Source organism: Amblyomma americanum, chromosome 7, assembly GCF_052857255.1.
Source record: "Amblyomma americanum isolate KBUSLIRL-KWMA chromosome 7, ASM5285725v1, whole genome shotgun sequence".
NCBI classification, from domain to species: domain Eukaryota; kingdom Metazoa; phylum Arthropoda; class Arachnida; order Ixodida; family Ixodidae; genus Amblyomma; species Amblyomma americanum.
Genome location: NC_135503.1, coordinates 124,076,535 through 124,148,623, shown reverse-complemented (window position 1 = coordinate 124,148,623; position 72,089 = coordinate 124,076,535). Strand labels below are relative to the sequence as shown.

The following is a 72,089-nucleotide window of genomic DNA, read 5'->3' as shown; positions in this document are numbered from 1 at the left end:
GGCTAACTGTCATGATTTTACATTTGTCAGTATTAAGTGTCATTTGCCATGATGTGCACCAGTTAGTTACACATTCAAGGTCCTGCTGAAGAATTGCATGGTCAGTGGTTGAGCGGATTTGGCGATAAATTATGCAGTCATCGGCGAACAGTCGGACCGATGATGTAAGATGCGATGGCAGGTCATTTATGAAAATTGAAAATAATAAGGGACCGAGAACACTTCCCTGAGGGACGCCAGAAGTGACGTCACTAAGGGGTGATGAAAAGTTGTTTGTTACCGTGAACTGCTTACGAAAAGATGTGAAGTTCCGGATCCATATGTAGTGACCATATGTAATGACCATATGTAGTGCGCGAGAAGGGGATCCACCAAAACTGAGGATTTCGAAGAGTATATGTTGGATCATTTGGTTTTAGCGCGCACATGTCTAGAAAGCTATCGCGGATGTGATGAAGGGACTTTTTATACCCTGTGGCTAAGTGATATACGTAGAGTTTCGGAATTTTGATCATATTGAGGCGGGTGAACAACTAACCAGTGTTGGCTCGCTATTCTGCATTTGCAATAAAACGAATCGCTTTCTTTTGCAGTCGAAAACGTTTTTGGATATTTGTCTCTGTGGTAATGCCCCAGACCTAAAAAACGATAACTGAGATAGGGCAGAAACAGCGCATTGTACACTATGAGTTTGGCACCGGTAAACAGGAGCGATATTTTGCAAGAACACAAGTACATTTTGAAAGTTTAGATAAACATTGTCAACCTTTGCGTTACAGCTCAAATTTTCGTGAAAAAAAAAACTCCTAGTGCTCTAACAGAATGTGAAACGTTTATAATGGGGTCCCCATGCATAAATCAATGTTTTGAAGAATTACACGTTGCCTGGGGTGGAATATGACTGCTTTTGTTTTTTGCGTATTAGTGATTAGAGAATTTTCTTCATTGCAAGCCCTCAGTTTGTCTAGTGTCCTACAACAGGAGTTATTGAATCAGGAGTGTCGCCTTTAAAAAGCATATTAGTATCGTCTGCGTATATTATGTATTCCGGTATGCTGTCGACGTTCGTGATGTCATTTAAACACAAAAGAAACAATGGTGGACCTAAAATGCTACCCTGTAGAACACCGGTTTTTATATTAAAAGAAGATTGGGCCTGCTTTGTTATCATTACACATTGAAGACGATGCTGCATATATGACTTTATAAGAGACAGAGGAGTGCAGCGGATGCCTAGATTTTCCAATTTTCTTAATAAACGCTTGAGGCGGTCGAACACCTTAGAAAAATCTATATACTTCTAGACATATCTGTTTATTTTGTAAAGCATTAAAAATAATTTCTTTTTGCATCAACAGGGCGGTTTCAGTAGACTTGCCTTCCAAAACTCGTATGGTATGAAGAGAGTAAGGAGAATTTAGCCCGAAACTTCTTAAGTCTACTGTGGATAACCTTTTATAAACTTTTAGAAACAACTGGTAGGATGGGTATGGGCATATAATAAGACATTTTTTCTCCACTTTTAAACAGCACAATAACTTTAGAATCTGCATTAATTTGAGAAACTGCCCAAAAGACAAAGCAAGGTCATATATGTAGGTAAGTGCAGGAGCTACAAGAGTGAAAACATGTTTCAGCGGTACTATTTGAATGCCATCAATATCGCAGGCTTTACTGTTTTTGAAAGAGGTAAACATGCTGCAAATTTCATGTTCACCAGTTAGTCCAAGAAAAATACTATCAGTATTACGTCTTATATGTAGCCCCACGGTATCATATGATAGCACATTACCGACAGTGTCTATGAAAAAATATATGGAATGCTTCTGCTCATTCCGATCCCTGTATGTGGGGCCCTTCATGAATTAATCCACTGACAGGAGATACAGTTGCACGACTGAATAAATGATTAAGATTCTTCCAAACGTCGCTGATTCTCTTACAGGCTTCAAATTGGTCACGCAAGAATGCTCTTTTCTCCCGCTTTAAAAGAGCAGTCACCTTATTCCGATATTTTTTATAGTTCGCCAAGTCGCTCAAAGGTGTAATGCTCAAAAATGTTTTTAAAAAGCTACCATAATACGCAAGCTCTGTGTGCAGTTTCACCGCAAACGAGCCAGCGGTTGAGGCGGGGAAATTTTTGAAAGTGTCAGCGATAAAAACGCACAATACTGTATATACTCTTCACGCAGTACAGAAAGATCATGTTGTGCACAGTGAGTGCGCGCAATTTATTGCATGTACAATGTAAATTACAATTACATTAAGATAACTGCAAAAAACTTGTTCAGTATTTATGAAAACGAGAGAAAGCAAACCGCTATCTGGTAATGGCATTCACTGTCCGTTCTATTATATGAGACACCAATAGAATTAAGTTAACATACATTTGAATAATCGGTTCCCATGATGTGCCGACTATTCTGAAGATCAAACACGATGACTGTTTCGTCAACAGCAGTGACTAAACCATAGTTCATGATCCGCGGCGCTGAAATGAGTGGTGGCGCCTTGCAAAGCAAGCGCAGGTAACGGTTTCCAAGGTAACTAGTTTCCAAAGAAATCTTCCAGAAGCCTATAATCGATCACGGCGCAATTTTAAACACACTTGAGCTAGCGACGTTCCATGCAGCGCTCTATGTGATGAAGGGACCCGTATTGGCCCCGAATCTACGTGCTTACGTTTCCTTCAAGAAAATGTTGGCGAGTGTATCTTTACTATATTCGTAACTTTCGCTCGTCTTTAGCGGGTATACAGTCAAACCATGGACTGTGCTAAAAAAAAAGCTGCTGGCGTAGCAGCGTATAACCCCAAGGAACCAGCATTTTCTCTACAGAATATGTCAGAAAAGTATTATTTTGGCCGAACCTGCAAATGAGAAAGGGGAGGGTTGTCGACCAGGTAGGGTGCGGAGTGGAAACTGGTACTTGCAAGCATATTTCTGCGTTGGCGTGTCGTTTGTTGCCGTCCATTACGTACGCTACCATCTATGATAATTTTATGCATCAGAATGTATATTTATTGATTTGACTCGACGGTGCAGTGATGGGCAAGCGGTAACCGGATCGGCCAGCTGCAGGCCGAAGGTTGTCCAGGCGAAGCGCGTGTTTTCGATCGCCAGTACGTCTTCGACATCCGTGCGCTGAGCCTGCTATCGTTCCTGTTAAACACATTTCGTACGCGGATATGTAAGCACGACCGCTGCCACTTTAAGTTTCTATTTCCGCAAGTATCTCAGAGGGATCGGCGGGGTTAAGGGCTGACCATAGTATCTCTTTGCTGTTGGTACCTGCTTGAATCACAGCCATATATGCACGATTTTATTACATTCTATGACACTTGGCCAAGCGGCGTACGCAACGCTGTCACACGCACCGAGAACTTGCGAATAAAATATACGTAACTTCGGGCCGCAGAATTCGTTAAAACTGGCCTCTCTGCTGATATTGTTTCAATCATTGATAAATTAAGCCAAAATACGTTTTTATGCGCCAGATAGCATAAACCATGGCAGAAATTGATTTCTGTTAGCCCTGCGACTCAGTTGAGCTTACAACGACAATTTGTTGATGTAACTGGCGCACCACGTAGCTGGCTACAAGAAAGCCCTATTTGTGGTGGGTGCTTCATGGCAGGCAGGAAGGATTAAGAGCGAATAGGAATTGAAATTGCATGCTAGCTGTGCACATAATGCTTGATACTGACCAAAACAGTTTTCTCTGTGATGAAGCACCAAGACGCTAGCGATACAAGCACGAGCGCGTGCTAAGGGCTGGCACTATTAACATGAACATCATGATTAACGCATCAATTTTATCCTTTTGATAACGCAAAGACTTCCTGCAATACAACCACACTGTGGAAGTATGCTGGACAACGTTTTTCTTAGCGCCTGAAGGGCAGTAAATTGCGGCTAAATGCAGGCGCGGCCGTGGAGCTGCAGCAGCCCGGCTGTCCCCAGTGAAACGCCCGAACCGTGGCGCGCCAGTCGGCGGAAAATGGCCGCGCCCGAGAGCGGCTCTGGGTTCTGGTCTATATCGTCGTCCGCCCTATATCTACGCATTTGGTTGGTTTTTGTTTTTTCACTATAATTGGCTATAAATAACTAATCAGTCTGCAGTCATCAATCTTGGCGTGGGGGTTACATTTTGTCCCCTATATCTGAAGCTACAATTTGTTTTCTGCTATCCTGATTAGTTGCCGCGTTATTCGTGGAAAAGAGCGTTACAACGGACGTGCGAGTATGAGCCATTAAAGGCTTTCGCCTTAATGTAGATGGGTGAACAAGCAGCCTTTCATGCTACCTATAACGCACGCAATGCGGGTGTGGTCCCACCTGGGACGACTATATCGAAAACCTTACATCATCTTCTAAAAACCTTCCACCCTATCTCATTGGAACCTGGCTCATCCCATCAACAGAGCGATAGCCACACCTCTTATTTTCACTTTTAGTCCACTATGTCCATGATTAACAGATGAACGGAGAGACAGGGAGGTTAACTAGGGGGCGGCCAGTATGCCACTCTAACGTGGGAAGCGGAAGGAGGGGAGAGAAAGAGAAGAGGGTAATGGGAGATCAGCAACACACGGTACTTTCCTCTCAAAATTATCTTTCTGATTAATTCTTTAAAATTTAGTATAGAGGAAAAACGCTAAAGCACTCGCGACTTTGGCGCTCGGAGCTTTTGTATCACTCGTGATCTATCTACCCAACCACTGCACCCCAAAAGAATAAGTTGAACCACTTCTTTTATTCAACATCGTCATGTTTCGAAGGATGCTAAACTCAAAGGCGTCCGTGTGCCGTGCGATGTCAGTGCACGTTAAAGATACCCAGGTGGTCGAAATTATTCCGGAGCCCTCCACTACGGCACCTCTTCTTCCTTTCTTCTTTCACTCCCTCCTTTATCCCTTCCCTTACGGCGTGGTTCAGGTGTCCAACGATATATGAGACAGATACTGTGCCATTTCCTTTCCATCAGAACCAATTATTATTATTAATATTATTATTAGTTATCGTACTCACACCGGTTTGTTTCCTCCATTTTCATTCCGATTTCCTCAAGCTCTCTCAAAATTTGTGAGTTTCTTTTTCTTTCAGATTCCGCTATATTTATGAGCCGCTTGAGATAAACCTGGATGAGTTTTTTTCCTGTTTGGATCTGCACAAAACCCTGGCCAATCCCCCATCGCGGGTATGTGCCATCGTATTTTAGGCAAAAACAACAAAAACACGGTACACAGGGTACATAGGGTACAAGGTGCTGAGATGACAACAGGGCAGGTTTATTCCCGCCAGGCGAATACCGGCACGAGCACGAGACACGTGCTAGCCTCGCGCGAGTGCGCACCAGCGCAGCCACTGCATGTGGCTACTACCTACAACATTTCTCTTGACAAAAAAGCAAACTCTTTGGGGGAATGATGCAACGTCCGCACCTGGTGTACCGGTGGGAGGCGTCAGCGCAGGCTGTTTGTGAATATGCCGGAGAAACTAAAGTTCTGGGGAGTGACAGTGCCTTGTCGTATATCTATGTCGACGTACAGAGATTACTCGTATACAAAGTCTTGGTTGTCGCTCTCTGCTTCCGCAGGTTTGAGAAAAGGGATAAGATGGGTTCGATTCCGCCATACAGTGCCGTTCCCAGTGCCAACTATAAATGATCTAGGCTCGCTTGTGGACGCCACCACGTTCCCTTTTCGCTTTAAGTCTGTAAGCCAGACTTCATCCCCTTCCAGAAGGGTCGGAAGTTGCCGTACGCCATGTCGTATATCGTAGTCTATTCGCTGTTGTTAGCGGTATTGGGTTTGACAATTCCGAAGTTAAGTGGCTTCTGGGAAACGGGGACAAGAAGGTCAGGTACAGGTCTTGGTACCTCTTAATTGAAGTTTTGAGAATTTCACAGCAGCCTATATGAGTCCGTTGCTCTGAGAGTAGTGCGGGTTTGACGTGACGTGTCTGAACACGTATTATTGAGGAAACTTAGTTAAGTGAGCGGACGAGAACCGCGGACTATTATCGGAGACCACCACCTATGGAATGCCGTGTCGGACGAAAATTGATTTGCGGGGATTGATCACTGTACTTAATGATAGCTTCTTTAGACGAGTAAGGTCCGAATATCTAGAGTAATAATCAGTCACAACTAACCACTAGTGGCTATTGAAGAAAAAAAGGTCGATTGAAACTCTCTCCCACGGTCTTGAAGGATACTTGGTGCTTTTAAGAATGGGAATTTTTCGGTTGCTGGACGTCTTGACACATTTTGGACGAAGTCCTTAGCGCGGGCCTCAGTCTTCGTGACGTCTTGGAGCGTTTCACGTCCACGTAGGCGAGTTGAAGACGCGCTACGCCCTTGGCTGCGAGAGGTCTCCCATCAGGACCGTAGAGCTGCCGAGGAGCACGCGAGAACGGAGGCTGATGTCGGAGCATGCTGAAAGTCGTAGGTGGGAGGACCGATTCGTCGGCACCTGTGTCGATCTTGAATTTGACAGGTTGGCCTTGCACGAGGATGGTTGTCTCCCATGTCGACGTATCTAAGGGCGAGATGGTTGCGAGAAATCCACCTTCGCTGTCGGGTCCGGATGTTTCAACGAAGCCAACCCGGCGTGACATGCAGACAGACGCGTAGTGGCCCTCCTTGTGGCAGCCCTTGCATACCTGTGTCCGCGCTAGGCATAAGGAACGCGGGTGTCGTTCTATTCCCCACCAATGACATGATGACGGAACGCTGTCAGCTGGACGCGGATGTGTCTGATTCAAAGTGCTCTCGGCCGTCGTTGACGTGAGTAGCGTTCGTGGGGTGCCTGACTTGCTGTTTGCCTGATGCAACTTTGTTGGCGGTCAGTGCTTCGGGGTTGAAGCTCGGCTTGCTGCTGACCTAGGCTTTCGACCTGCCTGATAAACTCGAGCGCCTTCTGAAGAGTAAGATCAGCGTCAAGTTGCAGTCTCGCAGAAAATTTCTGGTCTTGAATGCCGACGACCAGTCTGTCTCGAACCAGTTCCTCTCGGAGGGTGCGTTACTCCCAATGTTTGGAAAGCATGAGAAGCACAGTTACGAAGTCTTCCATGGATTCGCCCTTGTTTCGGACACTCGTGTTGAATCCTGCCCGTTCAAAAATGACGTAGCGCCGCGTTTGAAGTAGCTGTAGACCTGCTTCAGGACGACTTTTAAGTTCTGGGCGTTCTCCTAAGACGTCCTTGGCCTGGTCACCCATCCAGTAAAGGAGCATGTCGACTTGGTGTGACCGACTTGTCGCACAGACCGGAAGCCGCGTATAAACGCCCGAACCGCTTCCTCCATTTCTGCCAGACGGCTGGGGTAGTGAGGCAGAAGGCCTCGGGTAGTTGAATGACGAAAGACGCCAAGTTCTGGCCGCGTAGTCAAGGCCGTAGACGCTGCTGTGACGTGTGCCACCGTAGATGAGTATACGAGCGAGAGGAAGCAACCCCGGCTGGTCTTACTATGGGAATTGCGTTACTCCTGACACCATGTTGAGATGCCAACAGGACAGCTTTTTGCCAGCCAGGCGAATAGCGGCACGAGCACGAGACATGTGCCAGCCGCAGCGAGCCTCGCGCGAGCGCACAGCAGCACAGCCAAGCTAACCGGCCTAGCCACTGCATGTGGCTACTGCCTACAACACAAAGGGCGCACTCTGATAGTTTATAGCATGACCATGAAATGCTCAGAGAGAGAAATGGCAGATGCATTGCTTGGGGCAATAGACGGACTGTCAAAAATGAAAATCTCCCCGCTCCCATACATTGGCGACTCAGCCCGAGTTCTGGATGCTGGTGCACACAATGCGTACACGCCGATACACTGCCGGAAGTGATGCAACGTGAATGTTTGCTTCTTTGAAATGGTATCGCCTTTCCCGGGCACAATAGTACTACTATTTGACAAATGCAAGTTTCGTGTTGAGAAGAGATTGCAGTCCAGCAGGGTGGCACCGCGTACCTAAGACTCGCGCCTCAAAGTAAATGCAACACAAAATAAGGCAAGATATGCAACTAGAATTGCTTGTGTTCGTTTCTGTGTGCTGCCCTTGTTTTGTTTGCTGTACTGTTATACTACAGCTACCTTCTTTTCACAAAATTGCATCATGTTTGTCGACCTGCTTCAAGCACGATCCATACAATGCGTATGTAGCCAGAATGCAGGTGCACTAAAAAAATTGCTGTGCAGTAATCAGTTTTATCTTTGTGTTCCTTGTGAAGTAATGCCTGGAGTAACGTGCACCAATTATTTACCTGTCTTTATTATTAGCATTCATCTGTGGGTCCACTTTGGCTTCAGCAATAGTTCATGGGCTTTTTTAAATGCAGTTGGTCTTCACAGGCACATATTTTTCATTTCCAGTGCGCGAAACTTGGAAATGTCGAGGCGTTTTAAGCAAAAAATAGCTTTAATCGCTCAAGGCGACAAAATTCGAGACAACCAATGTGTCTCATGCACTCAGTGGATTAAAAAAAAACCAAGGTTGACGTATTTGGTGGAAAAAGTCCTCATGTGAGCCCAAACAATTTACTGCAACTAAAATACGCAATAACTGTGTTTAATTATTTAGAAGCACTGCTGTTTTCTTGCGAAGTGTACAAAAACTAGACGTTATTGCTTTAATGTAGCCAATTCAGTTCTCAGTGACTGCTGATAGGCAAAAAAATTTCCTTTCTCATTGTGAAATTTGTAGTCCACAAATAGAGGTATTCACACTTACCTCAACGTTTTCTTCTAAACAACGGAATACTGTGTTTACATGTGCCCCACATTTGTAGCCTTCATTCAGTGCACAATGCTCACAACGGATTGTGAAAAGTGTCAAAATCCTGAAGCTGTAACCCGAGGGTGTAATGCAAAGCCAAGTCGGCCTAACCTTACTGCGTTCAAACACATAACGCAATACTTGCACTCAGATTTCATGTAGCCATGGCATAATTGTTCTCCGCATGTTTTAATTTCTAATGTTATCCGTACTCACTTATCTTGCATTTCACTCACTGCCATTTTTCGGAACGTAGCCTGCTCTCGAACGGCAAAAATCCTGCACGTTGCATCGTGCAAATCAACTGTCCGTGCCACTAGGAATACTGCTCCGACACGTAAATACCAGCACGCCGCAGACGCGATAATAAACGACGCGCACCACGCGTCGTGATAATACTATGAGACGTTCAGTTCAGTTAGTTCCTTTATATTTTCAACATTTCAAAATTATGACGGACTCCCTGACCAAATGGTGTGAGGAGAGCTTGACGAAACCAGGGAGCTGGCGACAGACATCCGTGACCGCCATACTGAATTTCATAACATCTGAGAATGCAGTCCTTGTTATAGCATGGTTGCAAAATTAAGACGTGAGAACGAAAGGTAATAAATATAGGAATGAATTATGCAAAAGTACTGCTTATATATATGATTGCTTCATACCTATCCTGCGTTTTAAATGCATTCAGCAAATTTACACAGCCTAGAATACAGCCCAAAGACGGCGAGATGACAATATCTACGAAATCTTAAGGCGCATAGAAACGATCTGCGGTAAGGGAATTTCCAAATTCACGATACGATTACACTCGTTCGGTGCACTAGCGTTGTACTTCTAAATCATTCAAAGATCACCTTCATTACGTATCGAAGGTTCAACATCGAACACAGGTTAAATTTTGTTGGTTTGCCACCGATAAAATGAGCTGAGCAAATCTGCAAACAGTCGAGAGCTAAAAGTTAAGAGGGCTCACCAGCTACGAGGCAACTCAGATTTGAACTTTTTCGGTCGATAGATGGCAGCACTTAACTACCACAAAAAAGGAGGGAACTTCTATTTCCCATCCAGGTGTGTAAATTCTACCGCGACACCCCCTTGACCGCTTCACGGAAGTAGTAGTTCTTCCGCGAACAAAGTAGGGCCGAGAACTTTCTTTGTATATCCTGCCAAAGCTGGAAATAAGAATAACCCCTCTCAAGGGGTGGTGGTCAGAGAATGGACCTTTTTCCAGTAACTCACCACACAGCCGACACAACGAAAAATACGTTTTTGAGTTTGGGTCCCCCTAAGCTCCCTCGAATCTTTTCTGCGAAAATTCACTTACAATGACAGGTGACAGCAAGGATGGGGTATACAGCCTATGCTGGTTTCCCATAGCCAGAACAGATAAGTGTAAGTCATCTTTTGACACACCTTGGAAACACCTCCCCTTCGGCACTTCGGCCGGCTATTCCGTATTCCGCGTATTCCTCCGTCCTCACACACAATGCAAGCCTAGTGGCCGTGTTCGAGTGTGGACGCTGATTCGGCGACGCGGCCTCAGTGAAAAGCTTTTTGCGCTCTCATTGTTTGCGCTGCCAGTGTTTATTTCGCATTGTCATTGCTGTTGTTGCCCTTACTTTTCGTTTAACAAGACAACTCTGATTTGAACTTTTTCTGTCGATAGATGGTAGCACTTAAGCATCCCCAAAAAAAGGTGGTAAGTTCTATCCCCCCTCTAGGTATGTAAACTACACAGCGACACGAAAGCATTCGTTCTTGCGCGTTCAAAGAGTAGAGCCCAGAACTTTCTGTAGGTACGCGGCGAAATTTCGGGGGACCGAAGCAAAAAAAAGTTAACCCGTCTGAAGCCATTCAGCAAAGAAGGATGTGGGCGTCAGACAATGGGCCATTTCGCAGTAACCCACCAATTTAGCGTTTCTTGTTTGGGCCGCCTAAGCTCCCTCGACTTTTCTGAGAAAATTATTTTACAGTGGTAGGGTGGGGTTTCTGGTTTCGCTTGAGCAGACAGGTGTGCTCGATTAAAATGGCGGAAGAGACTTGGCGCATCCCCAGGACATTACTGGAAAAAGGTCCATTGCGTTGAGCACCTATGTAGCCAGCCCCAAATAAAAGGAAAGGAAGGAGCTCCTAGCACAAGGCCTCATGGCTGGTCTTCTTCCCTTTCCCGCGTACCCTTCCTTATATAGCTACAGATGGATGTCCTCCGAGTGCAGTCACAGCGTGTAGCTTACTTTTCCTAGTCTCGTACGAGCGTTCCTAGCGCCGAACACCCATGTTCCGCTTCTCAGCACCAACAAGGCTTGAGTGTTTGGCTTGTTCTAACGGTGGTCATCATTTTGTGGCACTTTTGTGCGCCATACTTTTGATCCCTGTCTTGACAGCAGTAGATTTGTCTCAAAGGGCTTGAATACCAGCAGGCAGCAAGTCAGCAGAAAATGCCATCAAAGAATTTCAGGTACGGGAAGCGTAAGCGTGCAGTTGCACTGATTGCGAACACCAGAAAGCGGCCAGCTCTCGAAAACGAAGCTCCTAAGAGCAAAAGACACTCTTCTCGCTACCGTGGTGACCTTGGCCACCCTGCTGAAGGTTATTCGACGCCTGAAGTCAATGAGCACAACCCAAGGCCGGCAGACGTTGAAGCCCTCATCAGAGAACCGGAGGTGCCAGGAAGTGCCCTGTCATCTTCATCATCTTCAGTGATGAGCGCAACAGGGTCGTGCGACGAAGATATTGCTATTGAAGGTTCCGCGACCACCTCAGTAAAGAGCGGCAGTGCAAGTGCTGGCATTGTTAGCCTTCAGTACCTGTTGAGCATCTCGCAAAAGACCGCCCTCCATGCTCCCTTCAACTGCACTTTAGCGGATATGGACTGTGAGTCTGAAAGAAAGAAAGGTCTTCGAAGCACGTTGACTCTCGTATGCAGGATGTGCCGAAGGAAGGATGTCATCCACACGGACCCGCCACCTGACGTACAAGCTTCTATCGGCTGCGGTGATGTAAACACATCAGCGGTATGTGGAATAATGTCAATTGGCTGTGACTTCTCAAACCTTAACGAACTGCTTGCGTCTATGAACATCCCAAGAATGTCATCGGACACTTACACAAAAATAGAGGACAACGTTGGCCACATTATCAATCAAGCCGCCTGGGAGGAAATGAAAAGAGCGGGCGCAGAAGAGGCAAGGCTGGCAAGAGAATGTGGCAGCATTGACAGTGACGGTACACCCACGATAGCAGTCATCGCAGATGGTGCGTGGTCAAAGAGATCCTACAAGAACAAATATGACGCTTCGTCAGGCGTGGTGAGTGTAAAATTTATTTAATTGCCAAGGTGGTAAAAATGATGCATTTTGTACTTGAAATATTTTACACTTGCTCCTTCGGCTAATTGAAGAGATATGGAAAAGGCCCGCGCTTTCATAACAAAGCACTGAAACTAGTTTCAGTGCTAGCGTCAACGAAGAGAGAGAGCGTGCAGTGATTAGAACTGTGAATACAAAAATGCTGTCAGCGATGTTATGTGTGTTTGAGTTGGTCCTTGTATACGTGCAAACGCACAGTTTTAGTAATTATAATTTTTTCCCTGTTGTTCAGTGATTAATATCTTGTGAAAAACAGAGTATTTACATCATACTACGAGCAGGAAGAAAGACTATCGAATAAGCATGAAAGCGGGGCTATGTACCGCTGTGATCGAAAGGCATCAATTTGCCTGGAGGTAGTTACAAAGCAGCACTTGAGTCACAAGCATGACAATACCTATATGTTCTAGCGATTAGCAGTGCAGCCAGTATGGCAGCTTCGTGACTAATATTGGTCTTACTCTTTCAGGCTGCCATCGTTGGTCACAGAACTGGAAAAGTCCTGTACCTTGGCGTGAAAAACAAGGTATGCGCAAGGTGTCGTCGGACTCCACAAGGTGCCACCCCGAAAGAGCATCAGTGCCACAAGAACTGGCAGGGAAGCTCAACAAGCATGGAGCAAGCTATTGTTGTTGAAGGCTTCAAGAAAAGCGTTGAGCTACATGGCATCAAATATACAAAGCTTATAGCTGATGGTGATTCCTGCACTTACCGATCTATTGTCGCAGCAGCACCGTATGGCAACCAGCGGGTCGAAAATATTGAGTGCAGGAACCACCTACTTTGAAACTATGCAGCAAAAATAAGAGAGATCGCTCAGAAGAAGCGGCTGGAAAAATTCCTCCTAAATTAAAAAAAACTCTATTCTCCAAGCAGCTGTGCGCCTACGGCATGAAGTTGCAATAGCAATAAAAGTTATAAGCAGTGAAGATGCATCGTTTTCTGAAAAAATAGAACGTCTTGCTCATGACATAAAGAACGGCCCAAATCATGTGTTTGGAGACCACGCCAACTGCGCTGATTACTTCTGTTCCGGAAGCAAAGCGGGAGAAGAAAATATTTTTCCTGAAATAGTTCAGAAAGGCACCTTTGAAGAAATTTGTGTTGCCATGAGCAGAGTGGTTGCAAACGCGGCGAGCCTAATAATGGACGTCGATAACAATGCTGCCGAGCATTACAATTCCGTTGTGGCAAAATTTGTAGGTGGAAAGAGGATAAACTATTCCTTGAAAGCATCTTACGAGACAAGGTGTTTTTCAGCCTCCTTATCGCTCAACTGCCGAGGAACATACCAGGAAAAAATCGCGCGCAGGATATCGGGAGGGCAGCTTGGAGGATGCACAGCATCATTTGTGAAGGCATTAATTTCTAGGAGAGATTCGAGGCGAAAGCTACCGAAAAAGAAGATATCAATCACTCCACGCTGCCAGCATCGAGAAAAAAAGCGACATATTGGTGCCGATGCTGATTACGGCGTACCAGACATGGAGCCTGATGCTTTTCAATCTGCTTCCGACAACTTCCTGAAATCGCTCTCGCTATCAGCAACCAACATCGAAGACCTGCAGCGAGCAACGTCAAAGCAGAGTGGATCCTCTGTGTGGAAACAAGAAAGGCGAAAAAGATTGACGGCATCATTGTTTGGTGGTATTTGTAAAATGAAGCCAACGACGGGATGTGGGCGGACAGTTGGTGACATCCTGTACAAAGAAATAACTTCCGAAGCGATTCGGTATGGAAAGGACCACGAGTGCTTAGCACTCAAGCAAATCGAGAATGAGTGCAACGTCGTGGTGAAGGAGTGCGGCCTGTTTGTTGACCAGGAGAGCCGCTTTCTTGGCGCTTCCCCGGACGGACTCATTGGGGAGGACGTTCTTGTTGAAGTCAAGTGTCCGTACTCAGCGAGGAACCTTACTCCACTGGAAGGAGTTCGCGCCAAAAAAATAACGTGCTGTGAGGAAAACAAGAACGGGAGATTGCAGCTGAAGACAAACAGTAATTACTGGTATCAAATGCAAGGACAGTTGAATATTGCTCGCCGTAGGAAGTGCTTGCTTGTGTTGTGGACCAAAAAAGGCATCAGCACTGAGGTGATATCCAGGAATCAATCGTTTTGGGAGGACGAGATGTTGCCGCGGCTCAAAAAATTTTATATGCACTGCTTACTGCCTGAGCTCGTGGACCCAAGGAGGAGCCATGGCCTTCCAATTCGTGAGCCTGATTACATTCTCGAAGCACAAAACACTCGGTCGCTCAAGCGACCATTGAAGGAAACGTCGAAAAACGGCGATAACCAAGAAACCACCTAGGACACCCATTGTGACTACAGCGTGTATTTTCCTTCTTTCACTGTGTCCTGCGTGACACACACGAACTGCGTTCACTGTGGGGCTAACGCAAGTCATCGTGCGCTACAGTATAGATGCCGTCGGACGACGACTGTGTTTCATCTACAGATGAGCGGCCTCACGCAGCGCTTGAACAAAACCACTGCAGACAAGCTCGCCATGGTCGCCGACGCTGAGCCTGGGATGTCTTCCTTCCGTACGTCATGTTCGTCTACTACACCGCAGTTGAGATGACCAGTCATATATGACACATTTTAGGCTCATTTACGGCGAAGAAGCAACGACAGCGCTTGACGCCATGCTGCCAAACGTCACCAGTGAGGACAACCTTGACGTCACCGCCTGCTTGCAGCGTGCGGGAGCTCTACGAGTCGCTCGGCTACGCATTACACACCAAGAGCGAACCTACGCCCGACTCTACAATCTCCACCGTCGCCACGCACAATACAAGCCAAGTGACCGCGTATGGGTGTAAACGCCTATTCTGCAGCAGCCCAATAAAGAGCTTGTTTCAGTACCACGTTAATCTGCTCGTCTGTTTTTTCATGGCATTTTCACCGCCTCGTGACAATATTTATTATAAATTGTAGTAGATTTACTTCCTTTCACACCTCCTTCACTGCTTATAATTTCACAACGAAATAAGTCAAAGTTGGATAAAACTTAAAAGGGCGGGAAGCGAGTTCTTGGTTAGCCCTGTTTACATGAACCAATAACGTCTGGTTGAGTAGGGGGTCGGGCTGAGCGAGGTCCACACAACTCGACCAGTGCGTGTTTAGATGAACTTGATTTTAGGGAGTCGAGACCGGTTCAACTGCAGCGACACCAAGCGTCGAGCGAGCAAGCAGTGGCAGCCTCCGAAATTGGGGCCGCCATCGCTGTATAGGAGGCACGACGGCGCACGTGATAAGCAAGTGATAACCAAAAGAGCAAACGACGCACTGGGTGTACAACTGTTGTCAGATTATCTTAAAGCGTTTGGCAACGCTGGTCAAACAGGTGTTTCCTCCCGACCCATGACTGTGTGATAGAATGGTGCAGGCGCGGCCCTTTGTCCAATTCCTCAATGGCGTGGGCCGTCTTGCTAACCCCCGTCGATCGCTTTGTCATGGTAGGGAACGCTGTGCAGCTTGTCAAAACAGCGCGCCAGCTCAACGTCACACACCATAAGCTCGAGCAAAAAAGGTAAGCAGAAATCCTTTCAGAAAACAGCCCAAGCAAGAAAAAAGGGAAGAAAGAGCTCAAGTCCGTCCAAGTTCTGAGTAAAAACCTGCGCGCACGAACACAGACAACCAAGAGGTTGGTGGTAGAGCGTAGTAGCGACAAAAAGATGCTGATGCCAGGTGGAGCCACGTCGCAGTGGTTACATATTGCGCGAATTTCAAATCCCCGCAGAAAATACATAACTTTCAGAGCCTGTAAAACGCACACTAGGCTCGATATGGATGAAAATTGCGGCTTAACAACCAAGAGCGAAAAAGGAAGGAAATGTTGCGGACGAAATTTTGATATCTGGCTTAGTTTTTTCACAAGATGACATGAAAGACCGACATATCTAAAAGTGCAATTTTCCTGGATATTTACCTCTGAATTGTAAAAAAATTAAACTTAAAAAATAAAATTTGTCCGCTACATTTCCTCTGTTCACTAAAAAAGAAAACGCTGCCACAAACCTCATGAAAATGTGCCCATTTTTAGACACGATACAGCTTCTGAAAGTTCCCATGTATTTCCTATGGACACTGTCACTGGTGAACCCTCCACAACTGCCTGTATCGGCTTCCAAAAGGAGCCGATCTCGACTTGCTGACACTAATATCCCACGCGCTTCACTATCTCTACTCACCACTTACACGGACATACTCCAGCACTACAGACTCCAAAGGTGCACATATCCTCCCGCACACCGCGATCTAACAAGGCGCGAGGCCGTCCAATGGCGCAAACTACAAACTGGCAGCTTCCCACACCCCCTCTTATACAGCAGGATCTTTCCGGAACAGATAGCCCCCATGTGTAAACACTGCTCAACTCCGGCCACACTCATACACATGGTGTGGACTTGTCCACATTACAACAGAGACAACGCAAACACCCCAGAGACGTGGGAGTCTCTCCTGTGTACTTCCAAGCCAGCAGACCAACGCTGGCTTATCCAGCGCGCGGTGGAGGCCGCGGCATCCCAAAGGATCCCCGCCGACCTCCTCTAAGTCAGCGCAACCGGTCCTTTGACTGGTCCCCTGTTTTTGGGCGCAATAAAAGAGTTTGCCTACCTACTTTCCAAAAGGAGGAGGACACCTATTCGAGAACGCTTGCTAGGTTTGAAGTCTACTGGCATACCCTTACCAACCACTCAGGTGCGGCTGGAAATTGGAAGAATAAATAGACGCCGCACATGCAGATACTTATTTTGCTCTGATGTACTTCACGCATGCCTTGTGTTAGCATTTGTGTTTTCATTCGTTGTTGGTGCAACCGGCGACTGCGCAGTGCCGCCGAGAATAGCCTGCGTACATGACAACACAGTTTCTTCTCAGTGTCCTAGGAAGGACAAGCAGGGCAGAAAAAAACAGACTGCGCTGCATTTACATTTGAAACATTGCACTGGTACGACGCTAAAAACGCTTCCCACACTCGCTACCGGGAAACGGTGCCTCGCGTCCAGAGCACGGCGTCGCTCGTATGCTGCTAAGTGAGGCTAAAAAAATCTTGTGTATAGGTGGCAGTAGCCTCATGGCGTAGCACATGGTAAAGCTACTACAGGTATCGCTATAAAATTAATATTCTCAGCCGAAAAGTTGTTTATATAACTGCGGGTTACCTATAACTAAGTATTGCGGCCTCAGTGCATGTTCAATTGTCGGATGAAGACAAGTTTTCCGATTTCACTTTCTCATGTCTGGAAATTCTTTAATCCACATGAACTTCAAGTTATCGAATACATTTATCGAATTATTCATGACAACTTCAGCAACTTCAGTTTATTCCAAGTTAGCAAGACATGCTACAGGGTTGATATCTTTTTAATCAACACAATAAAGGATTATTCGCCATATTTGACCTCGCTGTTACCAGTTAGACGCCGTTGGCGCACTGGGTGGCACCAGTACGTCTGCTGACTCTTGTTTTCTGGTGGCAAGGTAGATTGCGAGCCCCAAACATATTCCCATTGCCACGATAACTGAGCTGAAGAGCGCTACAACATGAGTGAAGTTAGATGCACTGCCCCCCATCTCCTCGGCCGGTCCTCCAGTGCTTGCGTCGCCGCTTCCAAGGCCTTCCGACTCCTTGTCTGGACGCGGTGACGCCGTGGTTGTAGGAGGAAGATTTCCCGATTCGTCAGCGGTAATCGTAGTTGGCGGCACAGGATGTGTCGATACTTCTCCCGTATACTCTGTGGTGGCTGTCGACTCGGCAGTGACTTTCGTTGTTGTAGAGTTGGTTGTTGTTAAATCTGTTCCTGTGGGAACCGTTGTTTCCGGATTTTCGGTAGTCGCCTCGACTGTCGTGTCGTCATCACTGTCACCCTGTGATGGCCCGCAGGGCTTGGTGCCTGGACATAAGAACTTCTGAACAGATATAGGCAACCCCTGCAGATAGAAGAAAGAAACCGGAAAGTTGTACACAAGTAGCAGTCTTTTTGGGAAATGGAGTAGCGCTCACATCTATTAGAAGCGGGCAGCTAGTTGAGCAAAAAAACCTCGCTAGACTTGATACCAGGAGACGAAAACATACGCAAGGAACAGTAACAGGTGAAGCGTGAAGGCAGATAGTGGGAGTGGGGCAGTGGTTCTCTTTATTACCTTCACCGGCGAATGTGCATGCGGAAATCATAATTTCTTTTTGACTAATTCGCGGGATCCCTCTCTCACGCGCTATTAGGGTGATCAAACACAATTCAGTTTATTGTTCTAACCAAGCTGTTCTAATCGATGCGTACGACGTGACGTCACTGGGGTTATGATTGAGTGCAGAGCATACCTCCCATCAGTGGAGGTGAGTATAAGCGGATTATGGCGTCAATAACGGCAGCTGCTATGACGTCGCGCTGCAACCTATGTATAATAATTGATGTATTCTAATGGATGGTGTTCCTAACAATGCTGCAAAATTTAATCAATTTATATAAAATTAGAGAATTATGTCTAACTGAGCAGTGCATAAACTATAATATGCCGGTGGCATGATAAGACGCCGAAAGTCGGGGTGGCTGTCAGTAATGTTGATGGACCGGTCGTGGGCAAAATGCAATTGCTCCTCGACGGAGAAATTGACAGCTTAAATGTTGTAACTTGCTCACCACACTTACGGTCACAGGAAAGGTGCGACGGTTTATTCCTAGATGATGTTAGATTTGCGCTCGCTGTGTGAGACTCGACGTTAAAAAACTGGCGGTAGTTTAGGTCTGACTAAACCTGGAGTGACGCGATAGCTACAGCTGGCCGGGTGGAACTTGCTCATTTGAATTGCAAAGTCAGTCTCTTGCTGGGTGTTTCTTCTTCATCTTCGTCGCAGTTGACACGGCGCATGCACACAGCTGTTGCAGCGCGGTTTCGCCGGCGCGCCGCGCCGCCAACAGCAGCTGCTGCGCACCACGTGGCTGGTCACATGAACAACGACGTTATCAGCCACGGCGCCGCGCCGCCGGCAGCTGCTTCGCACCACGTGACCAACCACGCTGAAGGCTCGAAATGCTACCATAATGCAGCTATCGCTACAAAAACTTCGAGGAAGCTTAAGCTTCATTTTTAATAGTAGAACGCAATCGCGTTATCGGTGCGCCGCCGCTATGTGCAGCCGCGCGGGAGGGGATTGGCGGGAGCTCCGCTCTTTCCGCACATGGATGGAGGGCAGATTGGCGCATTCCCTTTGAAAAGGGCGTTGGCAGTAGCCGCCACCGTGCTCACTTTTTATTTTATATATTTTTATTGACATTATCAATAAGTGTATACCTTCACCATTTTCTATATATACATTTTTAATCCTACACTTGAGATCTAATGTCGCCTTTCTGCTTTTGAGCCACCAGTCTTCCAGCGTAGATTCGTTCTTGCTATCCATCTTCCACCGCAGATTCGTTCACATGGCCATTGCTAGCTCTAAACCGTAGGGCCTCAGAAAGACTGACTGTGCCTGTATTGACATCGGATGGATACTGCCACATACGAGTATAAGATGTTCAATTTTTGTGCAGATTTTCCACACAGTGCAGATGTCTCATCTTGTTGGTTAAATTGATTTTTGTAGCTACGCATTAAAATGTACTATAATCTAGCTTCAAAGGGGGGGCCACTGCCACTTGAGCGATCACAGAATGATTCCTTTCTAATCTACCTTTTACAATTTCTATATAGTCGATATCTTACCTTCTCCATTTTTTACCTATTGTTTAAAGCTCGTTATTTTTCAATCACTACTGTGGTGTATACTTCGTGGTTAGTTCCCTAAACCTTTCCTGCCAGAATGAGTGAACGCTCCTTTTGTATAAGTATTTAAATTCCTCAGCTGCCCAGCTGTTCCCTTCCTCTTTTCCTCAGGCGTTCTTTATATAACATTTTACTCTGAGCTTCCCGTGCTTCGAAGGATGACCAGCCCATATCCTCATCTCTGGTTTTGCCGTGGGCACCTGGTAATTTTCCAACAGCTCTCTGATTTATTTCTAATCCCGACGGAACTTCTGCACTTAGGGACAAAACCGCTTACAGAAAGTAAGCCGTGGCACTATTATTCCTTTCCAAATACCTCTCAGTACTTCATACCGGTTTTACCCCAAATTGTCCTATGTTTCATTATCCCGCTATCGCTTTGCCCGTTTGCCCCAACAGAGTATTCGTGCTTTTAAATGTAGACGTCTTTCGTTTGCCCTTACACCGATATATTTATATTCAGCTATTCTGAGAATTTAATGGCCTTGTATTGTAATTACCTGATCAGTTATACGATTAAAAATCGTCAGACGCGACTGAAGCCTACAGCGTCTCCTTTGCCCCCACTGAATTGACCAGACTTTGCAAACATTCCTGGCTATCTCGGCGAATAGGATCGTAGCGTTCCCCGGCAGACCCTGCGATGCATTGAAACTTTCCGCTGGACAAACGCGGCCGAATACCAAAGTAGTATTGCATCACCACGCGGCAGCACACTCGGCGGCCGCGCGGCGGGTTTATACCCCTCTCTCTTACTTTCTCTCCGCGATTGGTGACGCCGGAATCACACCTTACAAATCTATACGTCACACATACACACGCATCAAACAGTTCAAGCACAGTGAACTATCTCAGAAATCGATTTAATCGGATTAAATCACCCAATCCCTAATTAGTATAGTCAAAATTACGTATGCACGCATCAGTACATGTTCTTAAGACACCACAGCAAGTCAAAGGCCACAGCACCGATTCACCAGGTCCACCTCTAACCCGCTTAAACGGAGGAGCGTTTGTGGCCTATGGACAGCGTGCTCGTCCGGCAGTTGAAAACTCGTGGGTTCGTACCCTACCTGATTAACCCCAAAATACTTTACACCGCAATTACTTTACTTTGCATATATAAACTTTATGAAGACGTTTGCGACCAGTCCGAGCAGGCTTTATGCATTTCACCGTGTCGGTTCCGCGCTTGGACGAAGCAAGCGTGATCGCATGGGAGTGTTTGAATTCGAGGTCATGTGATTGTGACGCCACGAACCGGTCGGCCAGTCCTAGGAATTCGGCCACGCCGCCAGTGAAGGCCGACAGTGTTTTTCTGGACACGAGGCCTTTAACGCTGGTGCTTTAAAAAGCCGACTGAAGTGCCAATAGAGACAACAATCCTTCGACTTCAATCGAGCGCTGCTCAAGCACTTGCATAATTAAGTGCAATGCTTATTACAGTGTTATAAGGACTGCTTTCCAGGAAGTGCGAGCACCGAGAGGCTCGAATTGCCAATCATCGCAATCTAACCCACCACGGAACATGTAACAAATACCGCCGCAGGAGGAGGACCAGATGCATTGCGTAGAATACATGCCGAGCAATCGGTCCCAGTGGCTAATGTCGTCAGTCTTGCAATTTGCGTCGCTAGACTGCAGCTAAGCAGACGCGAGGAGGGGGCTTGTCTGCCCCAAACAATCAATATTCTCTACTGGCAGTGACTCATGTACAGAGAATAATTAAGAAACAGGTCTGTCACAAGGACGCTTTACCAGTACCCTCAAGACCAAGTGATATTACATAGGAAAGTTGGTACCTGTATAACGCAATAAATGAAAAATATAAACACAGCGAGCGTAAAACGATGTATTTATAGGCTTGTAAATATAGGTTGTGACCGAACACATTTTTAAACCACTGGTGGCCTTCACTAGCGGCGATGAGTGTAATAAGGCGGTTTAGTGCCCGTCAGTGGACATGGGAGCGGCCCAGCAGTGACGATGCTTGACGTTTCATATCTTCGATTTGTTCAGGTCTTGATCGGCCTCGCATGCTGCCCTTTCTACGACCCGGAACCAACCTAGCAGCCACCCATTGTGTCCGTGTCAGTCAGCAACAGCACCCTAACGTACCACCAGGCCGCTGTAAATGGCTTCAGTGCTTTCTACAATGACACGTTCGTCCGGTACAAGAGGACAGCCACATCGTGGGGAGCATCACCAACTTCTGAGCGTAAATACCGGGGTCAACTGGTGGCACCTCAGTGGACATGGGAGCGGCCCAGCAGGAACTATGCTTGACGTTTCATATCTTCGATTTGTTCAGGTATGTAAACAGCTCTCGTCATACGCTAAACGCTCAAGCAGTTGTTCGTTATTGCTGTTCCCTCGCCCACACGTCCTTTGCGACAATTTCGATGAGTGCTTTGATGTACTGCGAATGCTTTTGTTGTGTTGTGGCCACGTCGAGAGCAACCCTGGTCCCAACAAGTCTAATAGCGATAATCCGGCTGCACGCACAGAAGCAGGTGAGTGGAAGAAAGAGATGCTTCAGCATTTACGCGAGTTGAAAGAGCAGACAGGTACTTTAGCTTAGGGGCAAGCTGAACTAATGAAGTCCGTTAAAGAAATTAGAACAGCACAGAAATCCCTTGAAGCGAAAATCACAGCTATGAATGACAGGATATGTTCAGTTGAAACCGGGTGTGATGATCTCGACGATATAAGCAGGATGTCTACGCTGCCAATCAGACAATTCAAAACATTGCTCAGGAAAACTTCGATATGCGTTCAAGCCTTGATGCACTTGAGAGAAGTCATCGCGACACCCTGTTGTTTTTCGGCATCACTGATAGCGACGAAACGTGGCACGAAAGTGAGGAGGTCATTGACCTAATAAAAGAACATATTGACGCCAATATTACTCATGATGCGGTTGAGCATGCGCATTGTCTCGGTGGTCGTTATGAAGAAGATCGATGCAGGCCCATGATTGTCTAATTCCGTACCTTTAAGTTCAAACAAATGGTGTTAACACAACGTTCAGAAGTGAAAAGCAGCGATGTGTCTCTTTAAGGGGATTTTTCGCTTTGTACTCGCTACGCTTGAAAGAAATTGGTTGAGTTTGCCAAGGCCTTACCGGGAACGCCTAAGTTCCAGTTTCGGTGTGACAAACTAGTTGTGAATGACACCACGTATACCTACGATAAGTGCGCTGATAGCATCCAAGTGATAGACAGCAAAAATCACCCTCGCACTGGAGACGTGCACGGCGACCCGACTAACCATACAAAATGTCAATCGGCTTCTCACATTCATGCGCGTACTAAGAGAAATCGTCTTCTAGAGAATGCAGGGCACAGGGACTTAGCAGTCAGCGAAGGGACGTGGCGTTCGTCAGGCATCTAAGGCAGTTTCGGTAATATTTTCCAATACAAGAAGCATAACAAATAAACGCGATCAACTGGACTCAGTTGTTTCGGCTACAGACGCCGAGATAATCATTTAACCGAAACTTGGCTGAATGAAAGAATCCATAGCAGTGAAATTTTCGACGTTGAAAGGAAGTTCGATATCTACCGTCGTGATAGAGAAAGCCGGCATGGTGGTGCAACACTAATTGCTGTATCAAGATCAATCCCTTCGTTTTCCATAGAAGTGGGTTCTAGCTTTGAAATCCGCATGGGTTGGTATCACTCTCAGAAATAGCAGAATAATACTACGCGTCTGTTATCGCCCTCCAAACACCAGAGCAACGTTCATCGATGAACTGCATGATGCCATCAGTATTACCGTGTCTCGCTATCCTGCCCTGCCTATATTCTTGTTAGGGGACTTTACTGATATTTCATGGGAAGGTCCGTATCCAATCATTCCTCCATTCTCGGCCTAACGTGAGAGTTTTCTAGACCTCTGCTCATGTTTTCAATCCAGTCAGCTTGTCACACAACCAACCAGGTGGACGTCGCAGTCCGCCAATGCGCTAGATCTAATACTCACGACTCACCCGGATTTGCCATCTTCTATCACACATCTTTCCGGCATTATAGTGACCATGGTTTGCTTCACTTCGATCGAAAAATTTCTTTTCCACGCTCACCAGTAAAACTGAGCGGATTCGTGGCTACAGTCGAGCTAAAGTTTGCGCTATTAATGACAACCTTTGTCGATACTGGGACACGTACGTAAAAGATTTTGATCTGCGTTCTGTACAGCAATACAGGGATTTGTTTGCTGCGCAGGTTACTAAGCTCTGCAACACATTCATTCTATTACGATGGATTAGGAGCAACGCTAGAGCACCGCGGTTTAGTAGAACACTCGCCCGCATTTATATCAAGAAAAAGAGGCTGTTCCGTCTAGCTAAAGCTCGTAACACGCATCATCGATGGGATGCCTACTTATCCGTTTCAAAAGAGTACGCTGATGCAATCCTGGATGCGAAGGATCACTTCTTTAACAGCACGTTGCCAAACATGTGAATTAAGAATCCAAAGAAGTTCTGGTCCACTGTAATCATTAAAGATAACAGAGCAATTTGTCCTCACGATGATTCTGGAGAGCCAATTCCGCCTGATGTATCCCCTTGTGTTCTGAATATTGTATTCTCGAATGCTTTTCCGTCCGTGACTGCAAAATATGTTCCGGATGAATTTCCAGATTTCAAGTGTTCTCCGATGTTCCCAGTAATCATTGAGCCTGGTGGCATCGCAAAAGTAATTGATTCATTGAAAATTTCATCATCTTCAGGACCTGATAACATAAATTAAAAATTTTTGAAGCAAACAAATGTTGCTCATCTATTTTTTTGGCAAAAATATTTCAACAGTCTCTTGAATGCGGTTAACTACCCTTGAAATAGAAGACCGGGAAGATGGTTTCGTTGTACAAATCAGGTAACAGACACTCACCTCTAAAGTACAGACCCATGTCATTAACAAGAATTTCTTGCAAAATGTTGGAGCATGTGCTGTATTTGCATATATTCAACTTCTTGGAAGAGAACTCCTTTTTAACGCATGCGCAACATGGCTTCAGACGTTCAGTTTCTTGCGAAACGCAGTTGCTGGCCTTTACGCATCGTTTGCATGCTATCCTTGACAAACACTCCGATATCGTTATTATTTTCCTTGACTTCTTCAAAACTTTTGATAAGGTTAACCATAAGCTAGTAATGGTTAAGCTGTCTCTTTCGAATTTAGACCATCAACTCCTTTTTAGGATTGACTGCCTTCTTACTAACCGCTGTCAATACGTAAAACTTGACGGCTACGATTCAAACCAAACTAAAGTAACACCTGGTGTCCCTCAGGGTTCTGTTTTAGGTCCGTTGCTTTTCCTCATATTTGTTAATGACCTTCCTAATTATGTGACATCTTCTATGCATCTTTACGCTGACGACTGCGTTGTTGTTTGGGAAGTTTGCAACGAAGCTGATATAGAAATTTTACACTCGGGCATTGAGAGCATTGCAAATTGGTTTAGAATGTGGAAAATGGAGCTTAACACTAACAAATGCAAGTTAATGCGTGTATCACGTCGCTCCACTCATCCTCCAAAGTACCACCTGAATAACACTGAACTTATTCTTCCTTCCTTCTTTCACTCCCGCCTTTATCCCTTCCCTTACGGCGCGGTTCAGGTGTCCAACGTTATATATGAGACAGCTAGATACTGCGCCATTTCCTTCCCCAAAACCAATTATTATTATTATTATTATTATTATTATTATTATTATTATTATTATTATTATTATTATATCACAGTATCGGTACTAAGGTCTGCTCATAACCTCAACATTATCGTGGCAACCGCACATTGATTCAATAATTTGCAACGCTAACCGCATGCTCGGGTATCTACATCGAAATTTCAGCAAGGCCTCAGTTTCATTACAAATACTCCGTTATTAGACACCTGTACGATTCAAACTAGAATACGCCGCTTCCATAAGGGACCCTAAGCTAACTTTTGTCAGTCCCTTGAACATGTACAGAATGCGGTTCGTTTCATTTTATCTAACTATCATTGCACATCAAGCGTAACAAGTATAAAGAACAGTCTTTCCTTACCCTGTTTGTCTCTGCGTATAAATTTCTTTCGTTTATTCCTCTTTTTCAAAGTCTGCCATAATTCAACTTTAAGACAGCAGCTCATTCTAGAACCCGCTTATTGCTCGTCACGAGTTGACCACAAGCACAAGGTTGGATACATTCCTTGTAACACAGACATAATCTCTCACTCATCTTTATCACGTACATGCGGCGTCCGGAACCACCTACCGGCTGATATCGCATGCGTCAAGGATTATGGCCTTTCTAGAAAAGCTTTATCCGCTTTTATGTTTGTTGATGACGTGGCCTAAGTGTTGCAACAGCGTTTCATTTATATTGCTCAAACGAAGACAAGACGTTTTGAACTTGTTTGCAATCCTATTACGTCATAAAAATGATATGCTTAAGTAGTTGGCTTTGTATTTTCCTCTCTTGTTCCATGGCTGCGTTCCCTTATTTTTTCGTGCCCGTGAAAGATTCAATTTGAGCTGTACATCTTGTTATATACATTTTATCATTCTTAGGTGTTTGTTGCTATTAATATGTCGGGTATTCAATGATTTGTACTGTAATGTTTTTGCAGTCTGGTTATTTTTTTCAGTTTATTTGTTTCATTCTGATTTATAGAAACCGGAGCAAAGGCAAAAGGCCTGACAAAGGCCTCTGTTCCGTATGCAGTCAGCAGACAGGCATCAGAAACATACAATTGATTCCCTTTTTAAGGGATAAAACAAGCAACACTGAAAGGCCATAAATGCTATCAAGAAACGAGAGAAATAAATCAAATGACTTCAATGTTTTCTTGCAATATTACATTTTTTACACTGTTTTTTCCTAACGTCTTCTACATAAACCTTGCTACTCACCAACCAAGATTCCTCACAAATGTTCGCCCCACTCGCTTCTGCAATGCTTCGGCGGTTGAGGGTATCGTAAGTAAATAAATATGACGAATTGATGATGATGGATTTTTATGGCACACGGGCGTGTTGGCCAAGGAGTGCCATGGAACAAGGTATTTTCCAAGTATATCAGCTCTTAATAGCCGAGCACCAGGCCAGGGGAAAGCTTGTACCCATTGAATCACCGGTGAGTACCCGGCGGCACTGGGGATCGAACCCCGCACCTCCCGCATGCGAGGCGGATGCTCAACCACTCGGCCACCGCTGCGGTATATACTACGAATTGGTAGCAGTCATGGAAGTCCTATGTGGGTTACAGGGAAATATGGACACAAGGGGTGCATGCGTGCATTGCAGTAGCTGTTTGTGACTTTACTTTTCTATGTTACTTGCACCTGTCGCGTGCAGCACTTGACGAAGTCAATGCTGAGTTTGCAGACAAAAGTAGTGTCCCTTGACAAAGTTGATGGCAAAGTTGGAGGCCCTAAACATTTCCTCATAGAGGAACGCGGTAACCAATAATGCACAATGCTAGTGAACGGGCGCTCACAAAATCAAATGAACTCGGAATTGCATTTGAGAGACGCCATAGGTTGACGAAGAGGACGGCAGGTGAACAGGCAAGAGATTCGGGACTTTCATTGCAGAAAGAAAATAAGAGGGCGATGCTGGATTGCATTAAGAGATTTTATACCGATCGCTGCATTAGTTAGTTATTCTAGAACTGGCAAATTTGTTTGAAACTCTCGAAGCGAAAAGACTTCTTTATATAACTGAGCAGGAGCTGAAAGTTTATACTCCAACTGACACCATTCTACTTTGAGCTGTTTGACAGCACACATTTATAGAGGTTCCTAGGATGAGGAGACACCTCTAAGTAGCCGGCATTGGCCTCGAAGACGCCAACAGTTGGGAAGCATTGGACTTCCTAACATTGATTACGGAGTGGGATTTTATAGACTTCCTTTCAACCCTTTCATTAGGACTGTAGGTATTTCTCCCCATATGTGTGTCTGTGGCATCGAGCGAGAGGAGTTTTTCGAAGCTGAAACTAACCAAAAACTACTTGGGATTAAAAATGGGTCAGTTAAATTGAGGCTTTCAGATCTTGGTAATATTATCGATTGAAAGTGAACTGGCTAAAAGCTGCGATTTTTACCAAGTGATCAGCAGCTTTGCAGTTCTCAAGGCCAGAAAAGGAAAATTTTGACTTGAGTTTAATTTTTCCTGTGCACTGTTTGCGTGAATTCCGCTTTTAAAATAACCGTAATATTTTTATAAGTTCCGTGAAGAAAAGTGGCTTCTAGGTGTTCGGTGGGTTCTTGATCGTTTAACGTATGCATTGAGTGATATGTACTAGCCTGTTTAGTATGTGCGGCCGACTTAAATATTTCTTCCTTGTGACTTTTGCAAGTTTCCTGTTTTCTGTTATGTACATTGATTCATGGCTTGTTTTGTGACTTCAGTTCTTTCCTGTGTGTTCGAATTGCCCTTTGTCCTTGGGCTATAGATTTGTTTCACTTGTGATTCCTATGCGTATCCCTGCGCGCGTTACAATGTGCATGGTTTGACGATGTTTGTGTTCGGCATCCGTTTACTGTAAGTCATTCCTACGGCTATGAGTGCAGTCGTTTTGTGCATGTTAAAAACTTCCATTATTTCTGAATCATGCCGGGTCATGACGACCAGGGCACGTGATGCGCACGGCGCTGCGCACGAACGGCACGAACCGATCGCTGCCTAAATAAACACTGACAGCAAATCCTGCGGCGTCTTTTCGCACTGCCGGATCTATCGGTGGCTGTCTCGCTTCGTTATCAGCCTGTCTGTGGCTGATACATGGTGTCAGAAGTGGAGTCAGGTCACGTCGGTAGACAGCAGGAAGCGGAACGCAAGGGGAACGCAGCTACGACGGTTCGCCCGTTCCAACAATCATTGAGCTGCTGAAACCACCGGATCATCCTCGTTTAACAGGAAATGTATGAAATAAGTGGGAGCTGTTCAAGCAAAAGTTCTATCTGTACTACTTATAAGTAACGGAGATAGCAAAAACCGCTGACCGAAGCTGTTGAAACTGCCAAGCTCCGACAGCGGCCGGGGAGGACGCACTGGAAGTCTTCAATAACTTTACGTTCGCTGAAGGCGAAAACAAGCAAGACTGTGGTAAAAACCTTTCAAGAGTGCTGCGCAGAACAGGAAAACGAAGTCTACGAAATATGCTTATTCAGAACAATGACGCAGGAAGAAGCTGAGCCGCTGCAGCACTTCATACGATACTTGCGAAAGCAAGCACGCAAGATACAACTTTGGTGCACTTTCCGAATCCATGATTCGCGACCAAATCGTGTTTGGTACCTGGAACAGTAAATGTAGGGAAAAATGGAAGAGGGAAAAGAATTTGACGCTTAAAAAGGCAGAAAAAATCTGCAAAGCTGCAGAGGTAGCGAGCAAACAAAACGAAGCGTGGCAGAATAGCGAAGCAAAAGTGGACGCTACCGAAAAACACTACCCACGACGCAGCCAATACCTGAGAAACTCGTTTTAGTGCTCTATGTGCAATAGAAGACAAGAGCCAAGGTAGTATCCCCCTTTAGCTAAACCTGCCGCGCTTGAGCAGGCCAAATCAGTTTCCAGTTTGCTGCCGAAAGCAGGTGGGCGAAGTGCAGCATGAAAACGAGGATTTTGAAATCTTGTACCTTACCATATGCGCAATCCAGGAAAGGGACTGGATTGTCAAGCTCAAGTTGCAGAGCAGGAGGTTGCGTTTAAAGTGAACGCCGGCTCCCAAGCAAATTTATTGCCACTGAGTGTGTACAGCAAAGTCCGTTCGGAGCCACGCCTGCGGCCAAGTAATTCCGTTTTACTCTCATACAGCGGAAATGTCATCAAGCATTGCGGAGTGACAACGCAAGTAATCACCATCAATGATCGTCGGTGCCTCGCGGACTCCTTCGTTGTGAAGCGGAGCCAGCCCGTACTAAGCCTACAACTGGACGAATCCCTTGCACTGCTGTCCCGTGCTGTTGATTCTGTGAGCACTGACAAGGTTGACCCGGCAGTGCAAGACTTTCGCGACCTCTTCGAAGGCACTGGCTGCTTGAAGCGGGAATATCGGATATTGCTTCGTGACGATGCAGTCCCGATGATCCACGCAGCGCGTCGCGTCGCCTTGGCGTTAAGAGAACCCCTGCGGAAAGAACTCCTACGCGTGGAAAAGGCTGCCATTATCTGCAAAGTAGACGAGCCCATTGACTGGGTAAGTCCCCTGGTTATTGTAAGAACAAAACACGGCAGCCTTAGGGTATGCATGAATCCAAGAAACGTGAACGCATGCTTGAAACGCGAGCGTTACTTGATGCCAGAACGCAAAGATGTCGAGGCGTAGCTATCGGGCGCAAAATTCTTCAGTCGCCTCGACGGGAACGCGGGGTTCTCCCAAATTCCACTCGACGAGGCAACATCAAAGATATGCATATTCGCCACGCCTTTTGGACGCTACCACTTCCTCACACTTCCATTCGGGATTGCGTCTGCACCCGAAGTCTTCCAGAAAACGCTCAACGAGACTTTTGACCCTTTACCCGCAGTAAGGATGTATATAGGTGACGTTCTTGTATAGAGATAACCTAAGCAGGAGCATGGTGAACGCCTGAAAGCCGCTCTGTGCGCAGCACAACGAGCAGGGCCCTACATTCAACCTGGTTAAGTGCAAGTTCGGAGTGCAGGAAATCGTTTTTTAAGGTGATGTGATCAGCCAAGCAGGAATTCGCCCAAACCAAACTTTAGTAGACTGTGTAAGCAAAATGCCGCACCAACCGATAACCTAGCTGTTTAGCACATGCGCGGAGAGGTAAATTGCTTTGCCAAATATCTGCCCACGCTGGCTGATGAAACAAAGCTTCTTTGAAGCTTGATACGAAAGGAGGCTGTGCTCGATTAAAAAGAAAAACACGCACGAGAATTGGATGCAACCTGAGAAGCACTTCGCGCTGCCCTGTTGCTCGCTATTCTCGACCCCATGAAAGAAACAAAGATAACATCGGACGCTTCTAAAGATGGCATAGGAGCTGCACTGCTTCAGCGACATATCAGTGGCTGGCGTCCGGTCGCCTTCACGTCACGATCAATGAATTAAGTTGAAAAACTCTATTCGCAGATCGAGAAAGAGGCGAAGGGAATTGCATACTGCTGCGAGAAGTTTTATCACTTTGTCTACGGTAGGAAAATTACAATCAACACCACAAAACATTGATAGTCATTGCATCTAAAGACATTGGAAGCATGCCCCCAAGATTGCAATGGTTTTTTTCTTCGCGTGTTAGTATATGACTATGCTCTGCAGTTTGTGCCAGGCAAAGAGTTGGTGCTGGCTGACATGCTGCCAAGGACCTCACCTGCCGAGAGGGAAGAGATCACTGGTTTCAGCGACATTGAAGTTCACGCCGGCTCTGCCCTGTAATCCTTGGTAAACGAAGGAATGATGCAACTATTGGCAAAAGAGACCTATAATTAGCCGGAGCTGCATGTGGTGACAGAAAGCCTATCCTCAAACTAAGATATAGAAGAAGAGCTGAAAGCATTGGCCTCGGAACTTTCAGTGATTGACGGAATTCTGCTGAAAGGCAGCAAAGTAGTTATCCCAAGGAAGCTGCGGCCAGAAATGCTCCGACGGATTCACGAGGGCCACCTGGGCCTGAATAAGTACAAAGCTAGGGCCAGGTGTTTTGTCGTCTGGCCCGGTTTAAGCGTCGACATTGAAGACATCGTGCGAAAATGTGCGGCCTGTAAAACCTATGCATACCAACAGCCACGAGAACCTCTCTTGCTGCGACCCCCGCCTGATCACCCCTGGTACCGAGTCGGCGTTGATTTGTTATATTGTGCTGGGTCTGCGTATCTTGCTGTTTTTGACGCTTACTCAAATTTTGCCGAAGTCGAAAAACTAGCCGACACGTCTGCAACTGCAGTCATCGACAAGTTTGGAGCCATCTTCGCAAGGTACGGAATCCCGGTGCAAGTATGCAATGAGAACTGTCTTCAGTTTTCAAGCCACCAATTCACTGTCTTCACCAGACGGTACGATTTCAAACACGTAACTTCCAGCCCAGACTTTCCACGTTCCAACGGGCTAGCGGAAAAGGGCGTTCAGGTTATAAAACGGCTTCTTAAGAAGACTGCGAACGCACAGGATTTTTGGCTAGGTTTACTCGCGTACCGCTCTGCTCCCTTGCAGGATGGTCGATCACCGGCGGAACTCCTACAGGGCAGGAACCTGCGCACGCGGCTCTCCGATTTCACCCAGCATCCCAAGTCACCTGTAAAGAAGCACCAGCCACAGTCGACAGGACGGCCGCTGCACCCACTAGAACCCGGACAAGTGGTTCGTGCAAAAGGCCGGGCCTGGTCGCAAATGGCGAAGGTACTGAAAAACGTAGCGCCTAGGTCCTACAACATTAGAACAGGAGAGGGTCGAACGCTGCGGCGTAATCACCAGCACGTACTAGCAAACGCGGAGGCGTTCGACCACTGCAGCTACAGCGACGTCAGTGACAGCGACATCGGAGACGCGGGTACAGATGAGACTGTGCATCGAACCTGTCCTTGTGAGACTACGCTGGCACCAAGAAGACCGCCGCGGACTCGAACAACCTCGGCGTCTAGCATACTTTCAGCAAACAATTTAGCAGCCAGTCTACCTATACTCTCGTTTGTTTCTATGTATTACGTGTCGCTTTATTTTTGGTGCCTTGTTAAAAAAAAAAAAGATGGGAAGATGTATCATGCCGAGTCATGCCGATCAGGGCACGTGACGCGCACTGCGTCGCGCACGCATTTATCATTGCCTATATAAGCGCTGACCTTAAATCCTGCGGCGTCTTTTCCCGCTCCCTGATCCACCGGTGGCTGCCTCGCCCCGTTATCAGCCTGTCTGTGGACGATAGAATTTCTTACGCTGAGTTGGTGGAACCAGCGAGAGAAACAGCAACCCAAATAGCAGTCAGGACACAGAAAGGCGCCTCTGCGCGTTCTCACGTCCCGCACTGCCACTCCGTTAGAGTCATTGTGGCATTTGCCACTTGACGTCTATTTAGCTATATTCGTGCGCATATGGCTAGAAGTCATTGTACACGCTTAAAGTTTATATATCGCATGACCCCTTTATTTTTATCGTCTCATTCTCGACATTCGCCTGTCCAAAACGTGTTGCTTTGTTTATTTCATCAAAACTTACAAGTGACTTTCGAAGAAAAAAAATAATAAACCGGCACGCGCTTGATTTTCTGCCTGTTTCGGAAATATGCGCTACTGATATGTTGTGCTGAATTATCAGTCGTAGTGCTCGTTCAATACGTCCAGGTGTTGAAAAACAAAGAAAAAAAATTCCGTCATCTGCACCAAGTCGTTGTATGCAGAATGAACTCGACTTCAAAGCCAACCATGAGGATAGAGGAAGTGGTGACAATTGGCCCTTGAAAGGCGGCGGGAGGGGTTGGGCATCGCGCAGCGCCTCCGCACTGGGTGCGGTTGGCCCTAGCACGCTACTAGGTGAACTCCCTATAATATCTACTCGTCATTTTTGACGACAAACCCACCCGGCGGCCCAACATTGACCATGTCGTTGTGAGAGGGGCTCGTGCCGTGGGCATGCTGCGTACATTGGGCAGTCATCGGTACGGTATGCGCAGAGATGCGTGATTAATAATTCACATAATATATGTCAGGCCCATTTTAGAATTTGGATGTTTTGTTTTCAGTCTCGGCTGCATACACACTTTGTCCTCTTGTCCTTTTGGAGAGGGAAGCGCTTCGAATGTGCCTTGGCCTCCCCTAATTTGTGGCTACCAACGTGCTGTACCTTGAAGCCCGCATTCCCCTTCTCTTATCTAGACTTCAGTTTCCAACTGTTCAGACTTACTGAGGATCTATGAATTACATTTCCACGTTTCGCAAACTATTTTCTGTTGCCAGCCATCCTCCTTTCTACAGCGAAGCTGTATACATCTGCCATCCGAGAATATTTTTTTGCCGTTGTCGTAAGCAAATAACGGCAGGCTAGAGATTTACTGCAAACAGCATATCTCTTTATAAATCAGGCATACAGGTCAGTACACGTCTACAAAAAGAAAAAAAAGAGAAAAAGGAAAAGAAACGAGGAAAAAGAAAAGAAAGAAGAAAAAACCACCAAGCAAGCATCAAAACCACATGATGGATGATAAGGAGCGTGTGAACAATGGAAACACCGTCCGACGCATTCCGGTAAACATTAGGTTTGCAGCTGCTTCGAAAGGGGTTGGCGTCATTCCAAGGCCTCTTGTGAAGTATTAATAATAATTGGTTTTTTTGGGGAAAGGAAATGGCGCAGTATCTGTCTCATATATCGTTGGACACCTGAACCGCGCTGTTAGGGAAGGGATAAGGGAGGGAGTGAAAGAAGAAAGGAAGAAAGGGCTGCCGTAGTGAAGGGCTCCGGAATAATTTCGACCACCTGGGGATCTTTAGCGTGCACTGACATCGCACAGCACACGGGCGCCTTAGCGTTTTCGTGTGAAGTGAAAATTGCATAATGGTGATAACGCGCCTGCAAACAATGCGAAGCATGTTCCTCCTCCCCGCGTGTGTTTCACGATAAAGATTATGGTTGCGTAAGCTACTCCGAGTGGAAAAGTTCCCCAACAGCATACAAATCATGTATTGACGTCACTACGCTAGCATATATAACATGGTGACCTATAAGTACTATACATACAAGTACATTTCACTTGTCTCCGGTTTCCTCTTTGTAGAGCAACGCGTGTAAATTTTCAAGTGACGTCGCAATGGGTAATTGGGTGTCGCTTCTCAGCTTCGCTGTCCAACCACCTTCATAGCGTGGATTGGAGCCACAAGTTTTGGTGCCCACTGGCCTCGGTTTCATACTCCGCTGGTTGTGTTTGTGCAAAGACTACTTGAGCCTTCAGGCGTGAAAATTTATTCAATCCTTCCTGCGCAAAACCGTGGGTCCACTGCCCACATTGTTCTCGACAACATTTTCTCCGAGAAATGCGCACTAGTGCCATTTACGCGCAAACCCATGGCAAACTACAGTGTAATGATAAATGGCCAAATAATACGATGGGTCCGATCGTACAAGTTTCTAGGTGTCATAATCGACAGGGACTTGTCATGGAGCCCACACATATCATACGTGAAAAAACGGTTGACAGGCATCTGCCACCTGTTCAAGTTTTTCGCTGGCAAGACCTGGGGAATGTCGCCTAGAGCCATGTTACAACTGTACAGGGTGCTTTTTCTAGGATTTCTGCGATACAGCTTGCCAGCAATAATCAACACAGGCAAAACGAATCTACGCAAAAATACAAAGTCTCCAGGGTCAAGTGCTCCGGATCTGTATAGGCCTGTCTCAGAGTGCTTCAACAGTGGCTACGATAGCAATCGCTAGAGACCATCTTGTCAAGACCCGCATTGAAAGTGAAGTACTCAGGGCCCATATAAGGCATCTAGCCAGGAATCCTCGTCACCATTTAGCCTCTCTACCAGCGGACAGGCCACACACATCTTTCAGCCAAACGATAACTGCATATGATGAATCATTGCAACCTTGTTTCACTCCGGCTGCGAGACCTTCGATCCCTCCATGGTGCCTCGCTCAGCCAAAAACAACCTCGCAATACCTGGTATCTCGAAAAAAGCTGATCTGTCGTCACCAGCCCTTAGACAGCTCACGCTACTACATTTGTACGAGAACTTCCGTGACTCAACGCATATTTACACTGATGGATCTGTCCTTCCAAGCAGCTCCGCGGCGGCAATCGTCATTCCAGCGAAAGCTTCAGCAATCAAATTTAAGACGACCCACGCGACAACCTCGACGGCAGCAGAGCTCGCAGCGCTCTTAACTGCCCTTCATCCCATTGGTGATGAGCCGCCACACAAATTCTGCGACTCGAAGCCGGCACTGCAGTCTCTACTGTCTCCTCTACGACGCAGATCGCACGAACAACTAATCTTCCATATTACAGAGACGTTACATCATATAAGTGATGCCGGCCATGAAATAACGTTCCAGTGGCTTCCAAGTCACTGCGGGATTATCGGCAATGAACGGGCGGATCACGCTGCCCGCTCAGCCCATAATGAGGAGCGCCACGTCCCAATTCCTCTTTCTAGAACTGACGCGGCACGGAAGCTCCACCTACTTGCTCGGCAGTGCACCGAGTCGCAATGGAATGAGCCACATTTAAGAAATACGCGACTGTACTCACTTGATCCAACATTAAGTCTTCGAGCGCCATCACAGCTTCGCCGTAGAGACGCCACGCTTTTATATCGACTTTGGTTGGGTGTTGCCTTTACTAAAGCCTATGCCTTCCGCATAGGGATGATCGACACCCCAACCTGTGACCACTGCGGCCATGAAGAATCAATTGGCCATATATTGTGCTCCTGCCCGCATTACAGTCCACAGAGGGCATGCCTTAGCCACGAACTTGACCAACTGGACGACCAACCGCTATCCGAAAAAAGAATTCTCCAACATCGAAAGGACCTACCGTCGCAGAAGAAGGCCGTGCAAGCGCTTTTGCGCTTCTTACAATCTACCGGCCTGTGTGAGAGACTTTAACTGGAACGCCTTGTGTGTGTGTGTCTCCATGTGTGCACGTTCCTTTTTTTTGCGTTTTCCTCTCTGTCATCTTTCTAACCCCTATCCCCCATCCCCAGTGTAGGGTAGCAAACCGGAGACTCACATCTGGTTAACCTCCCTGCGTTTCCTTCATTCTCTCTCTCTTCTCTCAAAATGCAAAAATTTTCCCATCCCATATTCTAAATGCCCTATTAGATAGTTTACGGAAGTCTAACGTCCCAGAGAGACTTAGTTTATGAGGGACACAAATGGTCTAATAGAAGGTCATTTAAGGACCCTACCTACAGATATTGGAATACCAATCAACGCCTCGCAATGCAATAAAAATGCATGTGTGGGAATATTCTTTGCGCGTTTGGACGGGTCTTTTGCACTGCGCCTTCCAGATTTCACCTCTATTTTTCAAGCAGAATTTCTGGTAGCTGTACTTGCTCTACGCAAGCTAGACCGCTCCATGACCGCAGTGGCAGTCATTACCGATTCTTTTTCTTCGTGTTCGTGCTTCGCATGTTGACGGTCCCTCTTTAAACACATTTTTATCCTTGCTTCCTTCGCCTTTGAGCCTTGTTCATTTAATACGGGTTCCCGGTCACAGCATTGTGACAGTAAATGAGATCGTTCATAACCTCGCAAATGTGTTCCTATGCGGCCCCGTGTTGCCTATCCTCCCGGCTACAGCATATATCACAGCATCTAGGTTTCGGCGCCGTGCGCGATTGAGCGCGCAAGACACAGCTCTTTTACCATCGGCGGATTATCACCACCTGGAGCAGGAAAGTTTGTCGATCTCGCAAGCTTGAAGTATCTCTGACGAGGTTGCACTGCCGTATCCCTCCTCTAAATTTATATCTACACAGGTCTGGTTGGCGATGTCTCTTCTCTTAGCGTTCTGCCATGAGCCTGAAACTATCGATAATTTTTTGGCTAGGTTGTCGCCGTTTCAACTCTTTGAGAAAAATGTTGTTGGAGGAACCCTTGCAGCATCTTGGCCTTAGTTTGGGCAGCCCACCCTTGCTATCATTTGGCGCCACCTCGCTTGGGTTGAGCCACATATCTGATTGTACTGCTTGTTGAAGGTGGGGATCGGAGTCGCTTCTCGACACAACCTCGGTCAAGATGACGCCCGCTGCGACCCGGACAGGAGTGCCGCTGAGTGAAGAGTTCGTTAGTGGAGAAAGAAGACTTGGTTTATTTTACATATTTACAAGCTTTTGAGTTCAGAAGTGAGCTACTTCAGCTACATGTGCGGTCCAGTTTTACACACTGCGTCTTCTCTAAATTCACCAGATAGGGGACGCCCTCGCCTTGGTGGGTGTGGCCAAAACTTCCACTCTCACGCACAAACGGACACCTCCTCACACATGGACACGCCGCTGGCATAAGTTGAGCCTGAGAGAGAGATGATTAAAAAGCATATTAAAAGATGAACGTATCGGTCATGAGGTAATTAATTTCCCGCTGGAAATATACCAAGAAAAAAAGTTGAAATTATAAGGGAAAGGATAAAAAGTACAACTGTCGAGGTAAGCAAATGATTAAGGCAAGGTTGTCCTCTATCACCCCTGCTGTTCATGCTTTATATGAGAAATATTGAAAGAAGGCAAAAAGAAAACAATCTAGGACCTAATCTGGGATATAATCTAAGATTTAGTCTGTCGTACCGGTTAGGCGGGAAGGTCGTTGAGCAAAGGCTTCCAGGCTTATTGCGTGCGGACGATATTGTGGGGTTTGCAGATTACGTGGAAGAGTTACAAACCCTGGTCAATTATGGAGACGAAAAAGACGCTCTATGTTCCAGTTTCAGCAGAAATAAGTCGGGTGTGATGATTTTAAACAGTACAACTGATCAGGTGGTTACACTACAAGGCCATAGCGAATACAAATATCTCAGAGTGCGAGTAGACGAAGCACACATATACACAAAAAAGCATGAACAGTCTGTTAGGGGAAAAAGGCGAAGAGATGCCGAGGTAATGAAATATTGAAATTGAGGGGGGGAGGTACAATCAACACGAAGTACTGAGAGGTATTATGAAAGTAATAATTTTGCCGGAGCTTACTTTGAGAATGCGGTTCAGTGCTTAAGGGCAGAAGTTCCCTCGAGGTTAAAAGTAAGTCAGAGAGCTGTTGGAAGATTAGCACCAGGTGCCGACAGGAGAACCACGAACCAGGCAGTACAGGGGGATATAGGCTGGACAGTGTTCGAAGCACTGGAAGCTCAGAGCAAAATACTATACGAAGAACGCCTGAGGAAACCTGGATGATAACAGGTGGGCAGCTGGGTAAGAAAAAAGTGTTGACTCACAATGACTTAAACGATCTAGGAAGATTGGTGGTTGAAAAGCAGTGAGGGGACGTAAGGTTGGAAGTGTAGGACTGAAAAGATGTAAAGAAAATGTCGAAATTAAAGACCAATTTACAACACAGTTAAATGTAAATATAGAATAAAATGCCGAACATGGTGGCAACTGCCAACACCCCGTTTCAAAGGAGATGCTCCATCCATCCACCCACCCACCCGTCCATCCATCCATCCGTGCGTCCGTCCGCGCGTCCGTCCATCCGTCCATCCGTCCGTCCGTCCGTCCGTCCGTCCATCCATTCTTCCGTCCGTCCGTCCGTCCATCCATCCATCCTTCCGTCCGTCCGTCCGTCCGTCCGTCCGTCCGTCCGTCCGTCCGTCCGTCCGTCCGTCCGTCCATCCATCCATCCTTCCGTCCGTCCGTCCGTCCGTCCGTCCGTCCATCCATCCATCCATCCATCCATCCATCCATACATCCATTCATACATCCATGCATCCATGCATCCATGCATCCATCCATGCATACATCCATCCATGCATGCATCCATGCATCCATGCATCCATCGAGGAGTGTGGCTACCAGTGTAACACGCCCCTTGCCAGCGGTAGTAGGCGGTGTACGAAGAGCTGAGCTCAAATTTCGAATTGTCGACTATCGTAATAGGCTCTCAATTTTGTTTTGTCAGCAAATGCCGAAAATATTTCTTGCGCGTAGGCTGTGGGCACGTGCCGCAATTTAGGCCAAATTTGACCCTGTTTTTTTTTCATGAATGGTTTGGTTTAGTTTGTTTAAGTGGGTTTAACGTCCCAAAGCGACTCTGGCTATGAGGGACGCCGTAATGAAGGTCTCCAGAAATATCGGTCACCTGGGTTCTTTAACGTGCACTGACATCGCCCAGTGCACGGAATTCTAGAATTTTGCCTCCATCGTAATATAAGGTTACGGTGCTGCCCTATATTCATAAGGTTCCCAAAAATTTGAAGAGTGCGGCGAACTACTACGGCATGTTGGTTGCATTTTCGGTCGTGCGGAAGTTGGCTTCGTTATTTGTGCCCTCTGATCATGTCCGAAGCGAAGAGTGCGCCGTACTTCATGAAGCGTCATGCCATTCCTTTCGTGTCATGATTGACGGGTGTGGTTTATGAAATCTCCCTAACCTATGGGAATGTGTACAGCGGCCAGAGGGCCCGTCCTATAAAATAGTGGTTGAGGAAACACCATCCTTCAGTTGACAAGAAACAGAGAAATTTGCCGCAACATTGCGGTGCATGCCCAAAAGATGCACGCAACGAACCTTGTCGGCCTTTGCTGACCAAAACAAACGCTTTCAGGAAAAGCCACGAACAGGTGACACGTGGCTAAGCTCAGGTGTTTTCGATAAAAAAGAAGAAAGCGGAGAGTGTTATAGTGCCCCATGTATTGACTAGTACGTAACGAAGAGTAGTTTTTGGACTGCGTTTACTCCACGGTGTGGAATTTTGGAGGGTTTAAGATTGTATGTTCTTATGAATAAAAATGAGTCGCGCGACGGCGTTTGTGTTCCCTTCATGTCCTTCTTTGTGCGTGCCAAGTTGGCTGTGTAGTAATGAACTATTGAGTGACCCAACAAGATGCTGTGTTAGACAGAGAAATAATAGAACATATTCTCATCCAATGTAGGGCCCCCAAACCCTCAATGTACGGAGCCTCCGAGGAATCCGAGAAACACCGGGGTTTATGAAAAACCCGGACATACTCAGTTTTCAAAAAGTAAAAAAAAGTAAGAGGCATTTAGAGGATTGCTGCAGGAGGTCAAGGGAGTAGTTTATAAACGGGAAGATGAAAACTGGTGTCTAATGGGAAGATAATGAGCACGCCAGGAGTCAATGACAAGGCAACCGGAATACAAAGGGGATGGTGATAATTATCAATGTATATATCTAGGACCTGAATTCAAGTGAAACACCACTTTAGATGGCGTACATAATACAGTCTGGTACGATGTGCAGAAACTGAGAAAGCTCGCCAAATTATTTGGGGGATTTTTGTCAAACTCCATCGTACTACGTTCTTTGCTTTTAGAAATAATGAATGTTTACTTTTTGTTTTACTTTTGAATCACCCTCTACTTTGCATTAAAACACCTCAAAGGTTGTTCCTAATAAATGAGAATCAAAGAAAGTGATCGACCAAGACCCCATCTGTAACGCCGCGCGACTTGTGCAGGGCAAAGGTATAGTTTTCGAATTGTGTTCAGCTTGCACGACATTACAAATTGTTATACGTAGCGTATTGTCAAGACTGCGGAGAGATATTTTTTTCCCATTCACATTACATGCTGATCTTCGCTTCAAACTTTCATGATCGCCATAAGCGACTCAATATAGCGCTGGAAGAAATCAAGTCATGTGGCCAAACCGTGGCGGCAGAGAAGCGACGTGTGATGGGCTGAGAGGAGATGTTGTTGCTATTTATAGTCTCTATATTTAGGAATGTTGTAGCACACCAAGCTTTAATGTGCCAGCTATTATGGGGCCGTTTTTTCTACTCGCTGCTTATCCGCAGGTTTCAGCAATTGCGAACCTACTAAGGGCAATTTCGTGGAGCATTGACGCCAAGCTCTGAACCACTTCTACTAGATCCCAAACGGGCCGAATGGGGGGCAGGGCTTATTAAATTTCGAGACAACGCATTTGTCACAGCCTCTATTTATGTCAGTAAGTGCAGAAGGTATAACCAGCTGCTCTCCAGCAAATAACTGCATAGCGTCAGAAGTTACACGAAAAACCTCCTCTGCGTGGGGTGTATGTGTGAGCTTTCAGCCTCTAAAAAGTATGCAGTGGTAAAGATCCATTTCCCAGCTGCCCAAATCCTCTCGCCACCATCAATCTTTCACCCTCCACGAACGTCAGCCCGTTAAAGCGCATGCGGCAGTGGGACAAAAAAGCAACGGAGAAACAAAATTTAAAGGCGTAATTTAAAGCGGTCAATGTAAAAGCGTAGCGTAAAACCACTACTGCAAATGCATATTTGCGCATCACATAGTAAAACGGCATGCGCATTTTTTACAATCGTAGATCGTCGGTGACAGCGCAGAAGTGATACTGCTCTGTTCATGGCAGTTCGCCGGAATGCACTTCTGATACATGTACATTTCTGAATGATGTTTAATCTTGCTTTCTTCGCAGCGTTAGAAGTAGTCAACCAAACAGCCGTAGTGCTCATTCGCATTGCGACAGTCAGTTTGTTTCTGTGCACATGTTCGGCTAACGAAAATTTTGGTTTCGGAATAAACTCTGTGTTTACGTAAAGCTATGCATGCCCGCCTGTGGATGTGTGGCCACCGGCACACGGGAATTGTGCCAGTGGGCCGCAGACTTTTTAAAAGATGAATCCTTGTGACTGCATGGCGGTAGGCTCTTGGACTGTACATAATGAAGAGGCCCCTATCCCAGAGGGTAAACATCTGTAAACCTATGTCAAAGAATTACCGTTTGCTTCAGAATGGGTGGAAAAGATATTTTTCAGAAACAAACTAATTTTGCCAGCAAACTTTCTAAATGACACAGTGTAATGGTTGATGACACTGGCAGTTTCGTACCCAGACTCAGTTTCGAACCCAACTTTCGAAACAGAAAAAAGTAGTTCTCTGAAGGCCTGCAGCAGAAGGAAATGTGGTGTTTATTTTCCCTACCAAACAGGAATAGCCAACGAGGCCTGATGGAAGTCGGGTGCAAAGCTGTTAGCCTGCTGCAAAGCCTACTGCGCCAAATTACTGCTACCAACTGATTGGCATCCCGGCAAGTACTGCCTTCTTCGTCGCCCTCAAAAATAAGAGCCGCGTACTTGACGACGACCGTATTCTTTTCCCCCAAGTGTGGAAGAAAAAAAAAATTGGATGTGGTTTAGGTCTGGCTAAACCTGGTAGGTAGCGAGTGCTGCAGGCCATGACTACACTTAGGCTTCGCTGTGTTTAGGCGATGTAGTGCTACTGATGATTTACTTGGTGAATCCCTGTATATGCTTGTTTCGTTTCAACGCTGAAGTCTGGCTTCCTTCAGAGACGCCAAACTCGGCACGTCGTCTTCTACCGTCGCGGATTCACTGTCGGAGGTTAAGCGAGCTCATCTAGCCGCGTCGTCATTACGGCGCTTATCGAGACGTTTGGCACGCTTTTCTTCAATCTCTTGGGCACGCTGTCTCGTCCTTGTTTCGTTCCGATGCCGCAGTCTGGCTTCTTTCAGCCTAGCCGACTCATCGTTCTCCATAACGGCCGAAGCACAAGGCAACGTTCCTTCGGCGCCGCGTCAGGATGTGAGCTACTCCGGCGAAAACTCGGCGCCTGGAGCGAGGCGACTCAGGGAGACGCAGTTATCTGGCGAGGCCAGATATCAGCGTCAGCGCCGGAAATACCTCGTTGGTGGGGATTGGTGGGGCCAAAAGCCGCCGCCCGTTTCTGCGAAGGCGGCAGCGCCCCTTCTGTACCCTTGCTATTGTCTCCCTTGCCCCCGCATAAGGTTACCGTCGCCGCTGAAAAGGAAGATTAGCTGCGGACAGGGGATAATTGAGGGGATTTACCCACGATGTCTCCCCACCCCCGTCTGCAGACGCCAGTTCGTATGCCCTGATGTGTTTGGTCGCCCTCCCCTGCGGGCTCCGAGCGACGACGCCGGTAGACGAGACGCGACGCCGAACAAACGCTGCGGCTCGCCTCCCGCTACGCCGAACCGTATGTATGTACACACTGCGACAGCCCCTCTCCCTCTACTACGCATGCGCACAACTGGCGAGGCGAGCGGCGTCTGCTCCACGACGAGCGCAACAGCGGAGTGACGTCATGCCAGATAGCGCGCCGAGCGGTGCGACCACGGCCGAGGTGCAACCACGGCGAAAGTGCGACCATGCTAAGAGGCGAAGCGGCTACAGTTATGTAGCTGTCGCTACAAAAGAGTGCGCTTCGAAATTTCGTAGAATAGGTAAGATCGAATTCGGTGCCGTGAGAACCTCTGCGCGCGTGGAGGGTGTGAACCATTGAATGCTAAGGCTGTGGAGGGACCGTTGCCGCGGTGGCTCAGTGGTTAGGGCGCTCGACTACTGATCCGGAGTTCCCGGGTTCGAACCCGACCGCGGCGGCTGCGTTTTTATGGAGGAAAAATGATAAGGCGCCCGTGGGCTGTGCGATGTCAGTGCACGTTAAATATCCCCAGGTGGTCGAAATTATACCGAAGCCCTCCACTACGGCACCTCTTTTTTCCTTTGTTCTTTCACTCCCTCCTTTATCCCTTTCCTTACGGCGCGGTTCAGGTGTCCAACGATATATGAGACAGATACTGCGCCATTTCCTTTCCCCAAAAAAACAATTATTATTATTATTATTATTGCGCGCAGCCTGCTCGCGTGTGCTGCGTTCAGTTTCGTGCTCCGGCTATTCTACCGCTGCAGTGCTCAAGCGATCTAATTTTTCTGCGTTTCAGAAAGTGACATCGCCGCGTCTTGTCCACGGCTACTCTTCGGTGGCATCAACGACCAGTACAGTGCTAATGCGACTAAGTAGTGCAGAAGACTGCAAGGCGTGGGCAATAGCGCGCATGCGCAAAGCCGCGGCACCCGGCTGGAGAAGAATGGGCTCGCACATTGTCGATTTATCCTCCTCTCCTGACCAATAGCGACCAGCACCCCGTCGAGTGGGTGAGAAAGTGTTTGAAAACTCATAGTGCTCTTCTGCGAGCTCCATACTGCAGCAAAGTAAATAAGAGAAACTTGGTGCCGCAGCCAGGCCGGGCTATAGAAACACCGTTTCGGTTTTGTTTGGTTTGATTTACTGGGTTTAACGTCTCAAAGCCGCTCAGGCTATGAGGAACGCCGTAGTGAAGGGCTCCGGAAATTTCGACCACCTGGGGTTCTTTAACGTGCACTGACATCGCACAGTAGGGTGGGGTAGAACGAGGCAAAAATTTGCAAACTCATACTGTTTTTATTCTTTTATTTCAAAACACGAAAACGTTGCCCAGGAGCCTTCCTTGGCATCTTGGCTAAGTGGTCAGCAAAACTGAGAAAGGTTGCAACATCACAACTATGAATATTCACCAATTATAAAAAAGTCCCATTTGTCTCATTTTGCCCCGACCTACGGGGCAAAACGAGACATATGGTGGGGCAAAACGAGCCATTTTGTTAAAACCAAACAAAATCAGTTCTTGCAATCGGAGCACTTGAAGTACAATCCATGGGGCCCTGCGCACTCTTCGTGAGCCCACTCGTGACACATCGTGCATTGGATCCACACGGAACGAGGCACTGTGTTGCTTCGTAATTCTTTCCACACGAGGCACTCCCAGTCACATTTGTTGCTTGTTAATCGCTTCGCAGAACGTTTTCCTTTGAGTGCGATATCCTGCGATTGAACACTGTCACCAACAGCCCTTTCGTTTGATTTCCCGCTTCGTTTTCTTGAGGCCTTACCTGACTCCTTGGAAGGTTTTGCTGCAACTAGCTTCGTCTTGTAAGACGATGAGGTGAAAACGGTGTTTGACTCCGACTTCCCACTTTTTGCTTTTTCTGTAGCAGGTACAGGAGAAAGAACTTGAAAGGTCGGGTCACTATGAGCGGGCTCTTCGTTTTCTACGGCAGAAGTAGGCGGGTAGCAGTTAACGCGGGATTCTTGGCTTTGACCGCAAGTCTGATGTCCCGCTGTGGTTGCCAATGGCGCTTCGTCGAACATAGGATCATACAGCGGAGCACGAGAAAATAGCCAAACACCACACTTCAGCAATCCATTGGTTATGCTTCTGATGTTTCCTGATCGTTCAAAGGCTTTGCTTACCAGCCCACCTACATTCTCCATCGTGATGCGACTCCCAATGTTTCTCAGCAGCCAATGTCGGCATGCGTTGTTGTGGGCAGCTTTAAAGGCTTTGAAAAAGCTTGCGTAAAGTCGCTGTAACTACTTGTGTGTTTGATCCAAGCTGCTTCTAGCAAAGCACGTATGGACCATGCCTCTCCAGTCGTTCTGCTCGCCGTTGAAGGGCATCCTTAGTCACAGAGAAGGCTTTCGGTGAAGCGCGAATAGAATGTTTTCGCTGGCGCACGCTTTCTAGAGCCTTCTTCATATTGGCCTCGCTCCATGCAGCCCTCGCCGTCTTTCGTTTGTACGTGCGGGCAATTCTGGAAAACGAGACAAAAAATCCAAGCTAAAGAATGCACTTTGAGCGAGCAGAGACTGCAATTGCTTGCTCTGAGCGACGAATTGTCGCGTTTTGCCCCTTCCATAGATTCCCACTCAATCAATTCTATAGTTATGAAGATTACCACACAGGGAACTGTAATTGTTTCCGCACCTAGCCAAGGAGATGCAGTAACAACGCAAATACGTACCTTGTCGCAGTAATTCACGGCTACGCTGTTGCACAGGTTCAAAGAAACGGCGTCCGAACTTCGCACCTTTTTGGCGGGACAGCCCCTCCACGAAAGTCGCCCCAGAATTTTTTCCGGAAGTGGGCAACGCAAGATTTCCGCCGTTTTTAACATACATTTAGTGGACACTTAGCGGCACCTAATGGTGGTTTAAGAAACGTACTTAATCTAAAAGATTATACGCTACATGTCGCTAGACGAGACATGTCTCATTTTGCCCCACGTCTCATTTTACCCCGCCCTACCCTACACGGGCCTCTATAATTTCGCCTCCATCGAAATTCGAAAGCCGCGGCCGGGATCGAACCCGCGCCTTTCGGGTCAGCAGCCGAGCTCCATAACCATTGAGCCACCGAGGTGGCTAGAAACAGCGTTTCGGTTGCTTTGAAGAAAACGCTACCGCACGACTCCCGTGTCAACATGAGTGTCGACAACCAGTAGACTAGCACGGGATTGCTTGCAGTTTTTGGGAAGTAGAGTTCAGCGTCATCCGGTAAAGAGGCTGTCGAAGTAACCGGCGAATAATTTTTGTGTTATTTGCATTCCTGTTTATTAGTGGGGTGTTGTTGGAAGACATGCTGAGTTTTATAACCTTCAAACTTTTTCCATGTGTTCAGATGTACGATGTGTATATGCTCTGCATCGAACGTGTGCTGAATAATCGTACCTTATTCTGTGGACATTTGGATTATAGCTGTTCTGTCTTCCAACAGATGAAAGCTGGGTACCAAACGCCTACCTTCATTTGTCAACCAGCAGTTCAATTTCGGCTGGCTGAGCTTGTCGCGTTAAATGTAGGACATCTTCTGTCAGACAGGAATTGCTCTCTGCGGCAAGGGTGTCGCGTTGTGCCATCTTTTCTGCATATGTGACACGTAATTAAAGGCTACTTAACAAAGTTTAGGTAATTTGCAGTAAAATGACCATGCTTTCTTAAATAAGTGGTCTCCGTCATAGCTGAGAGCTGGGTCCGGAAATAAATTTTTCTATTTCAAGCACCCAATTTTGATAATTTCCGGAAGTGTTCACTGAAAAGTCCATATATCCTAAACAATGGCAAACAAGTATAGACGATCAATGCGATTGGTGCGGGTGAGCACGCGTTAGGATTAATGTTCCTCCCGGACGCAGCTGCCACGTCGGGTTGGTTCAGACGGCGCAAGCAAGTTACATGATCCAGACTGAGAATGACCGTGGAACCGGGCATACCCCGGCTGCTTTCTCCCGGGTGCAATCCAGGAGCCTCAATGCGCCACGCCGTACCCCGTCGCTAATCGCCCTCACCCGTCGCTTTCCACGTTGTCGTTGTATTTCCTGCTCCGACTTTTCATTTCCTATGAAAGTGGAGAGAGGGATTTTCTTCTTCCAATTAGCCACCTGCCAAGCGAAGTGTCCCACGCACAGATTTTAGCGTCGGTAGGCTTTTAAAGCTAACGCATTAAAAAAAATAATCAGCAGCTTTTAGACAGGAGCCACAAACCTCTCCGATTATTCCAGTTGAGGAGACAGGTTTGATGTCGAAGAAAACAACCAGGAACTTCGCTCCAGAGCGTTGAAGCTCCTGAGTAAGAGAGAGCGGCACGATGAACTCCACAGCTTGCGCCGTGTATGCTGGCTGTGGCACCAGCGATCCGTGCGCTAGGTCCGATGCTGGGTCCACGATGTCGCAGCTGCTGAAGTTCCTGCGGAGCTTGTCTCTGTCCGTGGAATAGCGGAGTTCGAACGACGTGGCTGCAGAAGCAAGACACGACTTCATAATGTTGTTTATCCTAGTGACCAACGGGATGTTAAGTGGCTCATTTTTTTCTATCGCTGTATTAGCAATTTGTGAGCCACGTTAAGATAGAAACGAAAGCTGCTGTGGTGTTGTTATTGCAAAACAACAAGACAATTCAAAAGGCCGCCTTTATTTACCAACACTGGGTAGCACGGATCAGAGCAGATTCGCTTTTGACAAAAAGTATCTTAACCCCATGGGCTAGTGCCCACCGCAAGCAGTCTGCCGGTCTTACGTGCGCAAGAAATGACGTGATTATATTGAGGGTGGCAGCAGATCTCAGAACAAATACGACCGCGCTCACGCACAAAGAGGTCGGCGACGAAGACGCGAGCACTGCAGCCTTCGGTGCGTTGTGTACTGTCGTGAAGTCTGCATGCGTATTCAAACGGTTCTGAAAAGCATGAGACCACAGCCGCATTCTAATATCTAATATCGTTCATACGACACACGTCTGAGTGGAAAATTGTACGCGGATTGCTCATATAAACTGCAGCACCCATTTACGAGCCCGCGCAGGAGCGTAGTGGGTCTGTGTCAGCCTCCAATGGGTTCACCTAGAAAGAGACGCCGTGCTCTCGGGTTATGGCACGCTTCATGACAAACAACGCTGTACGTATTATCACAAACGTTCCCCGTGATTGATTCTGGTTTTGTCGTCGCGGCTCAGGGGAGGAATGCCATAGCGTGATCAATGACGTAGACAGATAAATCAAAAGGTGGGTCTAAAATTATTGTGAATGCAAAAATTGTACATTATGGTTATAACTTTGTAAAGCGAGATTAAGCGTCATATGTTAAAGCACTTCAAGTTTAAGATAAGTTGATGATATCATCATGATAAGGATTTTTTATGGCGCAAGAGCATCTGCGGGCAATGAGTGCCATGGCACAATGTATTTTTCGTTTACTCATGGTGGGGCCAAACACACATTTCCCAAACATTTCACCCTGAATAAGCCGAGCACCCGGCCAGGGGAAGCTTGTACCTATTGAATCACCGGTAGGTCCCTTGCGGCACTGGGGATCGAACTCCTTACCTCCCGCATGCGAGGCGGATGCTGAAACCTCAGTTTTCAAGTTGAGGTCGGGAACTTAAAAGCAGCTTCATGTGTATATAGTTCCAGAGTGTTTGTCTTGTTTCGACTATAGTGGGCTACATGTAAAGGAAGCAGCTGCTAACAGGCGAGTAATTGAGTAGCGTTGACTGCTACGTATGAAGCAGGGTGTAGCAACATTGCACCCTCTCTCCAACTTCCCCCTTCACCCCTTCTATCCCTAGCCAGACCACCGAACAACCCAATGCACACAGCGGAAAGATAAAGGACCCTCTCCTTACCTTTCCTGCCTACCCTCTGCATCGCTGCAACCGCGAGGCCCTCCCAGTGTGTCGACACCATTAGCTGGAGGGCGCGTTTTGAGGGGTATTCGACGCTGCCTTCTTCACTTGTATCTGATATAGCTTTCCTCTCCACTTCGCCGCCCTAGCCGCACGGCGCCACAGATGACCATCTCCTCTGGCGCTGCGTGTCGCAGCAGCTGCAGCAAATGAACCGTACAACATTCCCGCGCTCCCGCCATAGCCTCCCTCCTCCTTCAATTGGTAGCCACCTTCCAGTTGCACACTCCAATGCTCTCAGCCCACCTTCCTCCATCCAAGGTAACTTCCATCCGGGTCGTTCCCGTGGCAGCTATCCTCTGCTGTTGCCATACGCTCTAGCAACACCTTGATTCCATGGTAAAATCCTTCTTTTATGTCTTCCTATGCTTTCACCATACCCTCCGCCTTCCGGGTCGTTCCCGTGGCAGCCACCCTCTGCTGGTGCCATACACTCTCGCCAGAACTTGTTTCCATGGTAACATCCTTCGGTTATGTCTGCCTCCGCATTCACCATACTGTTCGCCTTCCGGGTCGTTCCCGTGGCAGCCACCCTCTGCTTTTGCCATACGCTCTCGCAACACCTTTTTTCATGGTAACATCCTTCGGTCATGTCTTCCTCCGTTTTCACCATACCGTCCACCTTCCGGGTCGTTCCCATGGCAGCCACCCTCTGCTCTTGCCATACGCTCTCGCATCACCTTCTTGCTTCCATGGTAGCATGTAATCAAGAAGTTATGTTATGTCTTATTTCACTTTCACCATACCGTTCGCCGTCCAGGCCGTTCTTGCGGCAGCCACTCATTGGTTGCGCCTTCTTAAGATATCGCCACTTAAGATCCCGCCACTTCTGCCTCCTTCCATGGTAACTACCTCCCGGATGGGTCCGGATGCAACCAGCCACGGAGTACTCATTCCTCGGCGCACGTTATGCGCTTTTGCCACGGTAGCCACCCTCCGAGTGCTTCCCATCACACCGCACCAGCAGGTTATGTGCACATGAGCACAGGCACAGACGTCGATCATGTGTGGTGTGTCAGTGTAGCGCCCTTTCTCACAAGTTGACATGCAGCACGAACCAGCCCGGCAAAATACCATGAGATTAAGAAAATTGCGAGGATAAGGTACCCGCAGCTATCACAGGACAAAGTTAATTAGGGATATATGGGAAAGGTGCGCCTGGTTGCGCTGATGATCACGATAATGATGAATTTATGCATGTGCAAATATTTTTCAACACTTTTAAGAACATATCGGCCTTTCTACTGCACAGAAAACATACTAGACCACGAGTCCACATATCGCGTCACTCATTTACAACGTGCATGCACGCGCGTGTCTGAGCGCATATTCAGGGCTGCAACACATGGCCACTCCCAAGAAAGGCTTCGAACACCATTATAATTTCAGCCGTGTGCACAGACTTGTCAGTCGAATTGTTTTGTCAATCCGAGCCAAGTGGTGCACGAAAGAGAGGATGAATGTTTATGGCGCAAGGGCAACAGAGGCAAAAAAGCTTCATGGAACAAGTTTTCTTTTAATAAAGATCGGGTCAAGGACCCGTTTCCCTAGGATTTCACTATAAAGAAGCCGAGAACCAGGCAGGGGGAAAGATTGTATTCAATGTATCACCAGTGGGTGCTCGGCGGCGCTGGAGATCGAACCCCGCGCCTCCCACATGCGAGGCGGATGCTAAAACGACTAGGGAACATCTGCTGTACCAAGTGGTGCAGTGTGATGGGAGCATTTGCGCCTGTGACTGACGAGCCTAGGTACGATCGCGCACACACGGAAACAAATTAAATAAATAAATAAATAAACAGCGAGAAATTTCGCAGACAGCGCCACTTTAGGCGATACATACGATGTGCGCAGCGGATAAGCCGAAAGGAGCGCCGACGTCACTCTAGAGATGGAAAAAACTTCGCATGAAGGAGCACAGTCCTTGTAGTCGAAATAAAAATGGCCAAGGGTGCTTCCCAGTTCAACAAAACCGCTGAACCCAGCCAGCACAATCATTCCCTGGGGAGTGTGGCTGCCGGCGGGCAGCCCTAGACCACCCATCCGGAGGAAAACGAAAGCGTTGCAGGAAGCTAACGAAAGTGGGCGGAGCAACTGGAAAGAAATGGCAAGTCTGGCTCTCTGTTATGGCAGCCCGCGGACAGCCACACGTAGATAATTTAAGAGGGCCGCCATGAACCCTGCTGCAGCATAACGCATGTTGCTGGAGTTCCGCGTGGCGTCGTTCGCCGCTGTTGTGCGACTGTAGTACCGAAAGCGGAGCACACTTCGAGAGGTGAGTGCTAAAAGTTATGCGTCACATCGTTCATACCTGTCAATTCTTTGCCGTCGAAACTGCCATTGACTATGCTTCGAGTGGGTGGCATAATAAGGCAAACTGTTTCGCGAGAAGACACCAGGCAGTATGAAATAGATTAAGTTTAATACACCGCATACTGAGAGTACCACCGAAGGCTAGTAGCGATTTTTAAGAGCACGCTTTTTCAGTTAGGACATGCGCCCTTCTCGGAAGGGAATTGAAGGTATATAAACTAATGTTGTAAGCTGTCAGTGGGACAATCTCGGCAAAAAGCAAATTCCATCAGGGCGTAAATTCGGCCGCTTTGGCATTTTTCTGTGGACTTCGCGGAGAGGTAGAACAAAAGTACATGAATGACCGCACCTGTGCCATCGTATCCATGGTCGCCGCCGTTGAACCATGTGAGCGTCCAAATGCGGCGCCCGTCAGTGTGGACGCCTTCAGTATCGCTGACCTTGAAGCTGCTTACTGGACCAGGAGGAACATCACGCTCGAAGAGGTCTGTTCTTACTTGCATGGACCTATGGGTCTCGTTCACAGTGAACGGGCCCGTTGGTGAGATCTGGGTTGATGCCCAGGACCTCCAGGTCCTGCCGCCATCTAGTAAAATAATAAAAAAAATTGTTCCAATGATCGCTACGGTAATTGTTGCTGAAATACAACATCATTATTAGCGCCTTGTGCTGAACCGTGCCACCATGCGAACACAGCCGTAACGCATTGCCCGTTCAGCGCAACATTGAACTTTCAGAGCACTGCACTGGCACAGAACGTTTCGTCGCAATATATAGAACATACATACTGGCATGACGCAACGGCCACTAGGCCTATGTGGCATATGCACTATCGGCTGGAAAAGTAAATGGACCACCGCTGAAGGCAGCCGAGAGGCTTCGGGGCCGCACCGCGGCGCTGTTATCTCGCGCCGCTTAGAGTCACTATACAGGGTGTTACAGGAAGGCTCTACTATACACGGAGTTACTATACAGGCCTTCCACTATAAGTGATGACGTGGAGACAGACATCCTGGCGTTCATGTCTGCGGACCCTCACGCTAGCGTTCAAAAGGTAAGCGCTGACTTACACGTGTCAAAATCATCTGTGTAGAGGATCATGAAGAAAGCGAAGCTTCATCCATACCATCTTCAACTTCACCAAGAGTCACAAGATGATGATTTCGTAGGCGACTGGACTTCAGCAGCTGGATAATATTAAAGTGTGACGATAGGCCAGACTCCCTGCCTAGACAATGGGCTGTGGACAGACGAGGCTAACTTTTCCCGAAACGCGCAACTCAATCTCCACAGCGCCCGTTTTTGGGCTGACAAGAGCCCACAGAGGCTGCTGCAGTCGCAGCACCAGTACCAGTGGTAATTTAATGCCTGGTGCGGACGTTTTGATGGCAGGATTATTGGTCCTATCTTCTACGACGATACTCTCAACAGGCAACGCTACGTCGACGGGATTTTGAATGGCCTAGTGGACAGTTTCTGCAGTGGCTTTCCCCTGAAGCGGCTGCGGGACGCATGGTTCCAGAATGATGGTGCGCCACCCTACAGCAGTAGCCAAGCTCGGGACTGGCTTGATGGGGTCCATATATATAATTTATATATAATTGGTTTTTTGGGGAAAGGAAATGGCGCAGTATCTGTCTCATATATCGTTGGACACCTGAACCGCGCCGTTAGGGAAGGGATAAGGGAGGGAGTGAAAGAAGAAAGGAAGAAGGATGTGCCGTAGTGGAGGGCTCCGGAATAATTTCGACCACCTGGGGATCTTTAACGTGCACTGACATCGCACAGCACACAGGCGCCTTGGCGTTTTTCCTCCATAAAAACGCAGCCGCCGCGGTCGGGTTCGAACCCGGGAACTCCGGATCACTAGTCGAGCGCCCTAACCACTGAGCCACCGCGGCGCAGTGGATCGGGCCGCCCGATCAGAGAGCACGGGATAGGGCGGCAAGGACCAGTGTCCTGGACTGCAAGGTCACCGGACATTACTTCACTCGACTTCTTTTTGTGGGGATACGTCAAAGATGAGTTTTTCGAACAGAGACCATCACGCCAAACAAACTGAAAGCTAAAATTGCCCCAAGATTGCAGCGGAATTTTCGAATATGTTATCAGGATGGCAGCGGCAGACGTTTTGAAGAGGTGTTAGGGCTGCATTGCTTCAGGAGACTTGTTTGAACACACCTGTAATGTGCTAAAACCGAAATGAGGCGCCCGTCAGACTCATTTCGACGAGCGTTCGTAAAGTAGCGTATGTCGGTCCTGACGCGTGCTGCCCCTTCTATTGTAATCTTGTTGCCCCGAGAAAGCAGTGATACTAAAGAACCGGAAGCCGTTGCTCCTTCGTATATTATTTTCTCTTGCCATAATACATGGTGCGTACTTTATGTTCTTACATCTTACTTTCAGTAGCCTAATTTTCTCGCTGTTATCGGGTATCGATGAATAAAGTCTTCATCTATTCTTTCAAACAAAATTTAAACTTCTCCCGCATGAGTTTTTTTTTGCATGAGAAACGCGCTCGGCGTTGCTGCCGAACTAGCACGGTCATGGGCGGTTCTCGCACCAGCTTCTAGCGCCCGTGACGATGCAAGTCAGGCGGCACGGCCGCGCGCGTAAAGTCGCGGTGCGTTTTTGTCTAAAGGGCTGTATGCGGGCCAGGGTTTGCTTTGCAGAAAAGCGGCGCCTTGCTTTCCGTGACGCGTCAGTAGTTGCTGATGCAGTTCTTGAGTCCACTGCAAACAGCAAGCCCCCTCTGGGACAACGCTGCAGAGACAAGCGGTTTATTTACTTGATCGGTTGTCTGAGCGCGCTGAAATAGCAGCGCTATCACGTGGTTGTTTTTGTATTTCGCAGGCTTTCTTTTAAGGCATGAAAAAGAGGCCACATCCAGCGTTTCCTCTATTTTTACAATGCCAGCCGGGGCCCTATTCTCGATATTCACATTCGCCTGTCGGCGCAATGTTGCCTCTCTGATTAGCTGTCAGAAGTGTCAGTCAGTGACAATGAAGAGTAAAAAGTGTGTTCATCATCGTCTGTTTGCAGACGCACTTTTCGCGCTGACGTCAAGTTGACGTAGCATTGAAAAAACATTTTCAGCAGCGCTATTCTTGGTGCCCGGCTGGTAAATATAAGTGATTGTGAAGGGCAAAAGAAGGTACAGGTGGTACGTATGAGAACACATGCGCTCGACTTGCCAATTTAGAGAAAATAGTTGCATACTGAGAATGGCCGCTTCCTGAAATGTGATTGGCTGGAACAATGTCACGTGTAACACGTGATACGCACATATCTTGGGGTGATGTATAATTGACCTTTCATCATGTGTACGATGTGGCGATATTGCTAAAAAATTAATGTGGATTAGCTCAGCTAATCCAGGATATACAAAGCGAAACATGCCGGCGTTCACTGTCTTCATTGGCGTTGGCGTTGTCAATATTATAGACGGCAATGGTTTGACGAAAGGAAGGGCGCATAACTGGCTCTCTGAATATGCGGACGCCTCGTTCGTGCTTTGATACATGTGGCGGTGGTGAGAGATGGGGTCTGAATGCATTAGCGCTGACAGCGTTGTGGCTGACATGCGGCACTGGAGCAATAGCTAGGCCGCAGCGCTCATTTGGTGATCAATCTTTCGCGATCAACCATTAACTGCATGCCACCTCCTAGGGTGGCAGGGAGGGCGCTGGCTAACCGTGTGCGGAACGCAATAAAAGCAGGCTTTCGCAGTTGGACACCAACGCCACGTACATGAAAGCGAGATTGAGGTCTGCACTGACCCACGGAGCCGGTTGTGCGCCTTTCCTTTCGTGAAAATGAACGGCCGTTGCAAAGTTGTCAACGCCAATGAATGAATAAATGAAAAACTTTATTGGTTCCTTTAGGAAGTAGTAACGGTAGAGGACGAAGTCTTCGTCTTGAAGCTTGGGTCCTCCTTGGCCGTGGGTGGGCCCCTAGTCCAGGGCTCCACTGAGTCGGGCCACCTCGCTTGCGTGTGCTATGAGGGCCCTTTGGACCCCTAGCTCGCAGCTGGTGAGCCGGCTCTCCCATTGCTCCGCACTTGGTGTTTTGTGTTTGTGGAATGCTTGATTTCTTCCGCACTCCCATGTGACATGATATAGTGTTGGTTTTGCTCCGCACCACGGACAGTTGGCGCTATACTGTGTGGGGAACATCTTGTTTAATATGTATAAGTTTGGGAAGGAGCCTGTTTGCAGTCTTCGCCATCCTGTGGCTTCCTCCTTGGATAATGCTTTATGTGGTGGGGGGTATTGGAATCTTAGCCCCTTATATAGGTTTAATAATTCTGAATAGCTGTCCCCGCAATTAATCTGGGGCCCCTCCGGGGTTAATGACGTTCCTGCTCGGCTGGTCCTTCCTCGAGCTAGATTGTCTGCCTCTTCGTTGCCCCTTATCCCTGCGTGACTCGGTATCCAGATTGTGTTGTGTATTGGTCGTCCCTAAGGGAGCAGAGCTCTACTGAGGATCTTGAGTGCCGTGCTGCTAATTCTGCCTCTAGTATAGTTCCGGCACGCCTCTTGTGAATCCGCTAAGATGTTAAGGGATCTCCCTGTCCTATATCCTTCATTCGCTGCCAGGGCGACAGCAATCTCCTCTGCCTCCGTTATGTTAGATACTTGGGCTGTGCGGCTTGTGATGTGTTCTCCGTGGTAATTTACTATACTGCTACCGCGCTATTTTTGTGTGTTTGGGGGTATAGGGAGGCATCAGTGTAGACTGTGTTGTCCCGATGCCCAATGTTCCTCTCATAAAATTTTGCCCTACCCTGTCTCCTGTTAGCATGGAGGTTTGGATCCATGTTTCGGGGGATAGGTTGTATGCACAGCTTCTTTCTTAGCGGGTCTGGTATTGCGGCCCTGCTATTTTGTGGCTTTTCTATTTCCCGACCTAGCTTTGTCAGGAGCGCCATTCCAGTCGTTGTGTTGCTAATGAACTCTATGAATGCCGTCGGCTCACTTGTTTTGTTTGGTTTTGAGGAAAGGAAATGGCATAGTTACCGTCTCGCATATCTCGGTGGACACACGAATCGCGGTATAGAGGGAGGGAAAGATGAAAGAGAAAAGGGAAAGTTGAAAGTTGGATTTTGAGGAAAGGCGCGGCGCTGCGCAGCGGCGGAACACATGTGCCTCAGTGCTACTACAGAGTTCACTGTTGTGCTACTAGTGGCGCGTGCGCAGTAGTGACTAGGGAGCGAGAGAGAGAGAAATATCCGCGGTGAGGCGCACATTGTGACGTCATGTGCCGCCTTGGAGCACCGCCACAACGAAATCGCAAGTTCGCGGTCAGTAAAGCTTTCGCTTTAAAATGGCTGCAATTCGCCGCCATAATTTCGCCCGGCCAAAGGTACCCGAATTATGGAAATGAGTGATTGCAACGCTGATTTATACGACGTTAGGTCACCGCAGTTGAACAGGTATTTATTTGAAACCGAAACTAAGCTTGTTTTGTTTGCACAATGCAATGAAACGGCGTCATAAGGGCACATGTGAAATAAGCAAGGGATCAGAGGGTTTTTAGCCAACGCTTAAATGTGCAGCCGCATTGGGGCGCTAACTGCTCTCCCGTTGCAAACACTTCGCTCGCAGTGGGAAATCATCGGTCCGTGCGGTTAATGTAGCGTGGCAATGGCGGCGCCCGCGGTGCGTTTTGATGAGTTTTGCTGATCGTTGCATTTATAGGTCGTTTGTTAAACCCTAGAGCTGCGAGAGGTGAGCGACTTTTGATAGCACCACGTCGCTTTCGAGTTGTTTCTGACTAGACAGCTCTTCTGTGCAATCATCTGACGAGGCGTATGATGTGGTGGTTATGCAAGGATGCATTGCTGTGAGAGGCCGTGCCGAACTGTCGAGCTCTGAGGTGCGATCGCCAGCAGTGAACGTCGCTGAACGGATGTGCTTTGCGCACGTGATGAGTGGATGACACGATAGGTGCTCGTGTGCCAAGCAACAAACTCCAGGAATGTGTCGGGCTTCTCGACGAGACATCTGTGTGCACTGGCACACTATCTGATCACAGCGGTGTCAGCAAGACAGCGTAAACGTTTGTCGGGAAAGGTACAACTTGACGCCTCCAGCTTCATTGAGGTAGGAAAAACGAAAGCTACAGTGGTGACAGCCTGTGCAGCATCATTTTCATTACTTTTGCATGCAGGCTGAAAATGACTTCAAAGCAGGCAAATGAGTATGTGCAGCACACAACGTTCCCTTAAGAGTGAAAAAAAATTGCGTGAAAGCATAGAAGAAACTATAACCCGGCTAAAGCATTACTAATGAAGCACATAACTGATTTCGCTACTCAAGTTGAAATTTTCATAACAATGTTACAGCATCAGTTATATAGCAGTCACGTGGAAATGACCGCAGGAGGGCGAAAAATATTTTTCTGTAATTATTTCTGTAAGGGCACGTGGAAAAAAAATATGAACCTTGAATATTTTTTTACAGGTGTGCTATTCCTGCCGGTGAAGGTACCAACACACAAGAAGCCTGTGTGGGATCCATCCATGACCCATTTGTGTGGACTATATCCATTATCCTGTACTGCCCGCATGGAAATCGTCAAACTCGTGAGCACGTGCTTAGTGTGTTGTGGCAAGCACAAAGGTTTAACGTGTTTACCTGGAGTAAGATTGCATACAGCCAGTGATATCTGATTGCATTTATACATAGTTTATTGAGCAAGGAAGAACAGTGTAAATAGAACTGCTTACCAAAATAATCTAAATTAATCATGACTATAGTTTTCAGATGACAGCAGAGATAGGTGTAGGTGACACGCAGTGCTGTTCTTTGGCTTTGGATTTCTCTTACTGACCACAATGCCACAATGCAGCCTCATTTTGATCGGTGCAAAATGCAAAAGCATGCATATATTAAAAAAAAACTGAAGGTAGTCATAAACATTTGAACTTGTGCCCTTCCCTGCAACATATATTGTAGTGTTTTCATTTACTGAGTATAAAAGACTGTAATATGAAATTATTTGTGGCCATCAGTATGGAAATTCTGCGATCAACTACCTGTAGCCATTATGGAAACAGTTCATTTTGGTACGAATGATTGGTTTTGCACTGAGCATATTTTAGAATCATACGTGAAACTAGACTGCAGTTGGAATTGCAGCTTCAACAGTTTCACATATTTGGAAATGCAATGTTTAGCTTGTTCGAAGATTTCAGTGTACAACATTAACCTGAAGGTGATAGTGTGCGTCAAATGCAGATGTGGCGGACCACTCTCACCATGGGATCTCGTGCTCGAAAGCCCTGATGCCAGATCCATCTTCGCTCACGTCTCGGCTGGACTGATTACCTAGGCGGGTGGCCATACCAGGCTCCTGAATGATTACATGAGCTGTCTGCAAAGATATCAAGTGCTGCACGGTATGGTCAAGAGGTTGCTTCGAAGATCAGCACAGCTAGCATTGTGTAACCGAACGCATTCCTCTACACTCGGCTGCAGGATCATGACACCACCGGCGAGTGGTGATAATAGCAGGAGCATCAACATCTACAACAAGGAGAAGGACACAGCACCCTTTGGGTTCTACCTGACAGACAGGAAGTGTATGATCAGCTGCGTGTGGAAATCGCACTCACTGCCGTGGTTTTCACATGTAGCTATGCCACACACAATCAATAGCATTTGCTCCCAAGTTTGACAGCATACTGCTAAGAAGCTGGTGAAGTCTTCATTTTGGTTCTCTTCTATAAACGCGACCATATTTCTGGCTTTCAATTCATTAGTGGTATGCATGGCAACAGAGATTAGCTTCAAGGCGAAATCCTTCATAGGCTGATGACTCGCCAGCAGGGATGCTTTCAGAAAAGTGTCACACTAAAGCTATCGATCAAACGTGGTTGAGGTGTACACCGAGATTTCAAGATGTGATCTCTGGGACCTTCCCCCCAAAACCTTTCCTTTTCTCAAACACATGCTTTCACATTCCTCCACGTAAGCAGGCAAGAGTCCTCAAAGTTAAACAGTAATTAGTTAATTAGCAATACTAGTGCCTAATACCTGCCCTTCAGCCTACGGCGCATGTGTGTGACGTTACTGAGTTGCGCCACCATTGTTCGAGAGGAGCGCTTCCCAGGCAATCTTCCCAGACGCCTTCTGAATGCCGATCTGGAAGGATGCCGCCTAAACGCTCTCCTGTGTCTCCAGCAACCAAGCATGCGCGTGCTAATGCGGAAGTGTTGTGAAGCGAATAATTGTGTAGTCTTTAATCAACATCTTCACCACACATCAGCGACACAAGCAGCAACGCTGTGCTAAAGGCTTTCGCCTCACCCCACTTTAGGTCGACAAAGTGCCCCCTGAATTTTTCTCGGGTGCTGCAGTTTTTTCGTGAGTCAGGAAGCGTTTTAAGTGCTTTCCGCCTACCGTCGGCCAACTTGCTTAGTCTATGCTTTAACACATGCTTTGGTGATTTTGAAGCAATGCCGTTCCTTGTAGTGCTTCCTTACGTGTTCTGCTTCTACACAACGCACATTTTATTTGGTTCTTCAGTGAAAGACCGGAAGGCAGCTAAATGTTTTCCTTCTTGTTCACTGGACATGCTTTCACCAGTGCTTTTCTGTTTGCTTTGGTTTGTGGAGAGCCAGCAGTCCACAACATGCTCAACATACAGCATGGTCGCTGCATCTGGAGTCATTTAGAGCATCTCTTCAGGGTGCAAGACATTTTGTGGCACAGTTTGTGTGGTAAGACTGCAACATGCTTTACTTCATGGTATTTGGTTGCCTCTGTGTGCTTGCTTTCGACTGCCTCTTTCACGTGCTGCATGTGATTATACAGCAATGAACTGTTTTTCTTGAGGAAAAAGTCATGTGATTGTTTCATGGCCATTATCTTCGTGATTAAAATGCAAGGCTTGGGCAGAGTTTTGTCAGGCTACCCATTGCCATCTTCGAACTGAAATTTGTACCCCCGACGAAAACTTACGAATTTTGCATTAAATCAGTTGAAGGTAACTGGAAGTATGAATTATGCAGCTGGACGTTATTTCAATAATAAAGCTCCAAATGGCATCTCGCAGCTGGAAGGGTATGATCCAGTTAGGTAATCCAGCTGGATATTGACAGTAATAGTAGTAGTAGTAAACTTTGTTACTGATATTTATGGGTTACTCAGGCGGTCCTCCCAGGTCCGGGATCTTTTTCTCTTTCCGGAATTCGGGGCCCGAGATAATTTTGTGTGCTGCGCTACCAACCTCCCAGTCAAATTGTGTTAGATCCCATTTTCATTTACTCAGCCATTTTCACTTTGCTTCATGTAATTTGGGCATGTTGTTTGGTGGCTGTAAGAAAAATCCCAGACAGCCTGTTTACCCTCTACACCCTTAGTGTGACCGGACCGTCAGTGTACGTGCGTCCACTTTTTTGTTTAGCAAAGGTGACTGCTGGGTACTCCTCTTTGAAAATTAGACAACAATAACGTGCCTGTACACCACTGTTGAAAGTTTATGAAAGGTGGGTCTGTCCAAAAATAAAATTCTTATCTTTGTATACGAGGCATATTTATTTCATTTCATTTCATAATACTGCAGGCCAATAAATTGGCCCATGCAGGAGGGGCTATACAAGGCATTGAAAATGACAAATACTAAGAAAATACATGGGGTTACAAACAATGAGCAGAATAACGAAATGCAACGCTCATTTACTCGAGAAAATGCTTCTCAAGAGTTTTACTAAAATTTGAGGACTGGAAAATGGCCTCGGGAAGAGAGTTCCAGTCGGAAACAGTCCGTGGAAAAAAAACTGTGCTTGAATGAGTCAGTCTTTACAAAAATGGGTTCCAGCAAATGAATTCGTGAATGGTGTGTTCGGCGCGACAATTGTTTGAGAATTTCAGGGCGGGGTATGTTTAGTGTATGTGTTAAAAGGTTATGTATAAACAACAGACGGGAAATTTTTCTGCGCACTTCAAGTAATGGAATATGGTTGGTTTTCATTAGTGTTGTAGATGAGTCTAACCTCCTGTATTTGTTATAAATAAACCTAACCGCTTTCCTTTGCACCACCTCTATCTTGTATATGTCTTTCTTTATGAATGGATCCCATAATACCGAAGCGTACTCTAATTTGGACCTAATGAATGTTGAGTATGCAAGGAGTTTAACTTTACTTGGGGCATCTTTAAGCTTCCGCCTTAAGTAACAAAGCTTAGAAAATGACGAGGAGCAAATGTCTGCAATGTGTGAAGTCCATGTTAAGTCATGAGTTAATGTTACCCCTAAATATTTATATTATGTAACCTCGTGGATTACATGATTTTGCAGGGTGTAAGAGAAAGGACTAAGATGCTTTTTGCGCGAAATGCGTAAGAGAATAGTTTTATCAAGGTTTAGTTGCATATCCCATTTTACACACCACTGATGAACAGCTAGAAGCGCATTTTGCAAGAAGTAGTGATCGTTCTGGTTATTAATGGTCTTAAAAAGTATGCAATCATCTGCAAAAAGCTTTAAACAGACATTTCCGGGGATGGAAGCAGACAGATCATTTATATAGATTAGGAAAAGCAGTGGCCCTAAGACGCTGCCTTGAGGTACGCCTGAAGTAATTGGAAGATCTTTAGATCAGCAGCCATTAACGTCTACGTATTGTTTCCTATGTTTAAGATATGCATGAATCCAGTTGACAAGATAAGTAGGGACGCCAATACTATCTAATTTAGAAATGAGTTTGCCATGAGAAACAGTGTCAAAAGCTTTGCGGAAGTCTAAAAAAAGAACATCAACCTGCCCGGATTTATCAAGAACAACTTGGAATTCATTAACAGTAGAAACCAACTGCGTCACGGTGGACATACCCTTTCTGAAGCCGTGTTGCAAACGGGATAAAATGTTATTTCCAGCTAGAAACGAATTAAGGTACCCAGAGACTATGTGTTCTATTAACTTACAACAAGAAGAAGTAATTGAAATCGGTCTGTAGTTAGAAATACTTAGCTTATCTCCTTTTTTATGGATTAGTACAACGCGGGCCATTTTCCAGTCCTCCGGCACATCACCAGAAGTTAAAGATACTTGAAATATCTGTGTTAAAAACTCGGATAATTGCGTTGCAAAACGTTTAGGAAAAGCATTAGCAAGCCCATCAGGACCAGAACATTTCTTATCATCAAGTTTACGCAGCATCGACAGAACACCATTCACAGAAATAGCCGGTACGTTACCAAGATCATCACCTCGAATTCTAGCTGTGGTTGCCCTCTCCGTCAGAAATACGCCTTGAAAGTAAGAGTTAAAACCTTCTGCAATCACTGTGCAGTCGGTCACAATGTCGTTATTAATTCGAACCTTACTCAACTGCTCATTCTTTCAACCTAAAAATTTCCAAAACTTTTGGGGATTGCTTGTGATGAATTCGGGGAGCGTCATTTCAAAATAATGAAACTTTGCTGATTTTATCTTTAAGGCAAGTTTCTGTTTGAGTAGTTGGAACTGTTGTAATGAAGATAACTTTTTCTTCCTAAATCGCTTCACTTTGCGTTTCAGTTGAAGAAGTTCTCGACTTATCCAAGGATTGCGACGGTTGATATGAACTTTTCTAAGTGGAATACAATGTTCGGTACAGTACTGCACTGCATTCTTAAAGTGATGCCACAAACTATGAACGTCATTCCCGGAGGAGCTGCTTAACAGCGACTGTAAGCCGTCGATGACTGCATTATCATTAGCACGAACGAAGTCCTTTATCATTTTAGCCTGACGCACTCCCGAGGCACCAGGCGAAACACAACAAAAGTATAAAAGACAATGACCTGATATTCCCGGTTCAACGTCAAGCACTCCACCAAAAAAGGTTTGGCTAACAAAGAATAGGTGTAGTACAGATGACTGTCTGGTGTATTCACGAACAGCTTGCTTAAGGTTTAAAGAAAACATCAGATCTAAAACAATATCACATGAGGCACATAGGCCATACGATGGTTTGTCCCAGTCGATGGCAGGAAGATTGAAGTCACCGGTAAGGATAAGATTCCGATTCTGGTAATGTAATAAATGATCGAAAAGACTAGACATAAAAGAATCCGTTGCATCAGGTGGACGATACACAGCGCAAAGGTAAAAGATGAAGCCATGCGTTACAAGGCGCAAAAACAAGCTTTCATGCTGATCAATTTGGTCAAGGAGCGTTACGTTCACTTCACACTTAGCAATCACAGCAACCCCACCACCACGTGAACCGCGATCACGTCTGTAAATGACGTAGCCCGGTGGCACAATTTCTTCATCAAAAATACCACTGTGTAACCATGTCTCGCTTATCACCAGTACATGGGGATCATAATAGAAGAGCACTACCTCAAGGCTGTCTGTTTTATTAACAATGCTTCTGGCATTCAAAGATATCACACGTAGTTGGCGAATCTCTGGTGGTGGTTTCGTCCGACTGCCAAAAGAATTGCTAACGATATTTTCTGCAGATGATGGTATCTGTTTAATTCGATGATCATTAATAAGGGTGTTGAAGGAAGACATATTGTTCAATATGTAATGTTGCACTAGATAATGATTCGCAATTAGGCTGCATAATGCATTCTAGGATTCATGAAGGCCAGTGATGAAAATAAATTTTGGAAATACAGGCTTCCACTAACTTTTCACGGTACATGTAAAACGCATCTTACTCAGACAAGGTGCCACACCTAAAAGGCAGAGCAACTTGTCTCATTCCCCAATATAGTAGGATGACACTTAAGCTCAGCATTTGAGGGCATTACGCGACAGTGTTAATGGCTCCCTACAGTGGTTTCTCTTCACACATACACTGTTCTTCATTCATATGTTCGCACATGTATCACAATTATATCAACACAGGTTCCGCATTCTTTTCTTTGAACTATTGCTCACTGCAGTTCACCTACATGATATTACTAACTGGTTTCTCACTGATTAGGACATCTCTAGTTCACTGCAGTAATTACATTATTAAGCTTCAAATGAAGCCAACAGCACCCCCCCCCCCTTTTTGTACCCCAGTTTAGTTTAGTTTATGGGGGTTTAACGTCCGAAAGCGACTCAGGCTATGAGAGACGCCGTAGTGAAGGGCGGCGGAAATTTCGACCACGTGGTGTTCTTTAACGTGCACTGACATCACACAGTACACGGACCTCTAGAATTTCGCCTTCATCGAAATTCGACCGCTGCGGCCGGGATCGAACCTGCGCTTTTCGGGCCAGCAGCCGAGCGCCATAACCACTCAGCCACTGCGGCAGCCTTTGTACCTCAGTACAGTCAATATGCGTGCACGGTCTAGTTGGTAGAGTATGCCTGGCTGGTGACCCAAGGCTCTTTGAAGCCAGAATGAAATTTAATCAGATTTTTTGTACGCAAAATCTATTGCTTTATGAGGTGCAGTAGCTTGAGACATGCGCTGATATTTGATTTAAATTACAAGTCCTGTTTTCAATGACTTATTTTCCAGACATCCACGCGTGCTGCGGTTTTTTGACACAATGGTAACTTGATAACGCTGGGTTTTCTGGCGAATGGCAGCCTTAATGATGTCTTGTTATAAATTTCTCCTTGACAGTGGTGTGCGCAAGTTTTCCATACCTTTCTTTTCTGGTTGCACATATCGCCCAATAACATGTTAACACTTCTTAGGATGCCGTCACATGCCACGCAGGAGTAAAGGTATTACCTGGCAGTAATCACAAAGAAATTTTTTTTTTCTGACAGTCCAAAACAAAACAGCTGCCTATTTGCAGCTGACTTGCTTTAGTTTTATAATTCTGCTTGAACTTGAAGAGAAAACAGCGAGCAAAACTGCACAATAAGGTAATTTTTCAGGGAGGCTGAATTTTATGCACAATCACTTTCAAATACTACGATTTCATAATTTTGCAACCTGTTCTATAATTACAATCGTGATGAATACTTTCTGTTCATGCCTCTTGGAAACTAAGAGTCAGACTTGCTTACCATGTTTGAAGCTGCCTTAATTGTGCTGAAAAACACAATTTACCCTCCATGTGCACATACCACTGTGCATCTTAAGTGTTTCATTTTTTTTTCTTTCATGTAGTCAAGTACTGTAATAGCCTTCTTGCCAATGCAGTTCACCAGGGTAATCTTGCGCGATGCGCTCAGGATTCTTCTTCTTCGAACAAATAATCCATGAGCTGTACACGAGCTTCGTTCTCACTGCAGGTAGGCCCTTTCTTATTGGAATGTGGTAATGTATAGTTACAGAGCAACCTTGTGGTAATGTATTGTGACAGAGCAACTCTGATTTGTCCACAGTGCCCCTTCAGACTTTTGCCAACATTTCAACGCCTACAGATTGTATGGTGGCCTTCATTGAACGGAAGACGTCATATTTTTGGTGTGCATAGAGGGTTTCGGTTGTTTATTTTAATGCACAGCAAAGGAAACTACTTTGAAAGTGAATGCAATTCATTGGGAGCATTACTCTCCTGCAGTGCACATTAGTGCCATCACAGGGTCTTCAGTGCACCAGTGTATGGTGTAAATGTTGCCTAACAGCATTGTGATAGGATAGGATGGGAGTAACTTTATTAAAATGCCGGCAACCGATGGTTTAACGCGTCGTGACATTGGCCAAGCGTCGACCTAGGGTTATGCCGTACTCTGTACTACCCCAGTTCGGCCCGTTTGTGGTGGGTCGTGAGGCTTGTGCTTTTCTAGTGTACCCCGATCATGCTGGACGGCCCGCTTGAAAGCAGCCGACAATGACCCTAATATGTATGTGATGAGGAGTGTACACAGGGAAGGTCATACACTTGCACATCATGCAACAAACATTGCTGAAGCTTGTTGTAGATTCCTCGTGGAGCGCACAGGGCTTTCCAAAACCATTACACATCCAGTGTTATCATGCAGCATTACTGACAATAATGAACCTTTTGCCAGAATACCACTGCCTGTTTGTGATGCTGAATCCCTCAAATATTTTGCTGAGGGCCACATCATCCTGGCATTTCTTGCCTTTTTTTGCGTGCTACCTTGCTGCTGTGCATGCTTGTGCTTTTCTTGTCGGGTTGCTGTTCTTAATTTTTAATTTTGGTGCCTACAACTTCACAGTTGTTTTTATTCTCCTTTGGTTCCTTCGCCTCACCCTGAGACATGTTCATGCTTAATGTGCTACGCGCACTAGATAATGCGTGTGTATGCGCACATTAAGATAACAACTTGCATGAAGCGAATAAAGCAAGTGTCATGCACACTGCATGAAGCTGTTTGTAATGTGGCATCACCGTCCACATTCAATCTCCACCTCTATATTCATCCTGTTCCCCAAGGTTGAGTGCCATATTTGAAGACCTTTTCCCAGGTGACGTGTTTACCTTTACAGACATTAAACCTTTCTCTCTTGAAAGGAATGTTGCTGCATTAAAAAGGGCTGCCTGTTGCTGCTGCGGGTGCGTAGCGGTTGCAGCCTGACTACGCTCACTGCTGGGCAAAGGCCTCTCCCATGTCTGCAATTAAACCTGTCCTTGGCCAGCTGCACCCACAGCGCCCGCCTTTCCTAGGCCGCGTGGGCCAACGCGCGGCGGTTCTGCATAAGTTGAGCAGATCTTTCAGCTGAATAGCACCGCAGCGCGGTGCATAGGCACAGCGCTGCTCGCTATCGCCTTCACTGCTTCCCTCTGCTGAGTCCATTTTAATTCTGGCGCGATTGCGTGCTTCGTAGAGCTCTTTCCCATATACCCTCTTAGTGAACGTCCTTGAATGGACAAACGTGAAAATTTTTCATGTAAGTTCTTTTCTTTATTACACTTTTTTCCTTCGAGGAATATAAGTTATCAAGGGACAGATTTTCAGTATATCATTTTCTTTTACCTTCACTGTATGGGGGCGCGAAGACCCTTAGCGCCGCATGTGCCAACGAAACGACAGTCAGGGACCGCCAAACAATTCTCAGTGATAGCGTCTTTCACGCTCTGCCGCCACGTTTCGTCGCTCCTTGTGGGTATAGCAGCGGCCGCATCGCGAAGAACATCGCTTCCCGCAGGTACCGCTAAACTATATTCACTATTATTGCGACTATTCGCGTCGCGTTGAAAACCAACGCCAGAGCCATGTATTCCTTCCCTGGCCAACGCATATGTGCGGACTCATACGCCGAGACCGCAACGCATTTCACTGTTTCGTTCAGCGGCTGTAATGCACGACGCGTACGCGCCGGAGATGCTTGGCTTCAGGCACGCTTTATGGCATCGGTGTTTTTTGAACTTGGCGCCAAGTAGCAGACGACACTATCTGTTGTTGTGATACTTTTTTCCTTTCTTTTCCAAATTCGTCATCCCATTCTACGTTTACGTAGTACATTGGCACCGCCCCGATGTACGCGTCATGGGTATGCCCCACTCTGGGCGGATCGGCGAATATCGAGAATAGGGCCCCCGCTTCGCAATGGGAGCTGCCGGTACGCGTCACTTCAGCTACTTGCCGCGCTGCGATGCTACTCAGATGGTTGGACTGTTTGTGTCATGCTTGCCAACGGTCGCGCGGTGCTGGCGTTATCTGTCCTACTCCTAACTACAGACCTACACCACGTGAGATTCCTGCTTCGTACCCCTTCTTTCGTAGCTCTCGATTCATCCGCGGCGCAGCTATTTTTCCAACGACAATCGGCTGAAGCAGCAGCTTTGCTCGCCGTTGCAGCGGTGGGCTCAGGCGTTCGCTCCGCCTATCACTTGAGGACGCTGTTCCTTGCCAGACGAATATAGCGTTGTGAGTTGTTACGTTTGTTCGTTTCGTGGCACCATGATTAGCGAAAATTGGTTGGTTTGGTTTATAGAGGTTTAACGTCCCAAAGCAACTCAGGCTATGAAAGACGCCGTAGTGAAGGGCTCCGGAGATTTCGACCGCCTGGGGTTCTTTAACGTGCACTGACATCGCACAGTACACGGGCCTTTAGAATTTCGCCTCCATCGAAATTCGACCGCCGCCGCCGGGATCGAACCCGCGTCTTTCGGGCCGGCAGCCGAGCGCCATAACCACTTAGCCACCGCGGCGGCCCATTAGCGAAAATTGTTTTGCGCGGATAAATGGTGTGGTCCGCACCGCGGACGAGGTGTCCGCGCAGCAGCACTAAAATTGCACCAGTTAATTATACGGCAAGCGTGGCTGATACTTTCAGTTTTGTGCGAAGGGCGGGAAATTTTAAGCTCATTTGTAGAAAAGAAGGGTACGTTCACGTGCATTTATTTACATATATTTACAACTCTTTACAGCAATAGCATATACAATACTTTGCATATCTCTGTTGCTATATACATTACAACTCTGTGCTTATAGCCATTTACATTTGTTGAATTTATGCATTTGCTTGTATTGACGCATATTTACAGACATAAAAAAGTATGCATTGTAGCGCAACCACATTTGTGCGCTCGAGGAGGACAAAGCATCTCGTCCGCGAGCGGAACGTAACAACAGTGAACGAAACAAAACACAACTAACGGCCGTCTGGACAACCAGTTCGTACGCCCTCGTGTGTTTGATCGCCCTCTCCTGCGGCCTGACGCGACAACGGCGGTAGAATAAACGCTGATGCTGCGCCGAAGAAACGCTGCCTTGTGGTTCAGCCTTTAGGGTGAGTGCGCGTGAAGACGTGCTCCAGCGGACTTGATTTAGGTTGTATCTGCCTGCTTTCCTTCAAGGGCTTATTTTTTAGTTTTGCATCGTTTTAGTAGCGGCTGGTTGTAATCAAGACCAGGCAGAACGTCCGAAATGCTTCGGTATCAGCTTCTGTGCCGTGCATTTGCGACTAAAGTTCTTTTCGGTTCTTAAAACAATCGTAGCTGCAGTCTGCCACGCACAGAGAAAATTTTTATCTAGTTATCGTAACGATGACAGCTTAGCCTACGAAAAGTAGAGCTACGACTTGAAAGCTACTGGTACTTGGCAGTTTCGAAAAATGCCTTCTCGGGAAGATATATCATTCCTTCTTTATTTAATTCTCCCATTTTCCTTACTCAACACGATTGAATCGCGAATCAGTAGAGTAAAACGTTTTACTAACTACCTCTACCCTCTGACTTCATATTTCTGCCAAGCAGTTTCAGTGCCTCTCCCGGAGTGCTTCAGATAAAAGAAAACATGATTCGAACAAGCCGCCACAGCCTTTCGTTGCAATGCCAACGCCGCTGCACCTCGCTCTCTGTGGCTCCTTTTAAAACCAGCGCCTGCAGCGGCTCCACGGTGAGCAGCGCCACGAACGGCGCGCTCTATGACGCGGCGGTACCTGACAGGCAGCCCGATTACTATGAGGCATGCAGAGCGCTGCCTCACGAAGAAGGAGAGAACGTTTAAAAAATTGTCTTTCTCCGCTTTCGGTCGTCAGGCGCCACTGAGATGGCACTCTCTCTCACAGATGTAGAGCAGGCGCGAAGGCTGGCCGACGGGGAGAGCAGGAAAGGAGGATAGGAGAGGGTGTTGGACGGTCGGATCGGCCGTACTCGGCAGGCATTGCAAAAATAGAGGAGGTGCTGCTACATCAATGGTATTATGTAGTGCAGTCTTTATAATGATTGTGATTGTGAAAGACGAAAGATTGTCCGTGTCTGCTTGAGCAAGGGGACCCGCTTCCTCCGGCTGTTTTTCAATATCATCTACATCTTTCGTATTGGCACTTTCCTGCTGAAGCCAGTATTTATTAAGTTGACTAATTAGTCTCTACTGATACAACAACTCTGCTTAAACAAAAAACCGCACAATAGGACACACAATCCTGAACACCACTCAACTGATTTCAGTCCTCTAGCGCACTGAGTCGTTTTTCAAAATTTGGGTACTTTTAGCTGGCACACCCTGTATAGGCTTTGCCAGAGCTTCGCGTTTGTTTTCTCTCGCCGCCCCGTAACAACGTGACTTCCAGGAAACTCTCTACCATCGTAAAGCCAACCCTACAGGGCACTCGGGCCGCACTGCGTCACCTCTCGCGGCGGCAGCGTGCCGCGCTGAGGATAAGTCGCTCACATTTCTGTTTTCGTGCGCTGTGTCCGTTTGCTAAAGTTTTCGTGCATTTCTTGCCTCGAAGATGCCAACACACCCAATGTGACAGGGTGTTCTGCTCCGAAGTGCAGTAACCAAACCGTTTTATTCAATCCCATGTGGAAGATCCGTGGTTCTTAAATGGCCGCGAAAAGCTCCATTTCAAGAATAATATATATGTATGTATATGTATGAAAGCAAAAGGCTTATATGTATGAAAGCAAAAGATATATCATCGCAAGCTTCAACAAGACAACCGAAGCGAGAACAAAAAAAAAATAACCCGGGTTGCTTGAGACAACTTGTGATTTTCAATACAAAGGAGGGAGCCGCGTTGCGCACCGCGGTTTTAAAAACCTTTACGACTCCCCTCCCACTCTCTCTGCTTGACTTCTGCCAAAACACGGCTTCAGTGTAAAACTTGGTTGCCTATGGCGGCACCTTCGCACAACTCTGGCCAGCCTATATAATAACTCTAGCGCCGCTCGCTAGCAGCCAGAGTGCCCCGAGTGACGACAAACTTCGCCCTCGCTCTCGCGCGGGGGCTTGTCGCGGTTGATCCAGTGTTGCGTTCAACTGTTCTGCTGTGGCCGATCTCGACGAACGGGAGCGGGCATCGCCTATTAATCGAGCACATCCGGCTGTGGCAGACCATTCGGAAAGCCGCAGTCCGTCAAACCAGTCGCAGTTTTGTTTTTTGTGGTCCTTTTATATTGCCCTCACGTCAGATATCACTGCCCATCCGCAGCCTCCACCACTGCCGGATTTTAGGCAACGCGGTCCGAGACGACTGAGCCAATTCATAGCGGTCGACGGCAACTTTTCGTCCCACTAAGGGCACTCTGAAGAACACCAATGAGATATGTAATCTGCTTTCGTGAATAAATTTCATGACGGACAACAATATTTGTGATTCGTCTGCCTAACAATCTCTTCGGGACTGAACTCTCGTGAAGAAATTCTCATAAAAGGCAACACATCGTAGGCCCGAATTAATATAGTTTGCAAATGACTCGCTGAACATAATCTCAAGCTTAATGCGGAGACCATGCTTATAAGACAGTTTCGAAAGAGAAGAAAAGCAGAGCTCACCGTCTCTGTTGCTTACCACACTGGCGTGGAAAAGCGCCTGTCGCGGTAGCTGCCGATGCGGCGTCTTGGACGGCGTAGCCTAAAATCCGGCAGTAATATCTAACATGAGGGACAGCCAAAAGCAGAACTGCGACTCGTTCCCTTACACTGCCGCGGTTTGACGGGCTGCGGCTGTCCAACTGCTCTTCCACAGTCCGATGTGCTCGATTAATAGGCGACGCGCGCTCGCCTTCGTCGAGGCCGTCAAAAGCAGAGCAGCTGAACGCAACACTTGAAGTTTGCCGTCACTCTGGCTGAAAGCGCTAGAAAACAG

The 72,089-nt window shown here is 46.8% G+C and overlaps 1 protein-coding gene across 1 annotated transcript; it reads right to left on the bottom strand.

Annotated features, from left to right (window-relative positions):
• Positions 1-17,560: 17,560 nt before the first annotated feature.
• LOC144098036 (uncharacterized) lies at positions 17,561-52,258 on the bottom strand. Its single transcript, XM_077630602.1, has 3 exons — positions 52,035-52,258; positions 47,677-47,927; positions 17,561-18,082 (listed from the first exon to the last, which is right to left on the bottom strand). The coding sequence occupies exons 1-3, from the start codon at positions 52,186-52,188 to the stop codon at positions 17,561-17,563; spliced, it is 927 nt and encodes a 308-aa protein (XP_077486728.1). The 5' UTR covers positions 52,189-52,258.
• Positions 52,259-72,089: the final 19,831 nt, after the last annotated feature.

Excerpts from the sequence above, each read along its gene's own strand:
- LOC144098036 (XM_077630602.1), bottom strand. The coding sequence starts at position 52,188 with ATGCAAGTAAGAACAGACCTCTTCGAGCGTGATGTTCCTCCTGGTCCA. Across the intron at positions 47,928-52,034 it reads CCATGGATACGATGGCACAG|CCACGTCGTTCGAACTCCGC; the intron begins GTGCGGTCATTC and ends TTGCTTCTGCAG. Across the intron at positions 18,083-47,676 it reads CAACTGGAATAATCGGAGAG|GGGTTGCCTATATCTGTTCA; the intron begins GTTTGTGGCTCC and ends TTCTATCTGCAG.